Source organism: Nicotiana tomentosiformis, chromosome 2, assembly GCF_000390325.3.
Source record: "Nicotiana tomentosiformis chromosome 2, ASM39032v3, whole genome shotgun sequence".
Lineage (NCBI taxonomy): Eukaryota > Viridiplantae > Streptophyta > Magnoliopsida > Solanales > Solanaceae > Nicotiana > Nicotiana tomentosiformis.
The window spans coordinates 114,518,950-114,591,038 of NC_090813.1; the positions used below are offsets into that span (position 1 = coordinate 114,518,950).

At 38.8% G+C, this 72,089-nt stretch overlaps 3 protein-coding genes across 3 annotated transcripts; all 3 read right to left on the bottom strand.

Annotated features, from left to right (window-relative positions):
* Positions 1–25,950: 25,950 nt before the first annotated feature.
* On the bottom strand, positions 25,951–26,304 carry LOC138905436 (uncharacterized). Its single transcript, XM_070193960.1, has one exon. It carries the CDS (start codon positions 26,302–26,304, stop codon positions 25,951–25,953), a length of 354 nt encoding a protein of 117 aa, XP_070050061.1.
* A 2,542-nt stretch (positions 26,305–28,846) lies between these two features.
* LOC138905437 (uncharacterized) lies at positions 28,847–29,404 on the bottom strand. The gene is made up of 2 exons (XM_070193961.1): positions 29,159–29,404; positions 28,847–29,056 (listed from the first exon to the last, which is right to left on the bottom strand). Exons 1-2 carry the CDS (start codon positions 29,402–29,404, stop codon positions 28,847–28,849), a joined length of 456 nt encoding a protein of 151 aa, XP_070050062.1.
* Positions 29,405–57,583: 28,179 nt separating this feature from the next.
* On the bottom strand, positions 57,584–58,313 carry LOC138905438 (uncharacterized). Its single transcript, XM_070193962.1, has 2 exons — positions 58,250–58,313; positions 57,584–58,074 (listed from the first exon to the last, which is right to left on the bottom strand). The coding sequence occupies exons 1-2, from the start codon at positions 58,311–58,313 to the stop codon at positions 57,584–57,586; spliced, it is 555 nt and encodes a 184-aa protein (XP_070050063.1).
* Positions 58,314–72,089: the final 13,776 nt, after the last annotated feature.

A 72,089-nucleotide genomic window follows, 5' to 3' on the forward strand; every position in this document is an offset into this window, starting at 1 on the left:
TAGTATCCTGCCCTGATTAGTGTTTTAACTAAAGATCTTCCACCTGCGTGATTTCCGCAATGTCCTTCATGTATTTCCCTCATCACGTACTCCGTTTGATTGGGTCCAAGGCACCTTGATAAAGGACCGCCAAACATTTTTCGATATAAATTGTCTCGAATTAGACAGTAACGAGCATCTTTCCGTCGAAGCTTTTGAGATTCTTTCTTGCCTTCAGGTATGGTCCCGTACTGCAGAAAATTAACAATCTCGTTTCTTCAATCCCATGTTAAATTATTAAAGCTTAGCTCATGTTTATCCTGGTCAAGTGTTGAATACAATAAATAGATTACAATAGCATTTTCCTCACTCGTTACTTCTGCAACTGAAGCAAGGTTAGCCAACTCGTCTGCTTCTGTGTTTTCTTCCCTGGATATTTTCACGATCTTCCATGATTGGAATTTCCTGACCAGTTCTCGTGCCTTTTCTAAGTATTGTTGCATTCGTGGCTCTCTAGCGGTGTAAGTGTCACGACCCAATTTTCCCTCCGTTGGGTATCGTGATGGCACCTAGTCTTAGGGACTAGGTAAGCCTAATAATAATTAAAACAATAACATTATTTAATTAGAATCTCTTAAAATTCCCAAAACCGGTAGTACAAGTCATAAGCTCTACAAAGTGTTTGCTAGAAAACTTCTAAATACAACTGTCCAGAAATAAGTATAAACAGTGCAAAACGAAAACTGGAAGGTGACTCCGAAGCCTGGGAACGTAGTAGCATGTTTACCTTGAGTCTCCATAGCAATAGTCCACACAGCTAGCTAACGAACAAGTACTTGGATCTGCACAAAAATGTACAGAAGAGTAGCATGAGCACACCACAACGGTTCCCACTAAGTATCAAGACTAACCTCGGTATAGTAGTGACGAGGAACAGTCAAGACACCCACTGGTCTAATAAACCGAACAAATATAAGTACATGAATAACAAAAGTATGATGTCTACATAAAGACTATGCAATATGGCACACAATACAGTGATGGCATTAAAGCAAGAAACAACAAGTATCAGCGGAATATCATGAAAATGACGCAGACAAAGTGAATGAAACACAACCCAAATCCGGAATCACGAATACAGCAAAGACAATAATAACTCAGTAATTACAACCGCTTTTACATCAGGTTTTAGTCAACAACTCCACGAGGTACCGAACCTCGGACAATTTACAATCTCACGGGTCTCAATACCTGAACCATAACACTTGCAACCTGTGCCCTCATAACAGCTCATAACCACACTAACGACTCACATGCCAATATAGCCATTTTCACATAGAAGGCAAGTAAACAAGGGTGAGCATCTATGCTCAACAATATCAAGAACACCTCTTATTCGATAAGAGTGCTTAACTACGTGTATGCTTGTGCAAGTGTCCTAACATAGTCCATACCAACAAAATAGCATAAGGAAGAAGAAGAACGGACAACACGTATAATATTTTCTCACAGCTTTCACAAGATCAAGTTCACACAGGTACGTATACCACTACACAAATATCAACAACAAGAATGCCCCCAGGCCATAAATCATCACAAATCAATCCTTGACACAACCCACCTTGTCTCGCCAAGTGTGCAATAGTAACATTTTTGCCCGCCTTGTCTCGCCACACGTGCATAATAATGTCCCCACCTTGTCTCGCCACATGCGCAACCCACACATATATATATCCCACCTTGTCATGCCGCATGTGCAAAATCAATAGTAACAATAGCACGGCAGAAACCTCGTGCAATACCATAACAACAACCGCATGAAAAAAACCTCGTGCATCACAATAATAACAGTCGCACGTCAGAAACCTCGTGCATCACCACAACAAATACAGCAACAACAATGGCAATAATACAAAGTACGACAAGTAAATCAACTCAAGAACTTTTAAAATCACAGGAAAATGTGGGACCAAATCACAAAGAATAACCACAGTAAATAATGCTAGGCGTAAAGAGAACAACTCAACAAAGGGAAACTAATGTGTATCAACGATCCCACAATATACATTTCAACAACAGGGAAACTAACACGAGTCAAGTAATTCCAAATAAAACAAGTCGACTAAGATATATGATATCTAAAACTTCTTTTAAGGTTGAGAAATTACTAAGGATTTTCAACAATTTAATTAAGGATAAGCAACGAAAAGATCATCATAACCTCAATTAAGACTAAACAACTTATAAGATGATATAATAATAATTTTAAATAAAGATAAGCAGTTATGAAAAGATAGCATGACAATAGAGGAGGTAAAAAAAATCTTCAGTTAAGTCAAATAAGAGTCCAATAGGCAATAAGAGTGAATCCTGAAAGCAATTAATTCTAATTAAAGCATGTAGAGGTGAAACTAGTAAATAGAAACTTAATCATATCAAGGACAACTTCATACTCAGTGAATATAAGGACCTAAGAATCCTAAAAGGCTAACTTTTCACAAATAAGTCCGAGCACGCACTCGTCACCTCACGTGCATGGACTACAAATCAACATAGAAGAGTCAAATCCTAAGGGGAAAATCCCCCACATAAGGTTAGGCCAGATACTTACCTCGAACCAAGTTCAAACAATCCGTAAGAATGTCCTTTCCTCAATTATCCGACTATGAATGCCCCAAATCTAGCCAAACACAACTGCATAACATGAATACTACAATAATAAACTTATCTAATCAATGAAATATTTAATAAAAATTCCAAAATTCGCCCTAAAAGGTCGACCCGGGCCCACGTCTCGGAATCAGGTAAAAGTCACAAAATACAAACAACCATTCACTCGTGAGTTCACTCGTACCAAAATTATCCAAATCCGATGTCTAAATCCCAATCAAAACTCAAAACTCTTAGTTGAAGAACTTCTTCCCATTTTCCCTAAATTTTCAATCCAAACCCGAAACTAAATGAAGAAAACAACTATGGATTAATGGAAAACAACCAAAAATGAGTTAGGAATCATTACCCCAAAGTTTCCTCTGAAAAACTCTCAAAAAATCGCCAAATTCCGAGCTCTCAAGTCCAAAAATGAAGAATGAAACCAAACCCTCGGATTTCCCTTTTCTGCCCAGGTGTGACTGCACATGCGCATAAATAGCCGCATCTGCGCAACCGCAGGAGCACATGTCAACTGCACCTGCACTTCCTCTCGCTTCTGCGCACCAAAAATCTGCTTCTGTGGAGCCGCTTATGCGCACAATTTCTTTGCACCTGCAGAGACTGTCAAGTCCAGCTCTTCTCGCACCTGCACCTCAATCTTCGCATCTGCGGGCATCGCATATGCGGAATTTTCCTTGCACCTGCGACCCCTGTCACTCCTCCATTTTTCCGCTTCTTCGCTTGCCTCTCCGCACGTGCCCTCTCGCACCTGCGGTCTCTTCTTCGCAGGTGTGAAAATACCAGAAGCATGAAGACTTAGCAGTAACACAAATCAAACTTTTAATCCGTTAAGCACCCGAAACTCACCCGAGGCCCCCGGGACCTCAACCAAACATACCAACCAATCCTAATACACCATACGAACTTAGTCAAGCCTTAAAGTCATATCAAACAACGTCAAAACCATGAATCACACCGTGAATCGAACTTATAAATTTCAAATCTTTCAACTTCTAAAACTCGTGCCGAAACCTATCAAATCAACCCGGAATGATGTCCAATTTTGCAGGAAAGTCCCAAATAACATAACAGAGCTGTTCCAAATCACTCTGAATCATTTGGTAACTGAATTCAACCATCCACGCAAGTCAATACACATAATATGAAGCTGTTCAGGGCCTTATGCCGCCGGACGGGACTTAAATTCTCAAAATGACCGGCCGGGTCGTTACATCCTTCCCCTCTTAAACAAACATTCGTCCTCGAACGTGCTAAGAATCGCCTTGAAGTCTTCAAATCACTGAAGGTACATATTCAACACACACATGCGGGCGAATCCACGTCACCCCATTCCACATAAGCCTGACGACACCATCCCAACTGTAATTCATCCTTTCAGCCAATACCGATAAGCCTTAAAGTCAAAATTCTCACCTTCCATTTGTTTTCAAAAGACCCGATTCTAAATCCATAACCGATAACAGTCTCAACCAGCTATAACAACTCATGCCTACACCCACAAGGTACAACCACACAACCAAACGCCACACATAGGCCCATAATAACATTTCTGATCACAATAGCTTCCCGAAATCAAAACCAGCACCGGCAATTAGACCCATATCCGTTAGCAACCCATTTCAAACCTCCACAATGCTGATAATGATACAAGAAACACGAAGACCTCATAACTATACACCCAATTCAACAAATCACAACTAACACCATCGGGCACACACCCTGCAAGCCAAAACTCAAGAAGCACATAACGAAATGGACTAAGTATGTAAAGGGAAACACATAAGATAAATATAAAACAAGCCCGACAGGCAAAACTTTCTAACAATACCCTACTACGAATCTATTCAAAAGGAAAAATCAAAGTACACGAACAAATCATAAGGATCTCATCCTGGTATCACCCTTCACCGCGGCACGCAACCCGGCTCAAACATAACGAATCACATGGAGTCGCGAGGGTCTCGCCCTCAACTATGAATCACAAGTCGAATACATATCATACCAATGGAAATCTTCCACTAACTCAATTTTGCCAATAAAATCTCAACACTTGCTAAATTCTCACCCCGGTAGAGTATCAAGTCACAAATTATAACCAAATTTACTCAGGAATCACATCAAACCTACCATAATGGACAACGTGAATGCACTTATAGTCAAATTTCAATAATTAATAGAAATAAATGATAGACACGGCTATCACTCATAGAAAATCCCAACAAAGTAAACATCTATACATAATACTAAGTCATGAACTCACCCATAGGCGGGACAACAAGTTGGGGAACTCACCCTGAGAAGCAGAACCAAATCAAAATACGAATGGTGCCCCTCTGTAACAAATCAAAAGCATACCTGTATGACATTATCTGGCGCAGTGACCTCGAGCCTACTATATGAAACACATCAACGGGTCGGGCCTTCCCCTCTTGGGCGCTCTCTACTCGCCTGAATACTCCGATATGACACACCTATCCGTAGTCTAGGACAATCTCTCACCCTGTGGCCGATATCTCCACACTCGAAGAAACCTCTCTGCTGACGTGGTTGTGGGAATTGTGCGGTACGGGTACTCTGAGACCCATGAACACGCGAAATATTGTGTGAAGTCTGAAGTGCAAACTAAACTAGCCGACCTACAAAACCTCTACCATGTCATACCCTGCCTCCAAAATAAGGACCAGTAGATCTCTCTGGTCTACGAGGCCTCCTCACCTCCCTGACCTTTCTCTCCTGTTCTCGCCTGTACTCTCTCTCGTGGCCTAGACTATCTTCTCTCTATAGGTCCCATATGCCCTCTACTTGGCGAGCGATCCCTACCACCTGCTGAAATGAAACATCCAACTCTAACTCACGAGCCATGCTGAACCGAATATCATGTTTGAGTCCCTCAATAAATCTGCGAACACGCTCTCTAACTGTGGCGACTAAAGCAGGTGCATGCCTGGCCAAATCACTGAATCTCACGGCATACTCTGACATTGATATAGTGTCTTGACGCAGCTGGTCCAACCTCGCACTCCATGTATCTCGAAGGGACTAAGGTACAAACTCTCTCAGGAACATCCCTAAAATCTGAACCCATGTAAGTGAAGCTAACTCGGCCGGGCTACCCAACTCGTATGCCCGCCACCACCGGTAGGCCACTCCCCTAAACTGGAACGTAGTAAAAGAAACCTCGATCGTCTTCACAATACCCATAGTACGGAGAATGCGGTGACACTCCTCCAGAAAACCCTGTGCACTCTCTAAAGACAAACCAATAAATGTAGGAGGGTCATAATTCTTAAACCTTACAAGTCTAAGTCGCTCTTCCTCAGATGCTACTGCCCTGACCACGGACTGAACTGGGACCACAGGCTGTGTCGCCATGATACCTGGAGCCTGACCAACATGAACTCACTGCTCTGGGTGTGGGCGGTAGGAGTCTGGGTTCCTCCCCCGGTCTGTGAAGTAGTTGGTGCAACCGGAATCAACCCCGTGTGAGCCAATGTACCAAACATGCTTAGGAACTGTACTAAGGTCTCCTGAAGTCCGGGGGTAACAGCAGGTGCCTCCGGTACCTACTCCCCAATTGGAACTAATGGCGGCTCCTCAACTGCTGCTCTGGCTGCGACACTTACTTCTCGTCGGCCTCTGCCTCTAGCAATACTTGCTCCAAGATCAGCGTCGTCTATAACTATAGCTCGTGTCCTCACTATCTGTGAGAGAATGGAATGATAAAAGTTCAAACTACGAGATCAATAACCTAGCACGATAGGAATGAAAGAACTGAGATTGTCCTAAAAGTTCTGTAGCCTATCGAAGATAAGAACAGACATTTTCGTGCCGATCCGCAAGACTCTGCCCAAACTCGCTTATGACTCGTAGCACCTATGAACCTAGAGCTCTGATACCAACTTGTCACGACCCAATTTTCCCTCCGTTGGGTATCGTGATGGCACCTAGTCTTAGGGACTAGGTAAGCCTAATAATAATTAAAACAATAACATTATTTAATTAGAATCTCTTAAAATTCCCAAAACCGGTAGTACAAGTCATAAGCTCTACAAAGTGTTTGCTAGAAAACTTCTAAATACAACTGTCCATAAATAAGTATAAACAGTGCAAAACGAAAACTGGAAGGTGACTCCGAAGCCTGGGAACGCAGTAGCAGGTTTACCTTGAGTCTCCATAGCAATAGTCCACACAGCTAGCTAACGAACAAGTACTTGGATCTGCACAAAAATGTACAGAAGAGTAGCATGAGCACACCACAGCGGTTCCCACTAAGTATCAAGATTAACCTCGGTATAGTAGTGACGAGGAACAGTCAAGACACCCACTGGTCTAATAAACCGAACAAATATAAGTACATGAATAACAAAAGTATGATGTCTACATAAAGACTATGCAATATGGCACACAATACAGTGATGGCATTAAAGCAAGAAACAATAAGTATCAGCGGAATATCATGAAAATGACACAGACAAAGTGAATGAAACACAACCTAAATCCGGAATCACGAATACAGCAAAGACAATAATAACTCAGTAATTACAACCGCTTTTACATCAGGTTTTAGTCAACAACTCCACGAGGTACCGAACCTCGGACAATTTACAATCTCATGGGTCTCAATACTTGAACCCTAACACTTGGTAACCTGAGCCCTCATAACACCTCATAACCACACTGACGACTCACGTGCCAATAGAGCCATTCTCACATAGAAGGCAAGTAAACAAGGGTGAGCATCTATGCTCAACAATATCAAGAACACCTCTTATTCGATAAGAGTGCTTAACTAAGTGTATGCTTGTGCAAGTGTCCTAACATAGTACATATCAGCAAAATAGCATAAGGAAGAGGAAGAACGGACAACACGTAGAATATTTTCTCACAGCTTTCACAAGATCAAGCTCACACAAGTACATATACCAATACACAAATATCAACAACAAGAATTCCCCCAGGCTATAAATCATCACAAATCAATCCTTAACACATCCCACCCTGTCTCGCCACATGTGCAATAGTAACATAATTGCCCGCCTTGTCTCGCCACACGTGCATAATAATGTTCCCACCTTGTCTCGCCACATGCGCAACCCCCCCCCCCACACACACACACACATATATATATATATATATATCCCACCTTGTCACGCCGCATATGCAAGATCAATAGTAGCAATAGCACGGCAGAAACCTCGTGCAACCCATAACAACAACCGCACAATAGAAATCTCGTGCATCACAATAATAACAGCCGCACGACAGAAACCTCGTACATCACCACAACAAATACAATAACAACAATGGCAATAATACAAAGTATGACAAGTAAATCAACTCAAGAACTTTTAAAATCACAGGAAAATGTGGTACCAAATCACAAAGAATAACCACAGTAAATAATGCTAGGCGTAAAGAGAACAACTCAACAAAGGGAAACTAATGTGTATCAACGATCCCACAATATACATTTCAACAACAAGGAAACTAACACGAGTCAAGTAATTCCAAATAAAACAAGTCGACTAAGATATATGATATCTAAAACTTCTTTTAAGGTTGAGAAATTACTAAGGATTTTCAACAATTTAATTAAGGATAAGCAACGAAAAGATCATCATAACCTCAATTAAGACTAAACAACTTATAAGATGATATAATAATAATTTTAAATAAAGATAAGCAGTTATGAAAAGATAGCATGACAATAGAGGAGGTAAAAACAATCTTCAGTTAAGTCAAATAAGAGTCCAATAGGCAATACGAGTGAATCCTGAAAGCAATTAATTCTAATTAAAGAATGTAGAGGTGAAACTAGTAAATAGAAACTTAATCATATCAAGGACAACTTCATACTCAGTGAATATAAGGACCTAAGAATCCTAAAAGGCCAACTTTTCACAAATAAGTACGAGAACGCACTCGTCACCTCGCGTGCATGGACTACAAATCAACATATAAGACTCAAATCCTAAGGGAAAAATCCCCCACACAAGGTTAGACCAGATACTTACCTCGATACAAGCTCAAACAATCCATAAGAATGTCCTTTCCTCAATTATCCGACTCCGAATTCCCCAAATCTAGCCAAACACAGTTGCATAACATGAATACTACAATAATAAACTTATCTAATCAATGAATTCAATATTTAATAAAAATTCCAAAATTCGCCGTAAAAAGTCAACCCGGGCCCATGTATCAAAAAGTCCACGTCCGGTCTAAATCTTCAAAAATTCGACTTTCGCCATTTCAAGCCTAAATTAGCTACATACCTCAGATTTATATTTCGGACACGCTCCTAAGTTCAAAATCACTCAACGGAGCTAATGGAATTGACGGAACTCCATTCCGGAGTCGTCTTCATATAGTTCTGACTACGGTCAAAATCCTAAGACTTAAGCTTCCGTTTTAGGGACTAAGTGTCCCAAATTACTCTGAATCATCCAGTAACTGAATTCAACCATGCACGCAAGTCAATACATATAATATGAAGCTGCTCAGGGCCTTATGCCTCCGGACGAGACTTAAATTCTCAAAACAACCGGCCGGGTCGTTACAGTAAGTCACCTGCATCTGATTGACTACCAGTTTAGAGTCACTTTTAATCATGATTTTCTCTATGGAGAGTTCTCGTGCTAGTTCCAATTCTGCAATTACAACTTCATACTCTGCTTCATTATTAGTAATTGGGTAACATTTAATTGCTTGTCTTATACTTTCACCCGAGGGTGGGATTAAGACAATACCTAAATCGGCTCCTTTGATATTTGAAGAGCCGTCAGTAAATAAAGTCCATGTACCTGGATTAGCTCCAGTAAAAAATTGTAATTCCTATTCTACTTAAGGAATTATTTTTGTATTAAAATCTGCGACAAATTCTTCTAATACTTGAGACTTTATTGCTGTTCGAGGTTAATAAATAATGTCATATTCACTTAGTTCTATTGCCCACTTGGCTAGTCTTCCTGACAATTCTTGTTTATGTAAAATATTCCTTAACGGATATGCAGTTACTACGGAGATATGATGGCATTGAAATTATGGTCTCAATTTCCTAGCTGCCATGATTAATGTTAAAGCTAATTTTTTCTAGATGAGGATATCTAGTTTCAGCATCCAATAAAGATTTATTAACATAGCAAATAGGAGGTTGTTTACCTTTGTCCTCCCTTACTAAAATTGCACTTACAACTGCTTCTGCAACTGCAAGATATACAAATAGTCTTTCTCCGTCCCTTGGTTTAGACAGTAGGGGAGGATTTGTTAAGTATGCCTTCAAATCTTTGAGGGCTTGCTGGCATTCCTTAGTCCATTCGAACTGATTCTGCTTCTTCAAAACTGAAAAGAATTTAAAGCTTTTCTCTGAAGATCTTGAAATGAATCTTCCCAGAGCTGCAATCCTACCTGTCAATCTGAAGCTACACCAAAAGTGCACTTTTCTGGGTTCAGTTTCATACTATATCTGCGGAGGATCTTGAAGGTAGTTGAAAGATGTTGAAAGTGATCTTCCGCTTGTGTAGATTTGAACAACATATCATCAAAGTACACTTTCGTCGTTTTTCCCAGGTGTTCTTGGAACATGTTGGTCACCAACCTCTGATACGCGGCTCCAGTATTTTTCAAGCCAAAAGGCATGACTTTGTAATAATAAGTCCCCCTGTTTGTAATAAATGAAGCTTTTTCTTCGTTTAAGGGGTCCATTTTTATTTGATTATAACCAGAATACGCATCTAAAAAGCTTAACAATTCGTGACCTGCGGTAGCATTAATCAATTGATTTATATGCTGTAAAGGGAATGAATTATTCGGACATGCTTTATTTAAGTCAGTGTAATCCACACAAACTCTCCATTTACCGTTCGTTTTCAGAACTACTACAGTATTAGCTAACCAATTAGTATATTTTGCCTCGCGTATTGAATCGATCTTTAAGAGTTTCTGTACCTCTTCATCGATCACTTGATTTTTGAATGATCATTGCTTCCTCTTATTTTGTTTGACAGGTACGAATGATGGATCTTCATTTAATTTATGAGTCATCACCTCCGGAGGTATACATGTCATATCTGAATGAGACCATAAAAAACAATTCGTGTTAGCTTTTAAATATTCAATTAACTTACCTCTCATATCTGGGTTCAACCTTGCTCCGATATGAATTCTTCGATCTGGCCATTGTTCGAATAGTGGAACAGCTTCAAGCTCCTCAATCGTTGTTTTAATGTTTTCATTCTCCTCTGGTTCTTGAATTACATCTGGTCTGGAATCCACGTCTGTTTGTTTTGATACAATTTCTGTTGAGATTTGATTTACCGCATCTTTCTCACTTGCACCCGTATCCTTTTGATTTGCACTCGTATCTTTTTGACTTGGATGTATCACCGAATTGATGCTCCTCGAAGTTTGTTGATATCCTCGAATCTATTGAATTCCCCATTTTGAAGGGAATTTGATAACCTGATGCAATGTGGATGGTACAACATCCATATCATGAATTCACGGCCTCCCAAGAATCACATTATAGGCCATATCCGTGTCTATCACTTGAAATTTTGCTTCTTTGATGACCCCTTCTGCGTATGTGCTTAGATCAATCTCGCCCTTCATAATTATGGCTAAGTTATCAAACCGAGATAAGGAACGTTCTTTTGGAACTACATGATCGCCCATCAATATTTCGTTCACCACTCGTAATAGAATAATATTTACAGAGCTACCTGGGTCTATCAAAACTCGTTTTACGTTATTATCATGTATAAGTAAAGATATTACTAGTGCATCGTTGTGAGGAATCATTAATCCATCGGCATATACATCATCAAAGGTTATGTTGCCGTCTTTCAGAGCTTGGCGAGTTCACTTCCAGTGAGTTATTGTGAATTTTGTTATTTTTCTCGTTGTTGTATAGGTTACGCCGTTGGCTTCTTCTCCGCCGTTTATAACATTTACTATTCTCTTTGGAGATGGAGGTTTTGGGGGCTCTTGCCTGTTTTTCATGTAAGCTTGTTTGCCTTTCTCGCTGAACAATTCTGTTAGATAGCCCTGCTTTAATAAATGTTCCACCTCACCTTGTAATAATCTGCAGTCTGATGTTCTATGGCCGTGATCATTATGGAACTCGCACCAAAAGTCTGAGTTTCTTCTATTTGGATTTGATCTCATCTCTTTAAGCCATCATACCTTATCTCCCATGCTTCTTAAAACATCGACCAACTCGGAGGTACTCACATTAAAATTTTAGTCCCCAATCCTTGCGTTTGCATTAGCATCTCTGTTACATTCATCTTTATTTTTTCTGAATCTTGATGACGAACCTGAATCTCTATTTGCGAACCTGTGATCAGCCCGCACATTTTCGAATTTGGAACGAGCTTCTCACCCCGAAGGTCCCATATAAGGCTCCTACCTACTTTTACCGAACCTCTTCTCAGGTTCTGACTGCCTCGAACCTGTTTTCTGTTCAACCCTTACTGAGCTACGGTATCTTCTTTGATCCGTAACTTGGTACTGTTCCTATTATAGACATCATTCCATGTTGTGGCAGGGAATTCTCATAGGCTCTATTTAAGCCTCCTTGTAGCTTCTGAGCTTTTCTCGTTTAAATTGCTTGCAAATGCCATGGCCGCCCAATTATCACGTATTCTTGGAAGCAATATTCTTTCATGCTGGAATCTGTCTATAAATTCTAGAAGCAATTCTGTATCCCTTTGTTTTACTTTGAATATATCCTCTATTCTCTTTTCAACTTTTTGTGCACCCGAGTGTGCTTTTATAAATAGATCTGCAAGCTCAGCAAAAAAATTAATAGAACTTTCAGTTAAAAGGGAATACCATATTAACGCTCCTTTAGTAAGTGTTTCCCCAAATTTTTTGACCAGCACAGATTCAATCTCCTACTTGGTTAAATCATTGCCTTTTACTCCAGTGGTGAATGTAGTATCGTGGTCACGTGGATCGGTCGTTCCATCGTATTTCGGGATGTCAGGTATTTTGAACTTTTTGGGAATTAGTAATGGAGCTGCGCTTGGCTTCCATGGTTGTTGTGAATATTTGTCGAAATCAACTCTTTTGATCACATGTGATATGCCGGGTATTTGTTCAATACAGTCGTTTTATTCTTTCACCTGTTTCTGCAAGGTTAATATTAAAGTTTGTAAATCAGAATTATTAGGCGTGCCTGGTCTCCCATCACGTGACTCGTTGGGAGTTCCTCCGCTTCCAGAATTAGCCAACCCTGATCGTGGAATTTCTACAGTTGCAGTATTGTTTGGAGGAGGTGTGGGTGGTATAGTTGGTAGTCCCCTCACGAAAGCGTGGAGAGCATCATTCACGTACTCATCAATTAACTGCTTCACAACATCCTGCTCGACAGTTTGTTCATTTTCATGTTGTTCATTGTTATGAGTTGTGGATCTTTCTGGTGATGCTTCTCTTGAATTGCGTGGGGTTCCTTGAGGTGATGGAACTGGGGTTCCTTCCACTTGCTGGTTGTTGTCATTGACATTTGACATGATTCAGTTGAGAGATAGTGATTTGGAAAGTAAGAGAAGATTATCAGATTCCCGGTAATGGAACTAATTTGTTTAACCAAAGAATTAGATTCTCAGTCAAAGCCTATTTTTAGAAGTACTCAGGTTACTGATAATCAAGGAATTCAATATTCTCTCAAAAATAAGAAAGAAAATCGGAATCAGAAATGGCAAAGTAATCAATAGAAAGCGTAAGAAAGTAAATATATTCCAATGTTCATTAGAACATGTCCTTACAAATGAAATTCTCTTCCTTTATATAGGAATTTACAAATATAACGTTTCTTCCCTTTTATGACAGAATCATTATGAGCATTAATGTCATTAATGAAACGTTATAATTGGTAACCGTAACTGTTCATAAAAATACTATAACAGTTCTGATTCTTCTTCCACATTAATTAGAGGTTCATGAATCTTTCCTCTTCACTGTCTTGATTCATCCTGCCCGTGTCTCTTCACTGAGTAATTTAGGCTCGAGCAACCGCACCTTTTTCGTCTCATGAGTGATTTGCTCGTACCTGTTGTAAATCGTGACTCTTTTAATGCGATACTCCAGTTGTCATTTTCTTAGTAATCCATGTATCTTGCCCTATCATCCTCGTATAATTTCACGTGTAATACTTATTTTTTACTAATACAATTTGTACTTCTTCTCAAGATCTTTAGTGATTGTCTTTTTTCTATAAATAAAAGTAGAGGTCCAATCTTTAAGGCAAGGAACAAAAGTAACCAATCTTCATAGCTTAGGCCATCCAAAAATTCTATTTCCAATTAATTTTCTTCCTTAGCTCACTTCTTCTTTTCATACCACCAAAATGCCTCCTAGAAGAGATAACGAGAATTAGTTTCAAAGGAACTCTAACCGAAGACCAATTCCAGAAAAAATGATTCATTTTAATGAAGAAGATGGAATTTTGGATCAGTTCGTAGCTCAACTCATCCAAGATTACCAGTGGGAAGAATTTTCAGACCCACTTGGTGATTTTTGCCTTGAGCTAGTCTTGGAGTTTTACCAAAACATCAACTCAGTCATAAATATTTCCATGGTGAGAGGAAGACCTATTAATTTTTCTTCTAAAACTATTAATGGTCTTCATTTTATTGAAGAAGTTGATGGCAGAGAAACAATGCATTTTTCTAGAAAACCCAAATTGGGATTTGGTGGAGTCAGATTTATGTCCAAGAGGAGCTAATTGGGCATATAATTCTGAAAGGCAAAAAGTAAACTTCTTCGCAAGAATATTGGCTATTGTGCTAGGCCAATGTTGAGCTTTATTGGCAATAGGTTACTCCCAAACTCACATCAATATGACATCTACACACCAAAAGTAGCATTGCTCTATGCTATTTGCATGAAAAAGTCTCTGAATGTGGGTAGATTCATAAACACCCACACGATTAATTGTAGAAATGATCCTAATGTAAGAAGTTTATGGTATCCATCTACCATAACTTTACTTTATAAAATAAATGGTGTCCATCCTAGCCCAATAATGATTGTCTACAGGTATTCCAAATGCATTAATAAATTATTCTGGAATGAGATAGAGAGAGTGGAAGGACCAAGAGGGCAGGAACTACTGCCAAAGGCTAGAAGACAACATGAAGGAGGTGTCCGACACCAAATTGAGCAATTAACCGAGAAATTTGCAAGGATGAATTTGAGCTTTGATAATATGGAGCAGAGATTTGGGAATTTGGAAGGAAGAATTGATCGGAGATTTTAGAGTGTGAAGAATATACAGATGCAAGACATCATTTACAACTCATCCATGATATGCACTCTCTCAAATATGCAATGCCAGATGGTTGAAATATGGGGCTTCACATGAATGCCCAATTATCCGCCCATTTACTGGGCAGATCCAGCTACCACTCCAATCCTGAGATTCTATATCCCTGATGACATTCAGACACCAGTCCAACAACAACCTGATAATTCCCCACCATAACCATTGACACCTATTCCATCGGATCCAATATCAAATTATAGTAGTATTATTTTCAGTAATGTACCGGATCTAAGCAATATTAATGTAGTTGATTTTTCTGAAATCTATCCATCCTCCACAGGTGCACTAACAATACGAGAGGGAAATCCTCCAAAAAAGAAAGCAAAAACCATTGTGGAAGGGAAAGGAAAAGGAAAGGCTGTGATGGTGAATGAAGATACTAGTTCTGAATTCGATTCTGATGAAAATTGGGTCCCAAGTGATATATTAAAAGGAGAAGGTGCCGAAGGAAAAAAATAAAATAAAAAAATAGGTTTCTCCCTCACGCGATGTTTTCATCCGGGAGGATAAAGCGTTTTAAGTGTGGGGGAATTAGTAGTCTATTTAAGTTATTTCTATTTCTATTTATGAAGTTCCTTTTGCTATGCAACTTGGTGTTTTTGGAATATATAGGTAGTATAAGCTGCTTGGTTATCTGGGTATTGGAAGAATGTAAATAGGTAGAACCTAGATAAATGTAGAATGTTAGCTCAAAATTGTGCAAGTTTTTGTTGAGCCAACCGTGGAACATTGAAAATAGAAAAATCTGCATTTTAATATAGCTATCTTTTGTTTATTTTCATTGTATTTTTTCTTTCCTTACATTTTAACATTAAACTAACAAGTGCGTAAAGCACTAACTTTTATTGTCTTGGTTGTTGAAGGTAATTGAATAGAAAAGAGGAAAAAATAGAATGGAGCAAAATAAAGCCAAATACATCATGCAGTTTTGTAGATAAATGTGTTTTAATATATATGATTTTAAATGTGTATGTTAGTATTCCTTTTTATATATTCTAGTGGTATATAATTTTTTTTACGTATCTCCATGGATTTCTTGTTCGGTTCTTTGCCATGGTCATAATATTTTGAACCGAACACTTCATAGATTTTTTTAGTCAGTAAATAAGTTGGCTAAACGCTTAATTTTCTCTATAAAAAGATTGAGACTTAAGAAAGACGAATTTAATTGAGTACCATTCATGGATTGTATAACTACCTTTCTTAAACTCATACTTGTTTATTGTTTATTAAAATCATAGTATTTGTTGATCCCAAGTGCATTGTGTGGTCGGTTTATATCGTCTAGTTCTCATTCTTATTTCAAAATCTAGAACTTGCCTTGAGTTTGGTTTGAGGCGAAATCATAGGAAGATTTTTGAGTTGGGAAATGAAAGTAGGTCGTCCTTGTTAAAACTATGGCTAAAATTTACCTTCTTCGATTATTTTTATCCTTAGGTAAACCCGTTGAGCATAAATAAATTATCTTTGTTTTGTTGTTAGCCAAACTTTAACCCTTAGCCTATTTGTTATGACATTTGTTTTTCAATTCTTTCCCTTACTGACACTTAAAAAGTTGAATTAGATGAAAAACATAAGTGGGAAGAATAATTGTGGAAGAAAGAGGCGACAAGGGTGATTGTTGAACTTACTGATTTGTGAAACAAAAGAAATGTGTTGCTCTTGAAATCCAGTTTCAAGAAAATAAAGGGCAATAAAAGGAGAAACATTGAAAAAACAAAACAAGAAAAAATAGAAAGAGGGGAGGTTGATTAACGTAAACGGAAGGTCGTTGTGCTTAAGTGCTAATATAAATATAGTGCCTATAAGGGACATAAGTCACTCTTATCCATATATATCCTACCCGTCCCTAAGCCTACATTTTAATCTTATAAAGTCCTACATGATCTCGACTCAAAATCTCCTATATTAGTGGACAATCACATTATAGTCAAGCTTATGGCAATTTATAGTAACATGGGGTATTTCTTTGCTAAGGGTGAGAGTTTTATTTGTTTTTATTTTTTTCTATACCTTTCTTTGTTCTATAATGACATATAATGTGTGCATCTTTCTTCATTAGAGAGAGACATTTGGGATTAGAAAATATTGTGATTTCAATTTGCAATAGGTGAACATGAGTGTGGTTAAAGGCTGTTTGAATTTATGGATTGGTCTTAGTTGAATTTTATCTACCCACAGTTTTTATGATCTTCCTTAAAAGTGTTTTAACTATGATATTTGACTTTGTATATTCGAGGACGAGCAAATATTTAAGTATGGGGGAATTTGATGCATAAAAATTATTCATATATTTAACATAGCTAATAATATATTTCTTTCATAAAATAAATAAATATTATGCTTAAAACTCATATTTTCTAACAAGTATTGCAGGAAGAAGAATTACCATAGACGAAGACAAAATACGGAACTCTAGAGAAAAAAAAATAATGGAATGAAGAAAAGGGGAGAAAATGCTCGATGCAACTGTGGAACAAGACAAAGAATCAAAAAAGAAAAAGAAGAAATGAAACTAGGATTCATCTAGGCCTTAACTCAAGATCCATCTAGACTTACCATACTATAAATACGCTAGCAAGGACTAAGAGAAAAGATCAAGTATTAAGGAGTAGACATTGTTATCTTGGTCTCTCACCCTCTTTCACTTAAGTTCTCTTCTATTCTTTTATTTTACAAATAAAAATATTACTCTTTCAAGAGTTCTTCTTTCTCGTCTTTGTAAAAATTAAATACTTCTTTATGGAGTAATTTTTTTTGTTGGGATAGTTGATGAAGCTTGATAGATTATTAAAATTTCAATTTTAATTTCATACGAGCATGTCATGAAAATTTCTATTTCAAATCTTTTATGTACTAGAATGATAGATTGTAGTTATTATCGTCACATTCATCTATTTTATTACTTAATTATTATTGTATAAATTTTGTAATTCTCACGAAGCAAAATTGATACATTATATAGTCATTTAATAAAATAGAGTGATAGTAATTTGTAACAATCTGTTATTTCGAATCTTCAATCTTGTTTCTTTCAAATCTATTCCTCAAGGAGGAATTGACTCAAACAAGGCGACTGATTCAAATGTCTTTATCTTATTTACTTCAATTCTAATTCTCAAGAAGGAATTGACTCAATTAAGATTAATGACTCAGTGAAAATAATCTCAAGAGGTTTTCACTAATTTAGTACAATTCAGGCAAGAACATTATTTCAGATTTAACTGTCACTAGATATCAACTAATTAATAGCTATAACCTCACGGAGTGATATTAATTGATTGTTTTAGAGCGAGTAAATATAATTGTATTCTCAATAAGCAATTATTCTTCGGCGAAATATATGTGAAACTGAAATAGTTTTGTAATAACATTATCAAGTAAATTTAATGATTCCCAACTCTTTTTAAATATAGATCTTTCGGAAATTGTTTGATATTGTTTAAGTAAATTTATAATTATAAAATCCTACTCTCCTTTCATAAATTTGATTATATCATATAGTAGCTAGAATACCATAAATCTGTAGCATAGATCTTCTAATCTCTGTGGGACGATATTATAAACTATACTATAATTTGACAGAGTACGAACCATATTTTTTATATGCCAGAAGCTCGTCATATTTATCGATGTGCGTGCACAGTTAGTATCTTGTTCCGGAAAGTTTTTATATGAAAAATTAAAGAAAATGTGAACTTTTACCTTAAGAATGATTTGAGTTGACTACAGTTAATATTTTGTATAAACGGACCCGTATCGGTATTTTGACAGCTCTGATAGGCCTGTATCGTGATTTGGGACTTGAGAGTATGCCCGGAATCGAATTAGGAAGTTTATAACTTGATTTAACGTGATTTATTGAAAACTAATAATTTGAAGGCTTAAAGAATTCTTAAGTTTATTCGTAGGTTGAATTTATTGCTACCAGATTCAAATTTCGATTCCGAAACTTGGAATAGGTTCATTTCACTATTTATGACTTGTATGTAAATTTTGGTGTAAAACGGAGTTGATTTGACGTGATTCGGACGCCCGGTTGTAAATTTGCAAGTTATTGAGTTTCTTTGAATATTTCATATATTTTGATGTCTGATTTATAGTTTAGGTGTTATTTTGGTGTTTTGATCGCGTGAACGAGTTCGTATGATATTTTTAGACATGTGTTGATGTTTGGTGTGGAACTTGACCTACTGCGCACAATGCACACCTCAATACAAGGTATTAATCAGTCGATTGCAATTATTGTAACCCAACAAAGAGTCCAGATCGAATCCATATGGAGTTAGATGGGAGCTAGGGGTATATTTTCTAGTGCGTGAATTTGAACTATATTAATTTACACTTTCACAAATTGGTGTTGTTTCTATTTCTATTTTAAAACTAGAGAATGTAAAGTAAAGGAATAAGACTAAGATAATTATTTTTGTTATTTTTCAAGTTTGTAAAAAGTCTACGGCTATGACCATCACCTATGTGTTCGCCTAATGAGATATAAACCTTAATACTTGTTTTGTTGATCGGGTGTATTATAGCTATCAACTCTCAATTACCCACTCAATACCTCTCAGACAGAGAGTGGTTTTGCCAAATTTGACTTTCTCAAGTCCAAATGGGTATCACACAAAACGGTTAATAGTATCTCATGTCGGGTTATTACTATCTCTAGGTTTAACCCTTTAATTGGGTTGATCAATCTCTCGATTGATCCAATTTCTTGTTAGTCAAGTTTTCCTAGACTAAGTCTTTCTTTCTCAAATAGGCATGAACTAATATTTGCGACCATTAATTCCACAAATTAAAGCATGAACAAGGTTAAATAATAAATATCCAATCATAAACAAGCACTAAATTAAATACCCATAAGGTTTACACATTAGAGTTGGGTCACAACCCTAATAAAAATTTAGCTATTCATGTTTGAAATTGAAGAAATAAAATAAGAAATACTAATTAAACTCATATTGTAAAGTTAAAATGATAAAATCTATAGTAAAACACTCCAAAATATAGAAAACTTTCAAAAGACGCAAAGAAAAATGGCTACAGGACTTGCTGATGTCAAAAATTGACCTAATTTTGTTAAACTCGTCTATTTATACAAGGTTGGACATTTCGGACAAAAATGCTCTCGGGGGGTTCTACGGTCGCACAATTCCCTGTGCGGTCCGCAAAATTCTTTATCTTGCAGGAGATGGGATTCTACGACCACACTATTCTCAACTGCGGCCGCAAGGCAATGTTTCTGCGGTTCGTAGATTTATCACTGCGGACGCAATCTGGTATTCTGCGGTCCACATCTTTACTTCTGCGGCCGCAAGGCACTCCTTCTGCGACATTCTTGTGCAGTCCGCAATTCTGAGGGACTTGGATTTTGGAAATTTGCACATCCTCTGAAGTTGATCTCTAGATCTTCATTTTCGGTCGCACAATTCCTGTGTGGTCCGCAGTTTGCTAGAAAGCCTGCTGGGATTTTCTTCATTGTTTGGACCGCAGATGGAATTCTGCGGTCCGCACTTTGTGAGCTTCTGTGCCTTTTATTGCCTTGTGTTTAGATTACTCCTTTTTGAGTCGGATTTCATCTCGAGAGTCCAACTTCCAACATTCCTGCAAATTTGCATATTTTATCAATTTCGGAAACACAATTCAACGCTTTTAGACTAAAACAAAAGCTAAAAGGTACTAATAAGTAGTCAAAATCCCCACGTATGAATTCTCCCAAACATAAGTTTTTGCTCGTCCTCAAGCAAACAAAATAGTTTCCACCTCCAAAGTTTAGTTGTTCACACATCAGTTGGGACCAATAATTACCCACGCTACTTATGCATTTTCAACAAGGCGACAAGTTAAACGTTTATGCACATATAGTTCTAATGTGATACTTTAGCATCAAGAGTTGACTTTATTCATCAAGGAAGCTCGTTCTCTCTTGTAGGTCATTATGGATCCCAAACTCCTCCTCCTCTACTCTTTTTTTTCCTAGCTCACTTAACAATTTTATCACTCAATCCAAAGATTGGCGAAAGGTTCATTCATCTCTCTCAAGAGAATGTTACAAGTACGACTTCAAGTACCATAGGCTTGCCCCTCATATAGATCACCACTAATGTAAGCTCACTCAGTTTGAAATCACGTAGGGATTTTTCGGGATGTAATAAAGGCTTTTGGACTAAGGTTGGATACACTATGGTTGAGTGGGTTCACTTTTACTTAAGCACTTCATTGTTTTATTCCCAGCTCATGCTTTGCCAATTCTTTGAGGCACTTTCTTTTTCTTGGGGAACTAGAGAGACTTAACATCACTCTTTTTATATCATGACATTCATTTTCTCCCTCTATGATTTCTCCATGCTTTGTATCATTACTTTTCTTTGAATCCCTTAACTTCCTCCACGTATTCACTTTCTTTTGCATTTTTTTTCTTGCCTTTCCTTCTCATTATTTCTTTTCTCTTTTTGTGCCTTGATACCTCTTTCAAGTTCCTCATCTCTTCCCCAAACTTACGTTTTTAGTCAATTGTCTAACACGAGTGTTAAGGAAAGCTCGGGTGCCAAGAGAGGGTCACGACAAAATGGGTAAAGGTTTGTAATATGGTTATCAAAATAGAAAGGCTCGAGGCTCAAATGGGTTGACTAGGGATAAACATATTGGTAGGTAATGGAAAAATTTAAGCGGGTCAAGGAAAGCCTACAATCACTTCTCAAACCACACAAAACTTAGGATTTCGCCTTAAAACACATTCAGGGCAAGTTCTAGACCATTCGCACGGGTACTTGGACAAGAAACAAAACATCTCACTCTTCACGCAACTGGATTGTTAAAGAGGTAGAGTCAAGGGCCCACAATGACCACATTCAAGATTGAAAATCACTATGGTTCGATTAAACCACTCGATGATTGCCTAAGTCAACATAAGAGTCACAAAGTCACTAACTAGAGCTATTTCTTTCCAAAACAAATTTGTTTCTAACCATAAACAAGTAGTTAAGTGTGTTGGTACTAAGTGAAGTATGTTTGACTCTTCCCGCATGACTTAATTAGGTCTTTTTTTATTCATTACTACTACTATTATTGCCTAAATACCAAAAAACGGACTCATTCCCTTAAGAAGGTTGTCACGCCATCCATCATTGGGAAGAGTCACCCGGTTCATACAAAAACTACCTTTGGAAAGAATCATGGAATTAAGAAAACCAAAGGCTTATCATCCACTAAAACATAAAAAGAAGCTACTAAATTGAAAAGAATCTACTAATTCAAAAAGAAGTTACTAAATAGAAAAAAGCTATTAAATTAAACACTAACTAGTAAGAGAAACAAACATAAAGAAGCTACAAGCAAAAACTATCGAAAGCAATACAAATATACATAATGAGAGAAGATATATATATATATATATATATATATATATATATATATATATATATATAATGAGATTAGCACGTGAGGATATATACAGAATAAGGAAAAAAAAGAAAATATTGTCAGTTATTACAAATCAATTATCTCAGAATCATCAAATCAGATCAAATAAACTCCACCCCCCGAATAAAAGTAAGCATTGTCCCCAATGCTTAACAAAATAAGAGTAAAGGAAGGGTAAGAGTGAAGAAAACTCCCTATGGCTCCTTGGCCATCTCTATGTCCACAACAACGTCACCGACCTCAGTCTCATCCAACTGGATCTCACCATCCTCAACTCTGGGAGTGACTGGGTTGGTGAACATCTGACGCACTACAGCAAGGTCTGGCTCCTTAGACTGGCCAGCTGGTGCTGAAGGTGCTGCAGGATCTAGGCCTGGATGGTGTGGGTCAATCAACATGTCAAAGGGAATGTCTCTGCCTATTGCAAGCTTGGTAACCTGTCTCCGGAGCTTGTCCACTGACTTCTTGGAGGCCTGGGACTTTCTCAGGTTTTTCACTTCCTTGCCCAGCTCTTCTATAACTGACCCATGCTGCACCAATATAGCCATAATCGTGTTCTGGTTCTCCACGAGCTTGTACAATGTTTCTTCCACTGCTGGGGTCATCTGAGGTTCCATATTGGAGGACTATGCTGCACTAGTACTGGATATGTCAGACATCTTTGCAGTAGCTGTCTGCATCCAGTTGTTGAGGCACACCAATGTTTGGGAGACTCGCAGTGCACATAGTGGAGTAGGAGGCATTGACACTGGCTTCAAAGTCGAGGTGGAACCTGTAATAGGGGCTGCTGAAGGCATATCTACGACACTAGCTGAAGGCTCAGCTGAAGTGGATGGAATGTCAATTGCCTCTGCATCTACCACCGATGGCTTATTTGACTGGCCTGTGGTGGTAGATGACTGACCCTTTCTCTTAGGGTTGTGTGCATCCATGGGTCTAGTCGGCTGCATACAAAGGTCTACCACCCATTTGCCACAAAACTCAGAGTGTTTCTATGAATAGACACCCCTGATATGATCCATGGTGGTGGTGGCCCAGGAGCTGCTAGAATTTCAGCTAGCCATGCGCGAACTGCATCCCCAAGTGCAAAGTTTTCTAAGTACTATGTGGGCTCGACATCCTCAAACCCTGAATAGGTGTTCAATGTGTGCTGGTCAAAACGCACCTTGAGGTTACTCACTTTAGTCACCTTTGTCCTTTTCTTTATATGCGCCACATTGGCGTAGAACTCCCGGACAAGGTATTCCTTTGCATCCACCATGCTCTGGGTGAACCACATCCACCCTTTGCGCTCTCGAAACTACCTTAGAACTGCAGGGTTGTAATTTTCTAGATCTCTCAACTGGAACTGTTGCTCAAGAGTGAGCGACCTCACTAGCCACCACTCACGAAAGCTAGAAAAGGCAGCCAAACTGATGAACCAGTCCTCCCACACCTCTTTCTTCTTCGACTGCTCAAGGCCGGAAAATGTAGCATCTCCCCCTCGGCCATTATTTGGGATTTCTTGTACTGATGTCTCTAGTTCCTGGGGGATAGGTGAAGTGGAAAGCTCAGAAGCCTAACTGGCACTCTTCGAACCCTTGGAGATGCTATGTGATGAAGACGGCTCATCCTTGAGATGATATCTCCCTGGTGGCCTTGATTGCATGGCCGACTGCTCATGAACTGAGGGTGAGTTGCCCTCGGAGACGTCCCTAGACGGGACATAAGAACCGGTTTCCGAGAGGTCTGCACCTCTCCCTCTGCCGACTGCTAACTTTTTTCTGCTTTCAGGCTGTTGGGCATTGGGTAAGGGTCTCTTCCCTTGTCCCCGAGAAGGGTTATCCCTTCCTTTTGAAGTGTCGCCTCATCCTCTAAATCGAACCATGTTCTGTACAGCAAAGGCAAATGTTAGTTGCAATTCAAGTTCAGACACAGAATGAATGCAAGGACACACCAAAGATTACAGTAAAAAGCACAGTAGAGACATGCTTGCAGGGTAGGGAATTGCGGTCCGCAGAATGGGCATTGCTGCTGTAGAATGGGCATTGCGGACCACACAATTTTCCTTTGCAGCAGCAAAAATGGATTGCGTTCCGCACATTTCTCATTGCAACAGCAATTCAAACATCACTAATATGCCAACTCTCTGATGACAGAGAGTTGGTTGTTTTGCGGACGCAACCGATTTTTTGCGGTCTGCACAAATAGTCTTGTGGTCGCACTTGAGAGTCACCAAAATGACAACTCTCTGATCACAGAGATTAGGTTGTTCTATGGCCGCAATGGGATTTCTGCGGTCCGCACATTTTTCATTGCGGCCGCAGAGCCATGCCTTAATGAAGTGCCCTAGACCTTAACTTCTGTGGACCGCACAATTTCTAGTGCGACTACAGATTCCAACAATTACGAACAGACGGTCAAATATATTTTACCTAGGGCTTGAAATATTTGCATAAGTTTATCATGGAAACAACATCTAAGAATGAAAATCTATTTACACAGTCCCCTTAGAGCATTGTACAGTCTACCCACTACATATTTACCCCACATGGTTGTTCAAATAGATTCAACAAGGCAAATGGTCCAAAATTTCACTAATAATCTAAAAATTAAAAGAAATTAATTAAGATGATGAAATATACCAAATAGGAATGAATTCAAGAGATGAGTGATTAATAATTGTTAGTCTTGTGAACAACTAATTGAACAAGAAATTTCAAATGGTGCACTTTGTGAGCTTAGAGAGGAAAAAAGGGAACAATGCCCTAGCTCCTCTATTTATACTGAACGGTTTCTAGCAAGGGAAGGGGACTTGAGTGTTGCCGCAAAATTCCAATTGCGGTCCGCACTCTGTTACCTGAGGGCCCAGTTGCCCTGGCATTTTGCAGTCCGTAGAATTAGGTGTGCGGCCGCAATTTTTGTTGCGGACCGCAGAAATTGGGTTGCGGCCACAGATTGGCCATTTCTCTGATGGACCAACTTCAGAAAGTTGGCATTTTCCACCTTCAACTTGTGCGGCCCGCAATGCAATTATGCGGCCGCAGAGTACCTTTTGTTGTAGCAACCAAAATTGTGCGGTCCACACAATACAACTGCGGTCCGCAATTCGTTCCACACTTAACCAGATTTCTAGGTACTCTTCCTGTAAAACACACTCATTCCTGCAACACACTTCAAATCCAGTTAGCACAAAAATAATACCTATCTAGAAAAGAAGAAAAGAAAAGAAAAAGAAACATGGGTTGCCTCCCAAGAAGTGCCTGATTTAACGTTGCGGCACGATGCAGATTGGCATTATTTGAAATGAATCACTGCCACAATGTTGCCATCACCAACCTTTCCCAAATAATGCTTCACCCATTGACCATTGACTCGGAATACCTCATTCTTTTTGTTCTTCAAGTCCAATGCACTAAAAAGTGTCACACCCATAATTTTAAAGGTACCACTCGATTTAGATTTCAGCTTTCCAGGAAACATCCTCAACCGTGAGTTGAACAAGAAAACAAGATCACCCACCCTGAACTCTTTGTTCCAAATGTATTTGTCATAAAGGTACATCATCATCTCTTTGTACAAGGACGAACTTCATAGGCATGGTACCGGAACTCATCAAATTCTTTCAAATGTGCAACCCTCAAGTTAGGGGCTGCATCCCAGTCAAGATTCAACTTCTTTGGAGCCCACATGGCTTTGTGCTTAAGTTCCACCAGAAGATGACAATCTTTGCCGAACACCAACCGGTATGAAGACATTTCGATAGGAGTTTTGAAAGTAGTCCGATAAGCCCATAAAGCATCATTAAGCTTCTTTGACCAATCCGTCCGGTTAGCATTCACTGTTTTGGACAAGATAATCTTTATTTCCCAGTTGGAGACATTTGCTTGACCGCTAGCTTGTGGATGATAGGGAGTCATAACTTTATTAGTAACACCATACTTCCTAAGTAAAGTGTCAAAATACTTGTTGCAAAAATACGACCCCCATCGCTTATGATAGCCCGCAGAGTACCAAACCTTGTGAAAATATTCTTCTTCAAGAATGCCACCACACTTCTCGCTTCATTGGTGGGTAGAGCAATGGCCTTAACCCATTTAGAAACATAATCAACCGTGACCTAGATGTAGGTGTTTCCACAAGAACTCACAAAAGGACCCATTAAGTCAATACCCCACACATCAAAAATATCAATTTCCAAAATGGTAGTGAGAGGCATTTCATTCTTCTTCGAGATACCACCGGCCCGTTAGCATTCATCATATCTTTATACCAAATCACTGGCATCTTTGATAAGTGTGGGCCAATATAAATCGCAACTTAGCACTTTGGCTGCCGTTATTCCCTCACCATGGTGACCACCATATGGCGAAGAATGACAAGCCCCAAGAATATCACTTTGCTCTTCTTCTGGTACACATCTTCTAATTACCCCATCCGTGCAGATCCAGAAGAGGTATGGCTCATCCCAATAATAATCTTGACAATCCCGTTTGAGCTTCTTCCTTTGATTTGAAGAGAAATCATCCGGGATGATTCCACACACAAGGAAGTTTTCCAGATCCACTAACTATGGCACCTCCTTCAGTGAAATAGCCAAGAGTTGCTCATTGGGGAAGGAGTCATTGATCTCAAGTCCATCATGTGGCTTCCCCTCCTCCTCCAAACGAGACAAGTGGTCTGCCACTTGATTCTCCCTCCCTTTTTGATCTTAGACGTCAATATCAAACTCTTGAAACAATAACACCCATCTCATCAACCTAGCTTTTGAATCTTTCTTGCTCATAAGATAGCAAAGTGTTTCATGATCCGTATGAACAATAACCTTTGCACCCATCAAGTACGGGCAAAACTTCTTAATTGCAAATACAATGGCAAGGAGAACTTTCTCTGTAACGGTATAGTTGCCTTGGGCACTATTCATGGTCTTACTATCATAGTAGACTGGATGAAAAGTCTTGTTGAAGCGTTGTCCCAAAACAACGCCAATTGCTACAACGCTAGCATTACACATGAGCTCAAAAGGGATACTCCAATTAGGAGAGGTGATAATGGGAGTAGTTGTCAACTTGAACTTTAGCAATTCAAAGGCTCTCATACAATCATCATTGAAGTGAAACTTTGCATCTTTCTCTAAGAGCTTGCACAATGGGTTCACCACTTTAGAGAAATCGTTTATGAAGCGCCGGTAAAACCCCACGCGACCTAAGAAACTCTGCACGCCTTTCACCGAAGTCAGAGGTGGAAGTTTAGAAATCACCTCAATCTTTGCCTTGTCGACTTCTATGACATTCTTTGAGATCTTGTGGCCAAGGACAATGCCTTCCACGACCATGAAATGACACTTCTCCCACTTTAGCACCAAGGTCGTTTCTTCACACCTTGCCAATAATCTATCCAAAATTTCCAAACAATCATCAAAGGAATCCCCGACCACCGAGAACCAAGAAAACTTCAAGGTAGTCCTCTACAATGTCCATGAATATCGCTATCATATACCTTTGAAAAGTCAACGGTGCATTACTTAGATCAAATGGCATCCACTTGAAGTCGAAAGTACCGTAGGGACATGTAAAAGTTATTTACTATTGATCCTCTGGAGCAATAAGGATTTGGTTGTAACCCGAATATCCATCTAGAAAGCAATAGAAAGCACGACCGTCCAACCTATCAAGCATTTGGTCAAGGAAGGGAAGTGGAAATTGATCCTTCCTTATGACTTTGTTTAGCTTGCGATAGTCCATACACACTCTCCACCCAGTCACCGTTCTTGTGGGAATCAACTCATTTTAGTCATTGGTGACCACCGTCATGCCCCCTTATTTGGGACACATTGAACCTGAGAAGTCCACAAACTATCGAAAATGGGGTAGACAACCCCGACATCCAACCACTTGATAATCTCCTTTTTGACCACATCTTGCTTAGCCTCATTAAGTCTCCTTTGATGTTCAATAGATGGTTTGGCATCTTCCTCCAAGTTAATATTCTGTGCATGCAAAATTCGGGGCTTATTCCTCGAATATATGCCAAAGTCCACCCAATAGCCTTCTTCCTCTTGTGGAGCACCGCCAATGTAGAGTTAACCTGCACGTTAGTCAAACAAGAGGAAAGAATAACCGGTAAGGTAGAACAAGGTCCAAGAAATTCATACCGAAGATGTGGAGGCAATGGCTTCAACTCCAAGGTAGAAGGCTCTTCAATGGAAGTCTTTGTAGGAGGAGTTTTCCTATTTTCAAGATCCAAGGAAAGTTTCCGGGGCGCATAGTTGTATGACCCCATCCCTTGCAAAGAGTTCACACATTCCATGAAGCCATCCATGCCATCATCATCAAACTTGAGCAAGACGGCTTCCAACATATCACCCATATTAATCATGGCACTTGTGTCATCAACAATCACATCGGTCACCAAGTCCACGAAAGAACACACTTCATTGCTATTTGGTTGTCACATAGATTTTCACACGTGGAATACCACATTTTCATCACCCACCCGAAAAGTGAGTTCTCCGGCTTCCACATCAATAAGAGCCTTCCCCGTAGCAAGGAAATGTTTTCCAAGAATAATCGGCACCTCATAGTCCACTTCACAATCAAGAATGAAAAAATCCGGTGGAAGAATGTACTTATCAACACAGACCAATACATCTTCAATCACTCCCAATAGTCTCTTCATGGTACGATCAACCATTTGTAATCTCATAGATGTCGGTCTTGGTTGCCCAATTCCCAAGGTCTTGAAAACCGAATAGGGAATCAAATTGATACTTGCCCCAAGATCACAAAGAGATTTAGCATACTCGGCACTTCTAATGGTACAAGGGATTGTGAAAGCACCGAGATCTTCCAATTTAGGAGACATTGAATGCAAAATTACACTCACTTGATGAGTCACTTTGATAGTTTCAAAATTCATGGATCGCTTATTTGTCACCAAATCCTTCACAAACTTTGCATAACCGGGCATTTGCTCCAAAGCTTCAACTAATGGCACATTGATCGAGAGTCTCTTCATCATGTCAATGAGATTTTTGAATTGATTCTAGCCATTTTTCTTGGCAATCCGTTAAGGATATGGACGAGGAGGGTTAGACAATGGTGCCTTAGAGTTTTACACTACTGGTTCCGGTATGTCAATAACGTGATCCTTAGATGAGTTCACGTCCTCTTGAGTCTCTTCCACATTGTCTACAATATAAATCCAAACTTCATCATTTGATTGCATCGCATTGCTTGGAGTCTCTTCTTCTTGTACCACTTGATCATCATCCACAAGTTGCCTTTGACTTGAGGTGGGTGCATTCTCGCCTTTTCCACTTATTGTAGTAATAGCCATGGCATGCCCCATGTTGTTCCCACCCTTTGGGTTCACCACCGTGTCACTTGGTAGTTCCACCTTAGGACGAGAATTTAGAGTTTGAGATATTTACCCCATTTGCACTTATAAGTTGCAGATCGATGTGTTGTGTGAGGAAAGTTGTGCATCAGAATCGACATTCTTCTCCATCATTTTCTTGAACATGTTCTCAATACGTCCCATTTCATTGTTGGAAGAACTAGGATCATGGGAAGGATAAGGAGGCGGGTTGCTCGATTGTTGATACACCGGGGGCCTTTGAAAACCCTACCCCCCATTGCCTTGATTGTTTCCTTCCCAATTGCATTAGTTATTGTTGTTATGCAAATTCCTTTAATTATTGCCACCACTCTAATTTCCTTGATTATTGTTATTATTCCAATTGCTTTGATTGTTTCCACCACTCTAATTACCTTGGTTGTGATAATTCCAATTTCGTTGATTGTTTTGAGGTCGCAATTGTTGTTGGCTTGGGCCTTGAAAGTTGTTTCTTTGCCCTTGAACGTTATTCACATATTGGACCTCTTTTTCTTGGTCATTATAAGTGTCATCTTGATCAAACCCACTATCTTCTTGCAAAAAATTGTCCACTCTTTGTTGCACTTGTGGACCCTTTGTACTCCGTTTATTCATCATCATGTTTACCCCTTCGATTGCATTGACATGCCTCGGGTTTTGCACTTGTTGAAGTTGAGCCTTTGCCAATTGGTTCATGGTGGTAGTCAATTCAGCTATGGTTTGCCCATTGTCATGCAATTCTTTGTGAAGGTGAATCACATTGGGATCACCTTGTGGAACGTTAGCCCGGGATTGCCACGCCGATGAAGTATCCACCATTTCATCCAAAATATCACACGCCTCCGCATAAGGTGTAATCATAAAGTTCCCACCGGCAAGTTGATTCACTACACATTGGTTGGTTGTGTTGATCCCCCGATAGAAAGTTTGTTGATTCATGTTCTCCGTTATATCATTGTTGGGACACTCTTTAACCATTGTTCTATATCGTTCCCATACCTCGTGTAGTGGTTCATTGGGCTCTTGCTTGAATGCTATAATTTCATCCCGAAGTATAGCCATGTACCCAGGAGAGAAGTACTTCAAATAAATTTCTCCGCCAATTCATCCCAAGTAGGAATGGAATGGTTTGGCAAACTTTCCAACCAATCTAAAGATTCCCCTATAGAGAGAAGGGGAAAAGCCTTAGCCTCAAAGTATCCTCGGAGAAATTTGTTTGTTTACTCCTCCAACACGTATCCACGAACCCCTTCAAATGTTTATATGCATTTTGACCCGGAGCACTGGTGAAGAACCCTCGTTGCTCAAGCTAGGTGAGCATCACGTTGATTATTTGAAAGTTGCCCACCCTAATACGGGGAGGGACTATTGCACTTTCATATCCTTCATTCGGTAACACCTGGTGTGGAGCCCTCTTGGTGGAGGTGGGGGGTGGAGCGGGCACATTGTCATGAGGCACTCAGCCTCGTCTATTGGTTTGAGGTTCAAGAGGAACCTCATCCATTTGATCATCCTCAACGTCCACATCCCCTAAAGCAATATTTCCGAGCTCATTGTTTGCCATGGTTGCACCTATAATTTCCCAAAATGTTAGTAACACGGAAGGAAAAGAAGATATTCCAAAAATGCACTCAAATATTTAGCTAACACCGTTTTTAAATCCCTAGAAACGACGCCAAATATTGACCTATCGCGCACAATGCACACCTCAATACAAGGTAAGAATCGGTCGATTGCAATTATAGTAACCCAACAAAGAGTCGGGATCGAATTTACTGGGAGTTATATGGGAGCTAGGAGTATATATTCTAGTACGTGAATTTGAACTATCTTAACTTGCACTTCCACAAATTAGTATTGTTTCTATTTCTATTTTAAAACTAGAGATTGTAAAGTAAAGGAATAAGACTAGGATAATTATTTTTGTTGTTTTTCAAGTTTATAAAAAGCCAGGGCTATGACCATCACCTATGTGTTCGCCTAATGAGATATAAACCTTAATTCTTGTTTTGTTGATCGGGTGTATTATATCTATCAACTCTGAATTACCCACTCAATACCTCTCGGTCAGAGAGCGGTTTTGCCCAATTTGGCTTTCAGAGAGTGTTTTTTCCCAATTTGGCTTTCTCAAGTCCAAATGAGTATCACACAAAACGGTTGATAATAAATCAAGTCGGGTTATTACTATCTTTAGGTTGAACCCTTTAATTGGGTTGATCAATCTCTCGATTGACCCAATTTCTTGTTAGCCAAGTTTTCCTAAACTAAGTCTTTCTTTCTCAAGTAGAGACTAAGTTAAATAGGCATGAACTAATGTTTGCAACCATTAATTCCACAAATTAAAGCATGAACAAGGCTAAATAATAAACACCCAATCATAAACAAGCACTAAATTAAATACCCATAAGGTTTACACACTAGGGTTGTGTCACAACTCTAGTAAGAATCTAGCTACTCATGCTTGAAATTCAAGAATAGAAGAAAAAAATACTAATTAAACTCATATTGTAAAGTTATAATGATAAAATCTACAGTAAAATATTCCAAAATATAGAAAACTTCCAAAAGAGGCAAATAAAAACGACCATATGACTTGCTTATGTCAAAAGTTGACCTAATATTTTGAAACTCGTCTATTTATACAAGGTTTGAAATTACGGACAAAAATGCCATCGGGAGGTTCTGCGGCCGCACAATTCCATGTGCGGTCCGCATAATTATTCATCTTGCAGGAGCTGGGATTCTGCGGCCGAACAATTCATAACTGCGGTCGCGTGGCAATGTTTCTGCGGTCCACAGATTTATCACTGTAGACGTAATCTGGTCTTCTGCGGTCTGCAGATTTATCACTGCGAATGCAATCTAGTCTTCTGCGGTCCACATCTTTACTTCTACGGCCACACAATTCTTGTGCGGTCCGCAATTCTGAGGGACTTGGATTTTGGAAATTTGCACACACTCTAAAGTTGATCTCCAACTCTTCATTTGCGGTCGCGCAATTCTTGTGCGGTCCGCAGTTTTCTAGAAAGCCTGTTGGGATTTTATTCATTGTTTGCAGCCGCAGATGGAATTCTGCGGTCCGCACTTTGTGTGCTTCTATGCCTTTTATTGCCTTGTGTTTACATTACTCCTTTTTGAGTCATATTTCATCTCAGGAGTCTAACATCCAACATTCCTGCAATTTTGCACATTTCATTAGTTTCAAGAACACAATTTAATGCTTTTAGACTAAAACAAAATCTAAAAGGTGCTAATAAGTAGTCAAAATCCCTACTTATCAGCTCCCCCAAACTTAAATCTTTGCTTGCCCTCAAGCAAACAAAATAGTTCCCACCTCCACAAGTTAAGGGTCATATCATCCAGTCAAAGGTGAGCTATTCTCACATCAGTTGGGACCAACAATTACCCACACTACTCATGTATTATCATCAAGGCGACAAGTTAAGCATTTATGCACATATAGTTCTAATATGATACTTGAGCATCAAGAGTTCACTTTATTCATCAAGGAAGCTCACTCTCTCATATAGGTCATTGTGGATCCCAAACTCCTCCTCATCTACTCTCCGTTTGCCTCACTTACTTAAGAATTTTAGCACTCAATCCAAAGATTTTTGAAAGGTTCACTCATCTCTCTCAAGAGAATGTCGCAAGTACGGCTTCAAGTACCATATGCTTGCCCCTCATGTAGATTGCCACTAATGTAAGATCACTCTGCTTGAAATCAAGTAGGGCTTTTTCGGGATGTAATGAAGGCTTTGGACTAAGGTTGGATACACTATGGATGAGTGGGTTCACCTTTCCTTAAGCACTCCATTTGTTTTTTTGTTCTCGGCTCATGCTTTGCCAATTCTTTGAGGCACTTTCTTTTCCTTGGGGAACTAGAGAGACTTAACATCACTCTTTCTTGATCATGACATTGATTTTCTCACTCTTTGGTTTCTCCATGTTTTGGATCATTACCTTTCTTTGAAACCCTTCAACTCTTCCACTAATTCACTTTTTTTTTTGCATTTTTGTTTTTGTTCTTTTCTTTTATTGCCTTTCCTTCTCACCATTTATTTTTATGCCTTAATACCTCTTTCAAGTTCCTTGTCGCTCCCCCAAACTCAGGTTTATAGCTAATTGTTTCACAAGAGTGTTAAGGAAATCTCGGGTGCTAAGAGAGGGTCACGACAAAACGGGTAAAGGCTTGTAACATGGTTATCAAATGAGCAAGGTTCGAGGCTCAAATGGGTTGACTAGGGATAACAACATTGGTAGGCAATGAAAAATTCAAGCGGGTCAAGAAAAGCCTACAATCACTTCTCAAGCCAAGAAAAACTTAAGATTTCGCCTTGAAACACATTCGGGGAAAGTTCTAGACCTTTCGCATGGGTACTTGGACTATCAACAAAACATCTCACCCCTAACGCAATTGGATTGTTAAAAAGGATAGAGTCGAGGGCCCACAACGACCACATGCAAGATTGAAAGCCACTATGGTTCGATTAAACCACTCGATGATTACCTAAGTCAACACAAGAGTCACAAAGTCACTAACTAGAGCTATTTCTTTTCAAAAACTTTGTTTCAAACCATAAGCACGTAGTTAAGTGTGTTGGTACCAAGTGAAGCATGTTTGACTCTTCGAGCATGACTTAATTAGGTCTTTTTATTTACTACTAATATTATTACCTAAACACCAAAAACTTACTCAGTCCTTTAAGAAGGTTGTCACACCATCCATCGTTGGGAAGAGTCACTTGGTTCAAACAAAAACTACCTTTGGAAAGAACTGTGGCATTGAGAAAACCAAAGGCTTATTGTCTACAAAAACATAAAAAGAAGCTACTAAATCAAGAAGGAGCTTCTCATTCAAAAAGAAGCTACTAATTCGAAAAGAAGGTAGAAGCTACTCACTTAAACACTAACTAATAAGAAAACAAACATAAAGAAGCTACTAAGCAAAAACTATCGAAAGCATAACAAATATACATAATGAGGGAGAATGAGAAGATATATACACAATAAGATAAGAAGATAGAATATATACATAATGAGGAAAGAGATGAAAATATTATCAAGTTATTACAAAACAATTGTCTTAGAATTATCAAATATAATCAAATAAACTTTACCCCCGAATAAAAATAAGCATTTTCCCCAATGCTTAACAAAATAAGAATAAAGGAAGGGTAAGAATGAAGAAAACTCCCTATGGCTCCTTGGCCATCTCCTTGTCCACAACAGCGTCACCACCCTCACTCTCCTCCAGCTGGATCTCATCATCCTCAACTCTGGGAGTGACTGGGTTGGTGAACATCTGACGCACTGCTTCAGCAGTGTCAGCAACAGAGTCTAGCTCCTCAGACTGGCCAGCTGGTGATGTAGGTGCTGTAGGATCTATACCTGGATGGTGTGGGTCAATCAGCATATCAAATGGAATATGTCCAGCTGCCACATGCTTGGTAACCTATCTCCAGAGCTTATCAACTGACTTCTTGGAGGCTTGGGATTTTCTCATTTTCTTAAATTCTTTTCCCAACTCTTCGATCACTGACCCATGTTGTACCAATGTAGCCATGCTAGTGTTTTGGTTGTCCAAGAGCTTTTTTAGAGTATCTTCCACTGATGGGGGCATCTGAAGTGTCGGCATAGAAGACTATTCTGCAATAGTACTGGATAAGTCAGACAACTTTGCAGTGGCTATCTGCATCCAGTTTTTAAGGCTTGCCAATATATAAGAGAGTCACAACACAGAGAGTAGAGCAGTAAGCATGGACACCAACTTCAAAGCCGAGGCAGAACCTATGGCAAGAACTGTTGTGGGAACTAAGGATGGTGGTAGAGGCATGGTTGTAGCACTAGATGAAGGCTTGGCTGAAGTGGATGGAATATGAACTGCCTATGCAACTACCACCGGTGGCTCATCAGACTGGCCTGTGGTGGTAGACAACTGACCCTTTTTCTTAGGGTTGTGTGCATTCATTAGTGTGTACCATGAGAAGGGCTTCTTCGGCCGCACATTTGTGTCAAAGTCCCTATGCTCTACCCTCACATCCGTGAGATACTCTGTAATGGTATTGGGATACGGGTAGGATGTGTCAGCTTGCCGAGCGACCACAGAGATATTGGCCAACATCACGTCACCCACATTGATGGGGTACCCATCCATGATGGAAGCCACTAGAACTGCCAGCAAGATAGGAACATATGTCACATTCTGTCACGGGTCTAGTCGGCTGCATACAAAGGTTTTCCACCCCTTTGCCTCAAACCTCAGCGTACTCCTGTGAATAGAAACCCCTGTTATGATCCATGGTGGTGGTGACCCAGGAGATGCCAAAATCTGATTTAGACAAGGACGAGCTTCATCCCCAAGTGCACATTTCTCTAAGTACTCTGTGGGCTCGACATCATCAAACACCAAGTAAGTGTTCAATGCGTGCTGATCAAATCGCACCTTGAGGTTCCTCACTTTAGTTACCTTTGTCCCTTTCTTGATATGTGCCACATTGGCGTAGAATACTCGGACAAGGTACTCCTTCGTATCCGCACACTCTGGGTAAACCACTTCCACCCTTTGCATTCCTGAAATTGCCTCAAAACTACAGGGTTATACTTTTCTAAATCTTTCAACTGAAATTGTTGCTCAAGAGTGAGTGACCTCACTAGACACCAATCACGAAAGCTGGAGAAAGCAGTCAAACTGACAAACCGATCCTCCCACACCTCTTTCTTCTTTGACATCTCAAGGACGGTAACTGTAGCATCTCCCCCTCTCCCATCATCGAGGATGTCCTGAACTGATATCTCTGGTGCCTGGGGGACAGGTGTAGTAGAAGGCTGACTGGAACTCTCCAAACCCTCAAAAGTGCTATGTGATGTGGGTGACTCGTCTCTGAGCTGATTCCTCTCTGGCAGCCTTGACTGGATAGCCGGCTGCTCATGTGCAGAAGTTGAGTTGTCCTCTGATGCTTCCCTAGATGGGGCATAAGAATTGGCCTAGGAAAAGTCTACACCTCTTTCTCTGCCAGCTGCTGTCTTCTTTCTGATTCCATTTTGTTGAACACTAGGCAATGGTCTCTTCCCTCGTCCCCGAGAAGGGTTACCCCTTCCTTTCAAAGTGTTGCCTCAACCTCTAGATCAAACCATTTTCTATACCAAGCAAAGACGATTGTTAGTTGCAATTCAAGTTCAGACATAGAATGAATGTAGGGACACACCAGAAGATACAGTGAGAAACACAGTAGAAACATGCTTGCAGGGTATGGAGTTGCGGCCCGCAGAATGTTCATTGCGGCCGAAGAATGGGCCTTGCGGACCATATAATTTTCCTTTGCTGCTGCAGAATTGGATTATGGTCCGCACATTTCTCATTGCGATCGCAATTCATATAGCACCAAAATGTCAACTCTTTGATAACAGAGAATTAGTTGTTTTGCATCCGCAACCAATTTTCTGTGGTCTGCACAAATTGTCTTGCGGTTGTACTCGAGAGTCACAAATTTGACAACTCTCTAATCACAGGAATTAAGTTGTTCTGCGGCCGCAATGGGATTTCTACGGTCCACACATTTTTCATTGCGGCCGCAGAACCGTGCCTTACTAAAGTACCCTAGACTTTATCTTCTGCGAACCGCACAATTTCTTGTGCGACCACAGATTCCAACCAATTACGAACATACAATCATTTTTACTAGGGCTTGAAAGGTTTGCACAATTTTGACATGGAAACAACATCTAAGCATGAAAATCGATTTACCCATTCCCCTTAGAGCACTTTTCCAGTCTACCCACTACATATTTACCCAACATGGTTGTTCAAATAGATTCAACAGACAAATGGTCTAAATATTCACTAAAAATATAAAAATTAAAAGAAATTAACAAGATGATGAAGCATACTAGATGTGAATGAGTGCAAGAGCAATAGATGAGTGATCAATAGTTTCTAGGCTTGTGAGAAAATATACTCAACGGTTTCTGCCAAGGGAAACAGACGTGAGTGCGGCCGCAAAATTCCAATTGTGGTCTGCACTCTATTACCTAAGGACCCAGTTACCCTTGCATTTTGCAGTCTGCAGAATTTGGTGTGCGGCAGCATATTTTGTTGCGGACCGCATAATTTATCTTACGGCCGCATATTGGCCATATTTCTGACAGACCAACTTCAGAGAGTTGCCATTTTCCACCTTCAATTTGTGTGGTTCGCAATGTAATTGTGCGGCCACATAGAACTTTTTGTAATAGCAACCATAATTGTGTGGCCCGCACAATATAATTGTAGGCCGCAATTCTTTCCACACTTAACCAATTTTCTGGGCACAATTCCTGTAAAGTACAGTCATCCCTGCGACACATTTTATATCCAGTTAGCACAAAAATAACACCTAACTACAAAAAAAGAAAAGAAAAGAAAAAGGAACATGGGTTGCCCCCAAGAAGCGCCTAATTTAACATCACGACACGACCTAGATTACCATCATTTGAAATGAATCACAGCCACAATATGGCCATTACCAACTTTTCCCAGATAGTGCTTCACCCGGTGACCATTGACTCAGAATACCTTATTATTTTTGGTCTTCAAGTCCAATGCACCAAAAGGCGCCACACCCAAAATTTCAAAGGGACCACTCCATTTAGACTTTAGCTTTTTTGGAAACATCCTCAACCGTGAGTTGAATAACAAAACAAGATCGCCCACCTTGCACTCTTTGTTTCAAATGTATTTTTCATGCAGATATTTCATCTTTTCTTTGTACAAGGATAAACTTGCATAAGCATGGTACCGGAACTCATCCAATTCATTCAAATGTGCAACCCTCAAATTAGCGGCTACATCCCAATCAAGATTCAACTTCTTTAGATCTCACGTGGCTTTGTGCTCAAGTTTCACGGGAAGATGACAAGATTTTCCGAACACCTACCAGTTTGGAGACATTCTGATTGGAGTTTTGTAAGCCATCCGATAAGCCCATAATGCATCATCGTGCTTCTTGGACCAATCCGTCCGGTTAGCATTCACTATTTTGGACAAGATACTCTTTATTTGTTGGTTGGAGATTTTCACTTGACCGCTAGCTTGTGGATGATAGGGAGTCATAACTTTATGAGTAACACCATACTTCCTAAGTAAAGTGTCAAAAGCTTTGTTGCAAAAATGCGACCCCCATCGCTTATGATAGCCCGTGGAGTACCAAACCTTGTGAAAATATTCTTCTTCAAGAATTCCACCACACTTCTCGCTTCATTGGTGGGTAGAGCAATGGCCTCAAACCATTTAGAAACATAATCAACCACGAAATAGATGTAAATGTTTCCCCAAGAACTCACAAAAGGACCCATGAAGTCAATACTTGTATCTTTGTAAAGAGTGGGCCAATAGAAACCGCCCTTTGACATTCATCACATCTTTTCACTACATCACTTGCATCTTTGAAAAGAGTGGGCCAATAGAAACCGCAACATAGAACTTTGTCCGCCGTTCTTGCTCCACCATGGTTACCACCATATGGAGAAGAATGACAAGCCCCAAGAATATCACTTTGTTCTTCTTCTGGTACACATATTCTAATTACCCCATCCGTACAAATTCGGAAAAGGGATGGCGCATACCAATAATAATCTTGACAATCTCGTTTGAGCTTCTTCCTTTGGTTTGAAGAGAACTCATATGGGATAATTCCACACATAAGGAAATTTTCTAGATTCGCGAACCATGACACCTCCTTCATTGAAATAGCCAAGAGTTGCTCATCGGGGAAGGAGTCATTGATCTCAAGGCCATCATGCGGCCTCCCCTCCTCTTCCAAATGAGACAAGTGGTCTGTGCTGGATACTCACTCCCTTTTTTTATCTTGGACGTCAATATCAAACTCTTGTAACAATAGAACCCATTCATCAATCGAGCTTTTGAATTTTTCTTACTCATAAGATAGCGAAGTGCTGCATGATCCGTATGAACAATAACCTTTGCACCCATCAAATACGGGCAAAACTTCTCAATTGCAATTACAATGGCAAGGAGCTCTTTCTCCGTAATGGTGCAGTTGACTTGGGCACCATTCATGGTCTTACTAGCATAGTAGACTGGATGAAAAATTTTGTTGATGCATTGTCCCAAAACAGCTCCAACCACTACATCACTAGCATCGCACATGAGCTCAAAAGGAATACTCCAATTAGAGAAATCCTTGATGAAACGCCGGTAAAACCCCGCGTGACATAAGAAACTTCGCATGCCTTTCACCGAAGTTGGAGATGGAAGTTAGAAATCACCTCAATATTTGCATTGTCGACTTCAATGCCGTTCTTTGAGATCTTTTGGCCAAGGACAATGCGTTCCTCGACCATGAAATGACACTTCTCCCAATTTAGCACCAAATTCGTTCCTTCACATCTTTCTAATACTTTATCCATATTTTCCAAGAATTCATCAGAGGAAACCCCAACCACTGAGAAGTCATCCATGAAAACTTCAAGGAAGTCCTCCACCATGTCCATGAAGATAGCCATCATACACCTTTGAAAAGTCGCCGGTGCATTACATAAACCGAATGGAATCCGCTTGAATACGAAAGTACCATAGGAACATGTAAAAGTTATTTTCTCTTGATCTTCCAGAGCAATAAGGATTTGGTTGTAGCCTGAATATCCATCTAGAAAGCAATAGAAATCACGGCCGGCCAACCTATCAAACATTTAGTCAAGGAAGGGAAGTGGAAAATGATCCTTCCTTGTGAATTTATTGAGCTTGCGATAGTCCATACACACTCTCCACCTGGTCACCATTTTTGTGGGAATCAACTCATTCTTATCATTAGTGACCACCATCATGCCTCCCTTCTCTGGGACACATTTGCACCGGAGAAGTCCACAAACTATCGAAAATGGGGTGGACAACCCCGTCATCCAACCACTTGATGATCTCCTTTTTGACCACTTCTCGCATAGCCTCATTGAGTCTCTTTTGATGTTCAATAAATGGTTTGGCATCTTCCTCCAAGTTGATCTTGTGCATGAAAAATGTGGGGCTTATTCCCCGAATATCCGCTAATGTCCATCCAATACCCTTCCTCATCTTATGTAGCACCGCCAATGTAGAGTCAACCTGGACGTTAGTCAAACAAGAGGAAAGAATAATTGGTAAAGTTGAACAAGGTCCAAGAAATTCATACCAAAGATGTGGCGGCAATGGCTTCAACTCCAAGGTCCTAGGCTCTTCAATTGAAGGCTTTGTAGGAGGAGTTTTCCAATTTTCAAGATCCAAGTAGAGTTTCCGGGGTGCATAGTTGTACGACCCCATTCCTTGCAAAGAATTCACACATTCCATGAATCCATCCATCTAGTCATCATCAAAGTTGAGCAAGACGACCTCCAACATATCACCCACATTGATGGTGGCACTTGTATCATCAACAATCACATTGGTCACCAAGTCCACAAAAGAACACACTTCATTGCTATTAGGTTGCTGCATAGATTTGCACACGTGGAATACCACCTTTTCATCACCCACACAGAAAGTGAGTTCTCCGTTTTCCACATCAACAAGAGCCTTCCCCATAGCAAGGAAAGGTCTTCCAAGAATAATCGGCACCTCGTAGTCCACTTCACAATCAAGATGTCCCAACAGTCTCTTCATGGTACAATCGTCCATTTGTAATCTCATAGATGTGGGTCTTGGTTTCCTAATTCCCAAAGTCTTGAAAACTGAATAGGATATCAAATTGGTACTTTCCCCAAGATCACAAAGACCTTTAGCAAACTCGGCACTTCCAATGGTACAAGGAATTGTAAAAGCACTGGGATATTCTAATTTAGGAGCCATTGAATGCACAATTTTACTCACTTGATGAGTGACTTTGATAGTTTCAAAATTCATCGACCGCTTCTTTGCCACCAAATCCTTCATAAACTTTGCATAACCGGGCATTTGTTCTAAAGCTTCAACTAATGGCACATTGATCGGGAGACTCTTCATCATGTCAATGAACTTTTTGAATTGATTCTTGCCATTTTGCTTGACAAGCCTTTGAGGATATAGGGGAGGAGGCTTAGGCAATGGTGCCTTAGCCATTTGCACTGCCGGCTCCGGTATGTCAATAACGTGATCTCTAGACGGGTTCACTTTCCCTTGAGTATCTTCCATATTGACATCAATATCAATCTGAACTTCATCATTTGATTGCATCACATTTCTCAGGGCCTCTTCTTCTTGTACCACTTCCTCATCATCCACAAGTTGTCTTTGACTTGAGGTGGGTGCATTCCCACCTCTTCCACTTCTTGTAGTAATGGCCATGGCATGCCCCGTGTTGTTCCCACCCTTTGGGTTCACCACCATGTCACTTGGTAGTTCCCCCTTAGGACAAGAATTTAGAGCTTGAGAGATTTGTCCCATTTTCACTTCTAAGTTGCAGATCGATGTGTTGTGGGAGGCAAGTTGAGCATCGGAATAGGCATTCGTCTCCATCATTTGCTTGAACATTTTTCTCAATATGTCCCATTTCATTGTTGGAAAAACTAGGACCATGGGAAGGATAAGGAGGCGGGTTGCTCGGTTGTTGATACATCGGGGGTCTTTGAAAATCTGACCCCTGGTTTCCTTGATTATTGTTCCATCCACCTTGATTGTTATCTCCCCAATTACCTTGATTTTTTGCCATTCCAATTTCCTTGATTGTTGTTGTTATAACAAATTACCTTGATTGTTTCCACCACTCTAATTACCTTGGTTGTTAGAATTCTAATTGCCTTGATTGTTTTGAGGTCTCCATTGTTGTTGATTTGGGCCTTGGAAATTATTTTGTTGCCCTTGAAAGTTGTTCATATATTGCACCTCTTTTTCTTGGTGATTGTAATAATCATATTGATCAAACACACTATCTTCTTGCATAAAATTGTCCACTCAATGTTGCACTTGTAGACCCTTGGTTTTTCGTTTGTTCACCATCATGTTTACTCCCTCTATGGTATTGACTTGTCTAGAATTTTGCACTTGTTGAAGTTGAGCCTTTGCTAGTTTATTCATGGTGGTAGTCAATTCGGCAATGGCTTGCCCATGGTCATGCAACTCTTTGTGGAGGTGAATTACGTTGGGATCACCTTGTGGAACATTAGCCCGAGATTGCCATGCCGATGATGTGTCCGCCATTTCATCTAAGATATCACACGCCTCTGCATAAGGAATAGTCATGAAGTTCCCACCGACAAGTTGATTCACTACACATTGGTTGGTTATATTGATCCCACGATAGAAAGTTTGTTGAATCACGTTCTTCGTCATATCATTGCTGGGACATTATTTAACCATTGTTCTATATCGCTCCCATATCTCGTGTAGTTGCTCATTGGGATCTTGCTTGAATGCTAGAATCTCATCTCTAAGTGTAGCCATGTGCCCCCTAGAGAAGTATTTAGAAATAAACCTTTCCACCAATTTATCCCAAGTATGAATGGAATGGTTCGGCAAACGTTCCAACCAATCTAAAGCTTTCCCCCGTAAAGAGAAGGGAGAAAGCCTTAGCCTCAAAGCTTTCTCGGAGACATTTATTTGTTTACTTCCCCAACAAATGTCCATAAACCCCTTCAAATGTTTGTATTTGACCTGGAGCACTGGTGAAGAAGCCTCGTTACTCTAGCAAAGTGAGCATTACATTGGTTATTTGAAAGTTGCCCGCCCTAATACGGGGAGGGACTATTGCACTTACATATCCTTTATTGGGAAACGCCTGGTGTGGAGTAACTCGTGGTGGAGGTGGGGGTGGAACGGGCACATTGTCATGAGGCACTCAACCTCTTCTATTGGCTTAAGGTTCAAGAGGAACCTCATCCACTTGATCATCGTCAATGTCTACATCCCCCGAAGCAATTTTTCTGAGCTCATTGTTTGTCATAGTTACACCTATAATTTCCCAACACCTTAGTAACACGGAAGGAAACGAAGTTATTCCAACCCCCCCCCCCAAATATATAACTAACACCGTTTTTAACTCCCCAGCAGCAGCGTCAAAAATTGACTATCGCGCACAATGCACACCTCAAAACAAGGTATGAAACGGTCGATTGCAAGTATAGTAACCCAACGAAGAGTCGGGATTGAATCCACAAGGAGCTAGATGGGAGTTAGGAGTTTATATTCTAATGCGTGAATTTGATGTATCTTAATTTGTACTTCCACAAAATGTTTTTGTTGCTATTTCTATTTTAAAGCTAAATATTGCAAAGTAAAGAAATAAGACTTGGATAATTATTTTTGTTGTTTTTCAAGTTTGTGAAAATCCTAGGGCTATGACCACCACCCAGGTGTTCGCCTAATGGGATAAAAACCTTAATGCTTGTTTTGCTGATTGGGGTGTATTATTGCTATCAACTCTCAATTACTCACTCAATACCTCTCGATTAGATAGTAGTTTTGCCCTATTTGGCTTTCTCAAGTCCAAATGGGTATCGCACAAAATGGTTGATAAAAGCTCAAGTCAGGTTATTACTATCTCTAGGTTGAACACTTTAATTGGGTTAATCGATCTCTCGATTGACCCAATTTCTTGTTAGCCAAATTTTTCTAGACTAAGTCTCTCTTTCTCAAGTAGAGATTAAGTTAGATAGGCATAAATTAATGTTTGCAACCATTAATTTCACATATTAGAGAATGAACAAGGCTAAATGATAAACACCCAATCATAAACAAGCACTAAATTAGATACCCATAAGATCTACATACTAGGGTTGGGTCACAACCCTAGTAAACATCTAGCTACGCATGCTTGAAATTGAAGAAATAGAAGAAGAAATACTAATTAAACTCATATTGTAAAGTAAAAATGATAAAATCTATTCCTCTGAAGTTGATCTCAAGATCTTCTTTTGCGGACTCTTAATTCCTGTATGGTCTGCAGTTTGCTAGAAAGCCTATTGGGATTTCCTTCATTGTTTGTGGCCACAAATGGAATTTTGCGGTCGGCACTTTGTAAGCTTTTGTGCCTTTTATTTCCTTGTGTTTAGATTACTCCTTTTTGAGTCGGATTTCATTTAGGGAGTCCAACTGCCAACATTCCTGTAATTTTGCACATTTCAACAGTTTCAGGAACACAATTCAATACTTTTTAGACTAAAACAAAAGCTAAAAGGCGCTAATAAGTAGTCAAAACCCCCACTTATCAGCGATGCTTTCTTCACATTTGCGGGGTGTTGAGGGACGGGATATTTAGCCTAATTTTCATATTTTGGAACCCTAGGCTCTATAGGAGGGAATTTTGAAGAGGGAATTTCATCTACAAACTTTGGGTGAGTAATTTTAATCCATTTGTAATCATACTCCATCGATTTATCTTAGCTTTTAACATCAAAATCATGTGAATCAAAGTAAAAATTTGTGAAACCTTGTCAAGTTTTTGAAAAATACGAAATTGAGTTTTGAGAGTCGATTTGGACTCGAATTTTAAAATTAATCACATATATGAACTCGTGGGGGATGGGTAGTCGAAATCTACCATTGGAGTCGGGTTTTGACCGGGTGGGCCCTGGGTTAACTTTTGTTAACTTTTTGGGAAAAGTGTAAAGATCTTTATTTTATCTATTGTAATTGATTTTCGTAGTATTGTTTGATGATATTAAGTCGATTTTGATTAGATTCGATTGGTTTGAATGAGAAATTTAGAGGAAAAGCCCTGGTTGAGCTTTGATTTTATTGCGAAGCGAGGTAAGTATTGCATCTAACCTTGACTTAAGGGACGTAATGTAACACCCCGAAAAATTTCAAAGTATTTTAAGACCATTAAGAAGATTGACGGGTGCTAATTATAGTAATTCAGGTATGAACATGACTAAAAATATGAAGGATATCAATTGATCATTGATAATATATGCATGAGATGCATTAATAATGGTTTATGGTGTAAGAAAAGCCATTAGGCTAAGTCAAGTTGAAAATTATATGATAAGGTAAAGTTTCAAGTGAGTTCAAACAATACCTAATTTCAAACGAGCATATATCTCAATATATGAAGATTTATATGGTGTATGACCTATCAAATGAAAGGTTTATGTGTCTATTTCCTAATTCTTCAAACCGTTCGTCATTTGAATACTTCTACAATGAGTTATGGACTTTTTACCAAAATATGGTAGTGTAGCTACACATCAGGCTAGCAACCTGCGTAGCCAATTACAGATTTCGGCCAAGGAAAGTTCCCATGCATAGCTTTCATGCGTAGGCTACGTAGTGAGGCTACACAACTTCAAGGGTCATTTTAAGGGGCTGAAAATGTGGGTTTAGAGAGAGAATGTGTTAGTTCTTCAACTTGGAACTATTTTCTAGAGAGAAAGATGAGCTCTTCCACCATGGATACACTTCAAGGTAAATTATTTTGGTACAAGGAGGATTATATAATATAATTTAGTGATAAAACTAATATTATTATGGATCAAATCCATAGGAAATGGGTTGAATCTTCAAGAACACCAAAAATAAGGAAAGTGAGATTCTTCCACCAAGAGGTAATTCCTTCACTTGAGCTTCATATATATATATCATATTGGAGTATGGGTAGCATGTTTATGAGTTTTATTTGAAGTTGAAATGGGATATTGTATGAACTCTAAGGGTGGGTCTTGAAAATGATAGTTTGGGCAAATAAGAAGATGGATAGCGATGAATTGATATAAATGGAATTATTTTGAGTTTCTAATGATTCCAATAGACTTAATAACTTAATTCATGAACGAATTGAATAGGGAATCACTATTTGGATAAGATGTAGTACTAGTTCTTGAAATGGGTGTTCTTGAACCTAGGGTTTTTTCGGAGAAGATGATGAATAGTGACTTGATTATTAATGACTCCAAATGATTATTAAATCATAAGAATGGAATTGAATAGGCTAATAGGTGATCCTATTGGATAATTTGGGATGGTTGAAGGCTTGTTGCCTAATTGTGAAGTCTAAATGGATATTATGAATCTTTTTGTATTTTATTTTGATGTAGTTGGGATATCTAATGGTAGATACTGAATTGTGGGGGATATTTGGGCATTTTAATCAATTGGAGCATTGTAGTATTTTTGGATCTTGAAGTTTGAGGTAAGTTGATTAAGACTTACTCTTCTTGAGGGATTCTCTTTAAAAGCATGTCTTAAGTTGGTACATTGTATTATTTGTAAATGTGCATTCGTACTTGTGGGGACAAGCGGGAAAGATGTCACCATGTGTTTCTAAATTATTGCTTATGAAGTGTCATGTAATTTATAAAAAAATTATTTTCAAAACTTGTTGAAAAAATGACACTTACGGAAATTTTTATAAGTTTTATTAAAACTTATTTGTTGATAAGAGTATAAAATGCTTGACTGCTAAATATATGTATTCATGAAAGAGTTTATCTTTTGAAATTTCAACAAAGGAAGCATTTGTTGTATCTTTAGATTGATGTTAATTGCAAAAGGCTTTAACATGAAAAATGTTATTCATTTGATTTTGTTCAAATGGTTTGGATTGACTATGAAAATCATGATTTGAAAAAAATAGATCCTTTGAGGCAATTATGCTATGAATCTATTTTTGATATGTCAAATATTTTGGGAGTTACTAGTGGAGACCACCGAGATTGGTTCGAATGTTGAGTTTGTTACCATGAAACTATACGTGCCGGTGTAGGGATACATTCCAAGGCAAATCCGAGGTTTGTGGGATAAAGTCCCCCATTGAGAGGGCAAATGATCATTACTTAAAGTAATGAGGTTAAGTTGACTCGTACGGCACTATGGGAAGCCGCCCAGATAAGTACACTGAAATACTTGTTGCTAGGATGATCACCTAGTAGTTGCTAATTATGTTGGTGTCGGTATAGTACTCCCGGTGAAAGGTAAAAGAGAACATTCTTATGTTTAGTCCTAAGGAGCCGAAAATGATTTCGATGACTTAATGAGATTGAAATGGTGTTATATGATTTCTATTAAAATCTTGGGTTGATAGATATGTTCTAAACCTTTATATCATGGCTTACATTTCACTTGTATTTTATTTAAAATGATAAAGAGCATGATTTATATAACTGTTTATCACTTTATGTCCAATATTGGTTGCATAGTTTTTGTAAAATCTTGTCCCAGGAACTTGAGTTAGAGAGAATCTATGACACTTATTGAGTACTGCTGTGGTGTACTCAGCCCTTAGTGGCCACCCTCTAAGACTCCTATTATTTTACATGTTTCAGGATGGGGTATGATACATGGCATGCGGTCAGGGCTAGGATGACTCTCTTCTTCAGGTATATGGTGAGGCACCACTCCTATTTAGTGGTAGCTATCAAGTCATTTTCTTAGTTTATGCTAGTCGGGTATTAGTCCAAGTGTTTAATTCTACTCTTTGGTATAGAGGCTCCATAGATAGTTGTGAAAAGTAGTAGTAATAGAGTTGTACACGACATACATGAAAAGATATATATTTTACTTTGTCTTATTGTTATGATTATAAGAGGCTTCATGTATTGTTGAAATTGAAAAATATTCCATCATTTAACTTGAATATATATATATTTTTCAAAAAAAGAGTTTTCGTAGTTAAATTGGTTTTCATGCATATGGTTTGGGTGCATCATATGGGTTGGTTCGCTCAGGTCGAATGGTGTGCCGGGTGCCGGTCACGTGAATTGGGTCGTGACAAACTTGGTATCAGAACACTAGATTCTAAGTCGAGTCCTAGGAAGTCTATGGAGCCGTGTCAAGTAGAGTCCCTCTTACCGGTGTGTTGCCGGTCACACTTATATCGGGGAGGCTACAAGGACATTTAGGGAGTTTCACTTTTTTTCTTACTCTAGATCGTGCGTTTTGCCTGAACTGAAAGACATGGCTGTCTGCCGTATTGACTACCTGACGTGGTAGATACAGAAGCGACGAGCACAAAGCTCAAGGTTCAAGATATTACACGTTGTGCTTGAAAAATAGCTAGGAAGGATCTGACTATCCATTAATGAATTAAATGATTGGTTAAGGTTGAGAACATATTTAAAATCGATACAGTCAAGATGTACAACTGTGGTGAACAAGAATCATAAGTCGAATTCTGAGAACTCATGGAAAAGAAAATGAGGTAATGATGTCAGTTGGTACTGTTCGAATGGTGTCACGACCCGAAATTCCCACCTTCGAGACCGTGATGGCGCCTAACATTTCACTTGCTAGGCAAGCCAATGTTAGAATAATTTTAACCATTTTTAAACAAATTAAATTAAACAGGAGTTCATTATTGAAATAAATTGCGGAAGACCATAACAATGGACCATCCAAATACATCCCCGAATCTGGTGTCACAAGTGCACGATCTACTAGAATAATAAAAATAAAGGTCTGAATAAAAGTCAAGCTGTTTGAAAGATAATACACAGCTAAACATGATAGAAGTGGACTTCAGAAATGCGAACGTTGTGTAGTTATACCTCAAGTCTCCTTTGAATTGCTGAATCCGACCACGTCTATGGTACGCCGCTGGGACCAACTCTAATATTTTCACAAGAAGTGCAGAGTGTAGTATGAGTACAACCGACCCCATGTACTCCGTAAGTGTCGAGCCTAACCTCGACGAAGTAGTGACGAGGCTATGACATGACACATACGTAAACAACATGTACAAGTATACACAAATACGAAGCAATAGTAATACAATAATTAACACTTTATAAATTTGGGAGGGAACATGCGAAGGGGAATGATATAACAATTTCAGAAGGAGAAGTATCACTTAGTAGCCAATTAATTCATCAACAATAAAATGAGCAACTGATAATATAAAAACGGCATGGCACCACCCTTAGTTCTTTTACTCTCATTCATCCCATAAACTGATAAATAAATAATAATAATAATTGGCACGGCATCACCCTTCGTGCTTTTACTCTCTTTTGGCATGGCATCACCCTTCGTACTTTTACACTCTCTAAAATTTATACGACATCACCCTTCTTGCTTTTACTCTAAAAAATGACACGGCAACACCCTTCGTGCTTTTACACTCTTTCTCACCATAACAATGATAGTATAAATAATAAAAATGACACGGCATCACCCTTCATGCTTTTACACTTTTTCTCACCATGTTCAACAATAATTACATCAATAAATATTTCACGAATAATGATCAAATAATCCTTAATAAACTTAAACAGGAATATCTTAATTAAATAGGCAATTATTCAAAATTAAATAAAATCCTCCAGCATGATTTGACTCCACCACAATGCATAAGTACTCGTCACCTCACATATATGTTGTACCCGTACATTAAATCATGTAGAAAATAGGCAATTAAATCCTACTCCCTCAAGTCAAGGTTAACCACGACCCTTACCTCGCTTTGCAACCAAATTCAAGATTCCAATAAACCTTTGCCTCATGAATTTGTGTCCAAAATCCTAAAATCTAGTCATAAACAATTCAATGTACTCAATACAGATCGTAGGAATTAATTCCATATGAATTTACTAATTTTTCGGATTAAAATCTGAAATTCATCTAAAAATTCAATAGTGGGGCCCACATCTTGAATCTCAAAAAAACTTACGAAATATGAACACACATTCCGATACAAGTCCAACCATATAAATATTATCAAATTTCGATGTCAAATGGACCTTCAAATCTTAAATTTTCGTTTTTGGGAAAGTTTTACAAAAATTTCAATTTCTTCCATCTAAATCCAAAATAAATGATGAATATAGACATGGAGTTTTGAAATATAATCACTCTTGGTTATGTAACACTTACCCAATTCAAAGTCATGAAATATCCCTTTGGAATCGCTTAAATCTGAGACTCAAAACTCTAAAATGAGTAAATATGGGTAACTTCCGATTTTATGGGTTCTGTCTAGACTTTTTGTGATGACCCGATAGGTAATCTTATATTTTAGAACCTAATTCTGTGTTCTGAAGCCTTAAATATCTTAATTTAGCCTTCCTTGATTTACGTGCACGGTCCGAGTGTTTTTCCGGAAGGCTTACATGTTAAAACTGATAAAACAAGAATTTTTGCCTTAAAAGTTAAATTGAGTTGACTTCGGTCAACGTTTTGAGTAAACGGATCTGGATCCGTATTCTGACAGTCCCGGTGGGTGTGTAATGAAATATGGGACCTCGGCTTATGCCCGGAATCGAATTCTGAGGTCCCTAGCTCGAGATATGAATTTTTATTGAAAATTGAAAGATTAAAAATTTAATGGTTTTGAGAATTTGGTTTATGTTTGGCCTTGTGGATATCGGGTCTGTATTTTTGTTCCGGAGCCCGGTGCAGGTTCATTATAATATTTAAGACTTGTTTGTCAAATTTGGTGAGAAACACACTTGGTTTGACGTGATTCGGACATCTGATTGTGAAAATAGAAGTTTTAAAGCTTTCTTGAAAATTTCATTCGATTTGGTGTCCAATTCTTAGTTTTAGGTGTTATATTGGAAATTTGAACGCGCGAGCAAGTTCGTATGATGTTTTAGGACTTGTGTGCATGTTTGGTTTGAAGCCCCGAGGGCTCGGGTGAGTTTCGGATAGGCTACGGGATGTTTTGGACTTAGGAAATATCTGGTTTCTGTAGTTTCAGTGCCTTCTGGTTTCCTTCTTCGCGTTCACGAAGGCACTCTCGTGAACGCGTAGTAGAAGGGCTGGCTGAATTTTGCTTCTTCACAAATGCGAAGGCCGGGTCGCGAACGCGGAGCGATGGGGACTTTACCATTCTCGAACGTGACTAGCTCAACGCGAACGCATAGTGATAGGGACCTGGGAGAGGGAGTCAGTCACTCTTCATCGCGAACGCAAGCAAGGACTCGCGAACGCGAAGGCCAGGGAGGCTTAGCCTTCGGGAATGCGATAAGAGTTTCACGATTGTGTAAGCTTGGAAAGATCTGCTCTTCACGAACGCGACAGTGTCCCCGCGAACACGATGAACACTGTCGCCCAGCTATTAAACAATCCCATTACGGGACTTAAGCCATTCTTTCAACTTTTCAAAAGCCAAACGTCCTAGAGGCGATTCTCCCAAGCTAAATTCTTCCCCAAAGTGTTGGTAAGTGATTCTAAACCATTTTCTTTCAATTACCCATTACATTTCATGAATTTCCAACCTAAAATCTAGGATTTTCATGGTAGAAATTAGTGGTTTAGGTAGAATTAGGAATTTTTGGAAAATTGCGATTTAGACCTCAAATTGAGGTCGGATTTCAAAACTAATTTCATATTCGGGCTCGGGGGTGAATGGGTGAATGGGTTTTGGTCCGAACCTCGGGTTTTAACCAAGCGGGCCCGAGGTCAATTTTTGGCTTTTTGGGGGAAAGTTTGGGAAATCTAAATTTATACAATGTAATTGATTCCTTTAGCAATATTTGATATTATTGAGTCATTTTTGAATAGATACGAGTGGTTTGGAGGTGGATTCTAGAGGAAAAGTTGTGATTGAGTATTGAGTGGCCTTCGGAGTGAGGTAAGTGTCGTAGTTAACCTTGGCTTGAGGGATTAGGTCTTATTTGCTTTTTTACAACGTGTTTGAATGTTGAGTACAACGTATAGGTGAGGTGACGAGTACCTATGCGTTGTTGTCGAGTCATAGCATACGAGTGAGTCATATTCATGTAATTGTAGCTTTTTGTGATCATATTATCCATATTTAGACTAGTTAATCATTATGTTGATCGTTCTTATCATGTTTATGGGCTTTGATAAAAACTTATTATTGATTGAAAGTTGAGGTTTTATTGTGGAACCTAATGTGAAGTAAGACCTATTCTTGATATTTCTATCTCCCTGCTATCGATGTTTATTGTTTTGGCGAGGGAGAGTGTTAATGCACGAAGGGTGATGTCGTTCCATGTTATGTGAGTGTTAATGCACGAAGGGTGATGCCGTGCCATCTTATGTGAGTGTTAATGCATGAAGGGTGATGTCGTGCCATATTGTGAGTGTTAACGCTCGAAGGGTGATGTCATGCCATGTTATGAGAGAGTTAATGTGCGAAGGGTGATGCCGTGCCGTTTCTATTGTTTCATATGGTGAGGTTGAGAGTAAAAGCACGAAGGGTGATGCCGTGCATTTTCCTTTACTGTGTTTACTTGTTTCTATCTGTTTAAGGTATATTGGTTGATCAAGTTCTTATTACTGCCGTGATTCTTTACCTTGTGATCCCCCAGCATGTCCCCCTCCCGCTACTGCTTGTTTAACTTTAATTTGCCGTATATTTGTACATATACTATTTAATTGCATAGGTTTATTTGTGGGTGTCTTCTCTTAGCCTCGTCACTACTTTGCTGAGGTTAGGCTCGACACTTACCAGTACATGGGGTCGGTTGTACTGATATTGCACTCTGCACTTCCTGTGCAGATTTTGGTACTGGCCCGAGCTGATCGTGAGGTTAGTTGTTGGATCCATCCTATAGGAGACCCAAGGTAGATCTGCCGGCGTCCGCAGAGCCTAGAGTCCCCTTTTAGACATTTCATTTTACCATTTCTTTCATTTCGAAAACAGTTGTATTTCTTTTAGACATTTACTTGTAGTGAAATCTTAGAAGTTCGTGAATTGTGACTCCAGATCCGGGTAGTAGAATATATATTGAGGTTGTTATGAATTTCGGCTTTCATGTTAACTCGTTATAGCTTATTTACTGTTAATTATTGAAATGTATAAGAATTGGCTTAAGGAATCTCTAACGTTGGCTTGCCTAGCAAGTGAAATGTTAGGCGTGATCACGGTCCCGAGGGTGGGAATTTCAGGTCTTGACACTTTTTTGCATCTACGGATACTTGACCGCATCTGCAATTTCTGCTTTTTCGAGGCATGGCTCGCTTCTGTTGTCTAAAATCCGCAAGTGCGGTTACACCAGAAGGCCAAAATTTCAGATTTTTCTTAAGTCCAAATTTTGATCCGTTAACCATCCGGAATCCACTCGAGGCCCCCGGGACCTTAACCAAATACACCGAAAAGTCCTAAAACATCATACGAACTTAGCCGAGACCTCAAATCACATCAGACAACGTTAAAACCATGAATCATACTCCAATTCAAGCTTAAGGAACTAAAGAATTTTCAACTTCTACATTCGATGCCGAAACCTATCAAATCAAGTCTGATTGACCTCAAATTTTGCACACAAGTCATAAATGACATAACAGACTTATTCAAAATTTCAGAATCATATTCTGACCCCGATATCAAAAAGTCAAATCCGTGGTCAAACTTTGGAAATCTTTAGCCTTTAAATTTATAGTTTCCGTTAAATGGCCATAACTTGAGCTAGGGACCTCCAAATTAAATTTCGGACATACGCCCAAGTCCCAAATCATGAGACGAACCTAAGAACTGTCAAAAATACTGATTCGGGTCTTTTTGCTAAAACTATTGACCAAAGTCATCTTAATTGAGTTTTAAAGCTCTATTTCACATTTTTAATCAATTTTTCACATAAAAACTTTTCGGAACATTATACGGACTACGCACGCAAATCGAGAAATAATAAATAGTGCTTTTCGAGGTCTTATAATACAGAAATGAATGTTTAAATTAAAGATGACATTTTGGGTCATCACATTCTCCACCTCTAAAACAAATGTTCATCTTCGAACGGAATTAGAAAAGTACATGAGTTGATGAAAAGATATGGATATTTACTCTGCATGTCCGACTCGGACTCCCAGGTAGCGCAATTATTTGACCTCTCCATTGCACCCGAACTGAAGGATAACTCTTAGACCTCAACTGTCAGACATGCCGGGCTAGAATAGCTACCGACTCCTCTTCGTAAGTTAAATCCTTGTCCAATTGGACTGAGCTGAAATCTAACACATGGAACAGATCACCATGATATTTTCTGAGCATAGACACATGGAACACTGGATGAACTGCTGATAAACTAGGTGGTAATACAATCCTGTAGGCTACTTCGCCTACCCTTTCAAGAATTTCGAAGGGTCCTATATACCTACTGCTCAACTTGCCCTTCTTTACGAACCTCATTACACCTTTAATAGGTGAAACCCGGAACAATACTCTTTCTCTAACCATGAAGGCAACATCACGAACTTTACGGTCATCATAACTCTTTTTCCTAGACTGAGCTGTGCGAAGTCGATCCTAAATAATTTTGACCTTATCCAAGGCATCTTGCACCAAATCGGTACCCAACAACCGACCCTCTCCCGGTGCAAACCAGCCAACTGGCGAATGTCATCGCCTTCCGTATAATGCCTCACATGGAGCCATATGAATGCTCGACTGGTAGCTATTATTATAGGCAAACTCCGCAAGTGGCAAGAACTGATCCCAAGAACCTCCAAAGTCTATAACACAAGCGCGAAGCATATCTTCCAATATCTGTATAGTGCGCTCTGACTGTCCGTCTGTCTGTGGATGAAATGATGTACTCAACTCAACTCGCGTATCTAACTCACGTTGTACAGCCCTCCAGAAGTGCGAGGTAAAATGCGTACCTTGATTTGAAATAATAGATACGGGCACACCGTGAAGGCGGACAATATCACGAATATAAATTTCAGCCAACCGCTCTGAAGAATAGGTAACTTCCACTGGAATGAAATGTGCTGACTTGGTCAACCTATCCATAATGATCCAAACTGTGTTGAATTTTCTCTGAGTCTGTGGAAGCCCAACAACAAAATCCATAGTGATACGATCCCACTTCCACTCAGGAATTTCTAACTTCTGAATTAAACCACCAGGTTTCTGATTCTCGTACTTTACTTGCTGACAATTTAGACACCAATCTACATATGCAACAATATCCTTCTTCATTCCCCTCCACCAATAATGTTGTCGTAAATCTTGATACATTTTGGCCGCACCTGGATGAATAGAATACTTGGAACTGTGTGCCTCTTCAAGAATTAATTCACAAAACCTATCCACATTAGGCACACAAATACGACCTTGCAGTCGTATAACTCCATGTTCTCCCACAACAACCTATTTGGCATCACCGTATCGCATTGTGTCCTTCGGACAAGTAAATGAGAATCATCATACTGCCGTTGTCTGATGCACCCATATAAAAAATACCGAGCAATTATGCAAGCTAGAACCCAACTGATTTTTGAAACATCTAACCTCACAAACTGATTATCCAAAGTTTGAACAACTGCAGCTAACGGCCTCTCACCAACCGAAATATACGCAAAACTGCCCATACTCACAACCTTTCTACTCGAAGCATCTGCCACCACATTGACCTTTCCGGGGTGATACAAAATAGTGATATCATAGTCCTTCAACAGTTCCAACCATATTCTCTGCCTAAAGTTGAGATCCTTTTGTTTTAACATATATTGTAAGCTACGATGATCAGTAAATACCTCACACAAGACACTGTAAAGGTAATGCCTCTATATCTTCAAAGCATAAATAATGGCTACCAATTCTAAGTCATGAACAGGATAGTTCTTCTCGTGAACTTTCAATTGCCGTGACGCATATGCAATCATCCTGCCATCTTACATCAATACTGCACCAAGCCCAATGCAAAATGCATCACAATACACCGTATAAGATCCTGAACTTGTGGATAATACTAACATTGGCGCCGTAGTCAAAGCGGTCTTGAGCTTCTGAAAACTCAACTCACACTCGTGTGACCATCTGAATGGGACACCCTTCTGGGTCAATTTGATCAATAGAGATGACATAGATGAAAACCCCTCCACAAACCGGCGATAATATCCTGCCAAACCCTGAAAACTCCAGATCTTTGTAGCTAAAGTACGTCTAGGCCAATTCTAAACAGCCTCAATCTTCTTAGGATCCACTTTTATACCTTCTACCGATACAACATTCCCCAAAAAGGCAACCGAGTCTAACCAAAATTCACATTTTAAATTTTTTGCATATAATTGATTACTTTTCAAAGTCTGAAGCACAATCCGAAGATGCTGCTCATGCTCATCTTGATTGCTGGAGTAAATTAAGATATCATCAATGAATACAACCACAAAAGAATCCAAATAGGGTTTGAATACCCGGTTCATCAAATCCATAAATGTTTCTAAGGCATTTGTTAGCCCAAATGACATCACTAGGAATTCATAATGCCCATATCGAGTCCGAATAGGTGTCTTAGGGACATCAGATGCCCTAATCTTCAACAAATGGTAACCAGACATCAAATCGATCTTTGAAAACACTTTGGCACCCTGAAGCTGATCGAATAAGACATCAATTCTTGGCAATAGATATTTGTTTTTGATAGTGGCCGATAATCTATACACATTTGCATAGAGCCATCTTTCTTCTTTACAAATAACACTCTTACAAATAACACTACCGCACCCCAGGGCGAGACACTAGGCCTAATGAATCCCTGATCAAGCAAGTCTTGTAGCTGCTCCTTCAAATCTTTCAACTCCGGCGGAGCCATACGGTATGGTGGAATATAAATAAGCTGAATGCCCAGAGCTAAATCAATAAAGAAGTCGATATCTCTGTCAGGTGGCATCCCTGGCAAATCTGCAAGAAATACTTCTGCAAATTCACAAACAACTGGTACTGAGTCCATAGAAGGAACATCTGCACTGGGATCGCAAATATAAGCCAAATAGGCTAGACACCCATTCTCGACCATACGTAGAGCTTTCATATAAGAGATAACCTTGCTAATAGAATATCCAAGAGTCCATTTCCACTTTAGTCGAGGTAACCCCGACATGTCTAAGGTCACCATTTTAGCGTGACAATCCAATATAGCATGATAAGATGACAGCCAATCCGTACTCAAGATGACATCAAAATCTACCATATCGAGAAGTAGAAGATCCGCGCTAGTCTCAAGACTCCCAATAGTAACCACACACAAGTGCTAGACATGATCTACCATAATAGAATCTCCCACCGGTATGGACACACTCACAGAAGCACTCAGAGAATCACGAGGCACAACCAGATATGAAGCAAAATATGAGGACACATAGGAATAAGTAGATCCTGGATCAAATAAAACTGAAGCATATCTATGGCAAATTGAAACAATACATTTGATCACAACATCGGATGACTCGGCCTCAGGCCTAGTTGGAAAAGCATAAAATCTGGGTTGGGCCTCACCACTCTGAACCACGTCCCTGGGAAGGCCTCTAAATGGATGGCATCCACCTCTAACTATCTGACCCCTACCCCTAGCTGGCTGGGCAGGTGACGAAACAGCTGGTGCTGGAATCATAGCACGGGAACCCTGTTGCTGTGAACTGCCCAATGCCCTAGGGCAAAATCTAGCAATGTGTCTCAGATCACCACAAGTATAATAGGACTTCGACGGTTGTGACTGCTGACCCTGGAACTGGCCATGTCGACCTGGATAACCACTCTAATGACTCTGGAATGAAGGTGCATTAATAGGAACTGGTGGTGCACTATAATCTAGATGGTCGGAATGAGACACATAAGGGCCGTGACCACCTGAAGCACTGTGGGATGCCTAGAGCGCTGAATGAAACGGCCTGGGAGGATGGCCTCTACCAAAATTAACCCTGCCCACTGAACTGACAAGACCTCTTATCAGACCCTTGCCCTCTCTCCTGTGCGAGAACCATCTTGATCCTCCTCGTAGTTTCTTGATGTACTTGAATTGCCTCTTATTTAAGTTAACGTATTTTAATATGGTGTTATGTCTGCCTTACATAAGAGTACTATTCTATATGTACTCACGTCCCTTTTTCCATGGGCTTTTAATGGATGCAGGTATACTTCTAGTGGATGATATGGATCATTTATAGGGATCTTCTTTCACTACTCCGCTTATGGTGAGACCGCTACAGTCTAGTGGGTGTTTGAGTCTAGTTTATTTTATGTACTTAGGTATCTATTATCATAGAAGCTCCATGTATACTGTGGGTCCTGTATTTAAGTTGTGTTTTTCACTGTATTTATGTTCACAGTATTTACAGTTAATTATAAAGCTATGTACCCATTACGAGAAAGGTTTTGGCCTTTGAGCCATCTGTATTCAATTATAAAGTCAATATATAATTATGTTATGATAAATTATGCATGATTAATGAGGAGAGGTTTATGTAAAGTAGGCTGGCTCGACTGGGTTTACTCGGTTGAGCGCCAGTCGCGCTCCCCGTGTTCGGGGACTGACAATGATACGCACAAAAGGTGTAATAACCCAACCCGTTTTTTTGAGCTCTAGCACGTCGTTCGGTGGTTTGAGGCATTGAGTAGCTTCACTTCATGTTTTATGACTTGTACGCGCTATCGGAATCAAATTTCAGAAAGTTCGGAGTTGATTCAGATGGAAAATTCTAATTTCGAAAGCTTAAGTTGGAAGAATTGACTAAGGTTTGACTTTTGATTAAACGAACTCAGAATCATGATTTGAAGGTTCCAATAGGTTTTTTATGATGATTTCGGACTTGCCGTATGTTCGGGTTGAGTATCGGGTAGTCCGAAAGCATTTCAACGCTTTTATGGAAATTTAGCATTTTTGAAAGTTTAAGAATTTTTTATGTTTGGTTTGGGGTGGACTTGGGTATTATCGATGTACGTTCGAGATTCTGAGCCTTGAAATAGGTATGTTTGGGATTCTGAGCCTTGATGTCATTCCGGGATATTTAAGTATAATGCGGACGCATTCAGCGAAGTTTGGATGTTTGAAATTTTTATGAAGGTTTCGATCGTCGATCCATAGTTTTGATGTTGTTTGGTGTGATTTGAGGCTTCGACTAGGTCCGTGTCATGTTTTGAGATGTGTTGGTATGTTTGGATGGGATCCTGTGGGCCTCAGTTTTGATTCGGATTGAAATCGGAGTGAGAATTTGGCCATATGCAATTTCTGGTGGCAACACATCTGGTGTAACCGCACCTGCGAGGTTTTGGCCGTAGGTGTAGAGCCGTAGAAGCAGCCAAGAGGATCGCAAAATTAGTCCTGGGTGAGCTGGGCAGTGGTTGCAGGTGCGAGACTATTTTTCGCATCTGCGATAGCGCAGATGCGGCTTCCTGAAGCGCAGAAGCGAAGTGGAGCGCGTGAGCGAGGGAGATTGTCTCACCTGCGATGTCGCAGGAGCAGGACCTTTTCCGCAGGTGTGAAGGGGCAGCCTTCAAGGCTTTCTGCAGAAGCGGATTTGCTGCCACAGAAGCGATCATTGGCTTCGGAGATACGAAGATCGACTGGGCAGAATGTATATGTTAGCCAAATCCCGTTTTAGCTCATTTCACCTCTTTTCTCTCATTGGAGCCGTCCTTGGGGGCGATTTTGGAGTGCATTTTTGTCATCCTTCATGAGGTAAGTGATTCCTACCTTTGTGAGTTAAATACATGATTTACATGTGGATTTAAACAAGAATAATTATAGTAATTGTAGGATTTTTGAAGAAACCTAGAAATTGGTAATTTTGGATTTTGACCACGGTTTTGGAAATAGAATTAGGAATAAATTATATATTTGAGTTTGTAATGTTATGGGCAATGTTTATCTTCAAACAATTTTGGAAATTTCGGAATCCGGTCACATGAGCCCGAGGGTTGACTTTATTGACTTTTTGAGCGGAGTTGGAAATTATTATGAATTGATTAATTATGGGTAATAAAGTATATATTTGTGGATTTGCACATTGTTTGACTAGTTTTGGAGAGACGGGCATCGGTTTGAGGTGTTTGAGTGGCGTTGGAGCCTGTTATGGAACTTCGAAGTGAGGTAAGTCTCATGTCTAACTTTGTGAGGGGAAAACTACCCCTAAGTGATGTATTTGATATGTGCTACTTGTTGCGGGGGCTACATACGCACGAGGTGACGAGAGTCCATACGTAGCTAGATTCATGTTATGTCCGGGTAGACTTAGGTTCCCGCCATGCTATAACTATACTATTTGAGTTATCCCTTGCCTATTAAATTCCTTTATTTTATGTTACGACTTGTGATTAGACTTGTTATTGTAGAGATTTGATGAGCTTCATGATTAGTCGTGGAATAATTGTTCTCCTCTTACGAATTTCTCCCGCGTATGCGTTTTCATCGAAAGGTTTTTCTTAAAATTTATAACTCGCACGTTTATTCATGAGTGGGGTCAAGGACCCATTAAAGTTTCTTATTGTATTGGGATCGGGCCGTTCACCTCGGCAGGATTTTGTACCACTCTCATGGGAGCGGGTCATTCACCTCGGCAGTATAATAGATGCATCTATGGTTCATGTCGTTCGACCATCGGCAGTTCATACATTATGATGGGATCGGGCCATACTCCTTGAAATTTCTATAAAATACTCTTACGGAATCGTGCGTAATATTTGACAAGAAGCCAGTGTATCTATGAGTTTTTCCTAATTTGAATGGTGGCGACCTATCTGCTAAGGTCCATTATATATATATACTCCGGTTGAGGAGGTAACTGCCAATTGAGAGCTTGAGTTTATTGCTGAGAGGAGGGTTATACCATGTAATTATACTTGTTTATTTCGTTTATTTACTCTGCCTCACGACTGTTTACTTCCTACTGTATTTGATTTATTGGACCACGAGTAAGTGTCGATGTCGACCTCTCGTCGCTACTTCTCCGAGGTTAGGCTAGATACTTATTAGGTACGCGTTGATTTACATACTCATGCTACACTTGCTGCACTTATTGTGTAGGTATATATATGTTTCCGGTGGTAATCTGGGTGCAGAGGCGCGACTATTTCGGAGACTTCATAGTGAGTTGCATTCCATGTTACGATCCACAACATACAGAGTCTCCATTAGAGTTATTTATATTCTCCTGTCTAACTTGTATTCCAGACGGATGTTGTATTTTTATTGTACTCCTTAGTAGATGCTCATGAACTTATGACACCGGATTTTGAGGGTTCCTACTGGTTGTTCATTATTGTAGTTCACGTAAATATCATCATTTTACCGTGTAAATTCTATTTTATACTATTTAATAAATAGAAATTATAATTTCAAAAGTAATAAAAGTGAGTAATTAAGTTGATCAATCACCGCTGGCTTGCCTGACGGTGGCGTTAGGCGTCATCACGACCTATAGTGGATTTTGGGTTGTGACAAAAGGTGTAACCTTAGAAGATTTCAAGAAGTGCATAAGTTTCCAAAGGAGGTGAAGTGATGTGGAATTATAACCTTGAGTTTATCTAAGTGGTATAGGCTTTATTTTGTCATTTTGAATGGTGGGAATTAGGAATATTTTAACGTAAGATCCAAAGCACCTCTACATGTGTCAAGTAGAGCTATTAACTTGTTATTTTGATGGAACCTTAAGATTTAAGAGGAATAAATATTTGAAATGATGTATCATGCCAAATTAGAGCTTCATGCAGATTATGAATATTGCATATGTAGTTTAAGGCTCAAGAGCTTGCAAACGATAATGGTACACGTGTAAAGTTGATGAGTTACAAGTGATCCAAGGCTACATAGTGATGCCTCACGAATCCTAGCATGTTATCTACATCAAAGAGATTGAAGATATCTCGAGATATGAAGGTAATTATCATACGAATGATTGAGTACCCACAAGTAGAATCCATGAATAATGTGGAAACAAGGAGGTAATATTAATTGCACGATGAATGATGATGTGATTGTGTGATATTGACTATAAAACAAAAAAGGTTATGACGTTGACATAAAGAAGATTGCACGTTTCTTACCTTTAGCATTATGAAAATAGTGTATGTTATGAAAAGTTATATGAAAGTTATGCGGGTTTAGCCTGAGGCAGTTGTATTTACAAAAAATATATTTGAGCATGGACTGAAGGGCAAAATGTTAGAAAAATACTTTTTAAAAGTAAAATGGGCACAAAAAGTGATATTCTAACTTTATTGTTGTTGTAAGGGTAGAAAGAGAGGATACTTGGCAACATGAGTTGCGAATAGAAGTGTCATTATACTTGGGTACGAGAAGGGACAAAGAAATCCTTGATGAGCATAACTATTTTCGTTTATTATTAGGATAGTAGGTACTACTAAGTATAAATGCACAGTAAAAGTCAAGGCTTCGTGGAAATTTGAAATGGTGAATTAAGATTTTGAGTTGGGAATAAATAACTTGTAGTAGTGTATGGGCGTGTGTATAATCAGATAGAATGGAGTACGACTTTAATGAAAATCTTCGAGTATCAGGTTCGAGCTTTAAATTTGAGTTTTACGCCTAAGTGGGGGAGTGTCAGAGCAAGTAGAAGTCACCTTAAAGGTGATGGTTGGAAAAATAAAATGGAGAAATTTTATTCACAAAATAAAGATAAAGGGAAAATCTTCGGTAAGATTCCTGATGAAATGAGTAAAATTGTCATATAGTGCTGGTATAGGAATCACATGCTTATATCAAGTAATAGGTACGGTGTTCAATATTGGGGTTATTAAAAGGTACTATCTAATAGTCAATATTTAATGGGCTACTTGAATAGATTCTTATAACTTTGGAGCATGTGTCACTTGAATTAAATTCAAGCAATGGTGGAGATGAGGAAATACTTTGGTCATGCATTGGACATAGTAGAACAAATGAAGGTTATAAATGAGGATAAAGTATGTGCACACTTGGCATGAAATGAAGTAGAAAAAGGTTTATATTATGCATATTCCTGAATATAAAAATATTGTTGCAAACCAAAAAGGTGTGCTCCAATAAGAAGCACGAGGTAAAAAAAAATTAAATGGTGCAAGTATTATCCTAATAGCATTTTCACTTGGGAGTTGAAAGCCTACAATCCATGGTAGTATTATTATGGTAGGTATAATGGCAAATATAACTTAAATTTCTAGTAAGAAAATAGCATAAAGAACTTGGTGATATCGATTAGTTGGTTAAGGTTAAGAAAAATAGAAATATGTACAGTGATATTCGAGAATGAATAGAAACTTGTGCCATAAAAGGGAAGGAAGTGGATTGAACATTTCTCAGAGAGCGGACTTGTTAAAAATCGTATCAATCAATTTGGGATCTAAAGGAAACTCAAAAGGTTACTAGTGTAAGTGAAGGTATATATCACCCACGTGATGGATGGATCTAGGTAAGACAAATATCTTGTTAGTCTTCGGATGGAATAAAAGAAAATTAAAGAAGGATTTGGTAACTAGAGAATCAGGAGTCATATGAGGACAAACTATGCTTAGAAGTAATTTGATATAAATATGAAAGTCTTTGAATGAAAGAAGAAGAATTTTAACGTATGCAAAAAAAAAAAAAAATGCTCTTTCACTTGCGACTTGGTGTATACATAATAAAAAAGAGAATATAAATATGTATGGTAGTAATATGTGTAGAAATATAGAGTAACAGGTGTTGGAATGAGCGAGGAATAAATATGAAATTGTTTTAAATTGTAAAGAAGTATTTGATGCAATTCTGGTATATACGCGGCCACGTGGGGCTTAGAATGTTGTAATACGTTGAGGATGTATGTGCAGTCGTGCGGGTCCTAAATAGTTTGTTGTTGTACATTGAGCATATATATGTGGCCGTGTGGGGCCTAGACATCATATTATGTAAATATATTTAGTTGTTGAATTAGGTTGTTATTGGTGCCCGTATGGGGGCTTGTTCTGGACATGTTGAATCTTTTGGATAGTCTCAGTTACAGGGGATACTCCATCGAAAAGTTTTAAGAATTTAGAGAGTTAGCAGAATTTTGGGGTCTTAAGGAAGTTAAAATTTTGGAAGAACATCTAAGATGCAGATGAAGTCAGGAATAATTAAGAATGATGGTTAAGGTGAAAGAAGGATAATAATGTTCCTAGTATTGACTTGCAAAATATTCGAGGACGAATGTTCTTAAGTGGAGGAGAATGTAACACCCCAAAAAATTTTGAAGTATTTTAAAACCATTAAGAAGATTGTGCTAATTATAGTAATTCGAGTATGAACATGACTAATAATATGAAGTATATCAATTGATCATGATGATATATGCATGAGATGCATTAAGAATGGTTTATGGTCTAAGAAGAGCCCTAAGGCTAAGTCAAGTTGGAAATTATTTGAAGGGGTAAAGTTTCAAGTGAGTTCACACAAGACCTAACTTTAAACAAGCATAAATCTCAAGATATGAATAGGTGTATGGTGTATGAACTATCCAATGAAAGGTCTATGTGTCTCTCCTAATGCTTTAAACCGTTCGTCATTTGGATACTTCTACAATGAGTTATGGACTTTTTACCAAACGGTGGTAGTGCGGCTACGCAACATGTGTAGCCAATTACAAATTTCGGCCAAGGAAAATTCCCCTGCGTAGCTTTCATGCATAAGCTACGCAACAAGGCTACCAGCTTCAAGAGTCATTTTAAGGGGCTGAAAACGTGGTTTTAGAGAGAGAATGTTTTAGTTCTTCAACTTGGAACTATTTTCTAGAGAGAAGGAGGAGCTCTTCCACCATGGATACACTTCAAGGTAAGTTATTCTGGTACAAGAATGATTATATAATATCATTTAGTGATAACACTAACATTATTATGGACCACATCCATAGGAAATTGGTTGAATTTTCAAGAACACCAAAAAGAGAAAAGTGAGATTCTTCCACCAAGAAGTAATCCCTTCACTTGAGATTCATATATATGTCATATTGGAGTATGGGTAGCATGTTTATGATTTTTATTTGAAGTTGTAATGGGATATTGCATGAACCCTAAGGGTGGATCTTGAAAATGATATTTTGGGCAAAGAAGAAGATGAATAGCGATGAATTGATATAAATGGAATTGTTTTGAGTTTTAATAATTTCAATAGATTTAATAACTTAGTTGATGAACGAATTGAATAGGGAATAACCATCTGGATAAGATGTAGTACTAGTTCTTGAAATGGGTGTTCTTGAACCTAGGGTTTTGTCGGAGAAGACGATGAATAATGACTTGATGATGTTGGGTAATTAACGTAGTATTATTAATGACTCCAAATGAGTATTAAATCATAAGAATGGAATTGAATAGACTAATGGGTGAGCCTATTGGATAATTTGGGATGGTTGAAGGCTTGTTGCCGAATTGTGAAGCCTAAATGGATATTTATGAATCTTTTCGTATTTGTTTTGATATAGTTGGGATATCTAATGGTAGATACTGAATTGTGGGCGATATTTGGGTATTTTAATCAATTGGGGCATTGTAGTATTTTTGGAGCTTAAAGTTTGAGGCAAGTTGATTAAGACTTACTCTTCTTGAGGGATTCTCTTTAAAATCATATCTTAAGTTGACACATTATATTATTTGTAAATGTACAGTCGTACTTGTGGGGACAAGCGGAAAGATGTCACCATGTATTTATAAATTGTTGCTTATTGTCACGATCCAAAATCTCACCCGTCGTGATGGCGCCTATCTCAATACTAGGCAAGCCGACAATCTCAACAAACCACATATCTTTTAAATTTGAAAACATAATGATTAAATTCAGCGGAAGAAATCTCACAAGTACAAATATTAAAGTACAAATATAAATCGGCAAAGATCCAAATATACCCCTGTACTTTCAAAAATGGTCTAAGAATACCCCTCGTTATACTATTGGGTTATCTATACCCATGCAGTCATACTTTGAGTTCAAATATACCCCTCATTTAAACGGAGGGACACGTGTCATCATTCTATTGGCCAATTCTAAATATCTCCTAATTAATTAAAAAGACCCATTACCAATACCCGAAAAGTAATTTTCTAAAATAATCTTTTTTGTAAAAACTGGAAAAAAAATAAAATGTTTTTTTTTACTAAAAACTGAAAAACAACGAAAATATTTGTTTTTCAGTTTTTACAAAAAAACTACTTAAAAAAAACTGAATTTTTTTTTCTAAAACAATGTTTTTGGAAAATATTGGAAAACAAAACTGAAAAGCAACTTTCTAAAGTAATGTTTTTGTAAAAACTCAAAAAACTTGAATGTGTTTTTACTAAAAACTTAAGAAAAAAAAAGCGAAAATATTTTTTTCCAGTTTTTAGAAAAATATTGATTTAAAAAGAACTGAAAAATAATTTCTAAAGCAATTATTTTTGTAAAAACTAAAAACAAAAATCTGGAAAGCAATTTTCTAAAGCAATGGTTTTGTAAACACTGGAAAAAAAAAATTAGTTAAAAACATTTTAGTTTTTTTTTCCAGTTTTTACACGCTTTAGAAAATTGCTTTTCAGTTTTTTTTTCCAGTTTTAACAAAAAACAATGCTTTAGAAAATTGCTTTTCGGGTATGGATAATGGGTCTTTTTAATTAATTAAGAGATATTTAAAATTGGCCAGCAGGACGATGACACTTGTCCCTCCGTTTAAATGAGGGGTATATTTGAACCCAAAGTATGACTGCAGGGGTATAGATAACCCAATAGTATAACGAGGGTTATTCTTAGACCATTTTCGAAAGTACATGGTATATTTAGATCTTTGCCGAATATAAATACTCCCAAAACCCGATGTCACTGAGTACATGAGCATCTAATCTGAATACAAGTCTGAAAAATACGGTCTATAATAGCCTGAGACCAAATACAATAAAAAGGAGTTAAATCTGGATCTCCGAAAATCAACTATGCGAAAGAATCAACACCCGCTATGACCGAAAATACATGGATCTGCACATGAAGTGCAGGGCGTAGTATGAGTACAACCAACTCAGTAAGTAACAATAATAAATAAATAACTGAAGATAGTGACGAGCTACACAGTTATAGTTCATTTTCAGTCATTCCAGCAAAGAATATACATGCTTTCAAATCCGACAGTTTAAGTCAAATAAATTTTATACAATTTAGGTTCATGTAATCCGGATATAGAATCTTTCAGGAATTTCATAACAATAACAGATTGAAACTAAGTGCATCAACAAATGAAAAACAAGTACAGCCTCTCAGGACAACAATCACTCACTAGGCTCCCAGCCCTCAGCACTCAACACTCACAGTCAATGGGTACCGACGCTCACTAGGGGTGTACAGACTCCGGAGGGGCTCCTACAGCCCAAGTTCTATAATCTGCATGGACAACTCACGTGCTGCACAGACAACTCACATGCTATAATGTCCTACACGGACAACTCACGTGCTGCACGGACAACTCACGTGCTATAATATCCATACCTCACCGACAGGCCCTTGGCCTCACTCAGTCATCAACCTCTCTAGTCTCTCGGGCTCTCGGAAATCACAAAGATTAGGCCAAACAAAGATAACATAGTGTATCTACAGATATCAAGAAAGACTGAGGTATGATATGCAAGTAAAATCATGACTGAGTACAAGTCAACAATTAGAAAATAATTCAACAAGTACGCGACCTCTGTGGGTCCCAACAGTACTATCACATAGCCTAAGTATGATTTCTAACATGATTTATAGTCAAATTTCTTCAACACATAGAGAGCATATAGCTAACAACAAGTTATCCAACTTTACAGTTTCACGGGACGGACTAAATTACAATCCCCTTGGGAACGCCTACACGCCTGTCACCTAGCATGTGTGTCACCTCCAAAATAATCACATGATACAAAATCTGGGGTTTCATACCCTCAGGACCAGATTTATAACAGTTACTTATCTTAAACCCGAAAATTCTTATTCTGCTAAGCCTTTGCCTCGTGAATTGGCCTCCAAACGCCTCGAATCTAGTCATAAATAATTCTTTTTAGTCAATAAAATTTATTGGAATTAATTCCATAAGAAAATACAATTTTTTTCAACAAAATCCGAAATTTAGCTCAAAACTCGATCGTGGGGCCCACATCTCGGAATCCGATGAAACTCACATAATCTGACAACCCATTCAATTACGAGTCCAACCATACTGGTTTCACTCAAATTCGACTTCGAATTGACATTCAAATCCCAAAAACTCATTTTATGAAATTTCTACTATCCAGCTCCACATACCACATCTATCATGCCATCATGTGACAAGCACGAGAATTTCATTATCAACTTTGGGTAACCAGCAAATTACATACCCAGTCATTCAGTAACCTTTATCTTGCTTCCGTCCAAGTGGAATTCATAATACACAACACGTTCCCTACACCGGTAGAATATATCCGGTTCAACCTATGGTAGAAACCATTAAGAACACTTTGAAATTCATTTGCATATAGCCAAGCTATCAAAACTGAATTTCTCTAACTCGACCAAGCCACGCAGGTCACCAAACTCAAGAATATTACCACGAAATTTTTTGTAAAGTCTCACAACATCATAATTTCCCCATAAATACCACAACTGTAACACTCACTCTCAAAATACCTTATGTGAATTTAAAATTATTCCTTTTTCCTTTCTTATACTGAAATGTAGAATCCATAGTCATACAAAATTATCGCAAGTCCCGACACCTTCAAATGCAAAATCTCAGATTTTATCTATGCACAAGTCCGAAAATATTCTCAATTGCTATATATAATTCTCAAACCCATTAGAATTTTCTCGGGAGTCACTCACGTTGCTCAAATCCAAATTGCACCATCCAAATGGGCCGAAAGGCACAAGCCCCATTAGCACAATGACCCCCAAAGAAGTAACCATGCCTTAACACCACCAATTAAATTTATACTTCGTGCACACTACGTTCTTCAAAATAATGATTTAATCATTCCGTGATTTTCGTATTTTTATAAAGTGCCATATCACCCGTATTCAGGAATTTTCTTACTCGAGTCATCTTCGATTTCCATCTATGCAAGTCATAACTAATCCACAAGTATGTCTCCGTCCAAAACTAAATGGCCAAATACCTATACGGCCACTTAAACTTGGCTCCAATTTCCATTTTGACACCTTAACTAAGCCCATTACCTATTGAACACTTTAACCCAAATTAAAGTATGCCTATTGAACACAAAAGCTGACATGGAAAAAGAGCTGTATTTCATCCTCTTTTAGGCGCGTGAATTTTGATGGTTTTGAAATCATGTTTTTCTTTTCTTTTTTTTTAAAATTAAAATTGACTTTTTTCTAAAGGCCACCCATAACCACCTTATCTCCACCATTGTCACCTCTGTAAGCATGCATCTCCATTATTTCTCTATTTTGCAGCTTCTGAACAGTGAAAAAAGAAGGACAAAAGAATATTTTTTTCTCCAACAACAAATTTGGGCAAAATAAATACGTCAATGACTGATTTTCTCCAAATTCTATCCATTATTTTTCAACTTTTCTAGATTTCGCTCACCATCTTCTTCAGCTTCGTCATCTTCTTTCAACCCAGATTTGAAATTTTTTGTTGTTACAACAAAAAATTTTAAAAACAAAAATGATTTGCCCGACTATCAGTTTAAGATTTGATCCCGACGAGCGAATGGCCTATGAATGAAAGGAGAAGAAGAACGGGGGAGGGTGGAGGGGGATGATCAATGACACAGAGGAATTAAAGAAGATAACCGACGAAACGATGGGAGTGGAGAAGATGAACAACGATGAGTAAGGGGTCCAACGGCGTTTTTACAACCAAAATAATAACATCATGGTTTTTGTTTTTTTACTGATGTGTCTTGTTTTAATGATCTCGCATCTTTTCATTGGTTATATTTCCACGTAAGCGCGTTTGAGCTTCACAAATTTGTTTTATTTTTTGGGACTATTTTTTTAGTGTTTAATAGGCACACTTTGTTTTGAGTTGGAGTGTTCAATAGGTAATGGGCTTAGATAAGGTATCAAAATGGAAACTGGATCAAAGTTTAAGGGGCCGTTTAGGTATTTGGCCAAACTAAAATTTAACACATAACCATGAAATCAAATTGTCAATAACAGGCTCCCCCACTTAGCTTTAAGCTGCAATTATATAAACTTAGAACCCGCAAGGATTTCTCCTTCTCAATTACCATGATCTCGCACCGTTAACCCGCCAAACTTCTCGAAGTCTTTTGTTAAACTTTTCATGAACATTATGAATCACCAGTTATAGTCACACACTTGACCTCTTACCGGGTAGCAATCAATATTCCTCGTAGAAGCTTCATCAACATCACACCACCGCTAACTGCTCACAGGAGATAACCCACCTGTGGAATTCCTTACCGGCATCTTCCAACGACGCTACACTGGATGCAACGACCACGTAATCAGTAAATTCTCCCGAGCTCATGATCGCCCACCATTTGTATAAGTCTGCATTTTTCCTATTGACATCAACTGAAAGTTCAACAATACATTCCGAACTCAAGTCATATTGCGCCTGAAACGATAATCAGATCTTCACACCCCTCTTCATTTCAAACAAACTCTTTTCTGCCATATACAATTTTTCTTCGTATAGTAACCATCACTCCAAATAAAGTTCGTAGGCCAAAACACATTATATCATGATTCCAAACCGTTCTACACTTTCTCAAGGCGCGCAACTACCTTACCACATAATCTATATGCTAATCTGCCACTCTTACTTCGGTTAAACCATCTGCTTTAAGCAACTTCTCAACCTCTACTTCTCCTACTTGACCTGCTAGTACTTCAACCACCGCGAAACACTTTCCGTCATGTCTTCCCTCATACTTTGCTGCCCGACTGTTGCATCAAATCAAAATGCATCTCTGTCGCATCTGAACCAATAAAATGTTACCTACTCTAAGCCTCTTCCAAGATCATCTTTCTCGAGCCATCAACATTAGAAATGCCCATTTGCAACCACAATTACTACACAATCACTTAATCTTCTTGAATCCAAACTCATTGACAAGACATGAGAATTTAATTTGCCCCATAATTTAACAACGTGAAAGATCCTTCAATACACTCACAACTCGAGACTATACGTCAAATCAAGTTAGAAATCAAGTACCCAATAGCAAACTCTTGAGTCATAAGCAAACTTTATTCATCACATTTAACCCATCTGAAAACATCCCATAATCATATCATACTTATCATATAGCCATTCAACCGCTCATCGAGCCATAAATTCCACTCATAGGGACACTACCAGACATATGTGTCCAAATGTACCAGTTCACACAACTGAAGCTACCAAGTTTAAGCTGCGGTCTAACCCTGGCCTCAAGTCCTCCAGACTGGCCTATCACAAAAACACAAAATACATATCACGAATCCCGTTTATGGTATCACAAGCCAGTGATGCACAACTGATACCGAGCGCTCACATGTGCACGCGAATGCGTGGAAGGAATTCAAAGATTTATGTTTCAAGCTGAATCAATTTCGCACGATAGAATACAAGAAAGTGAAATTTTCCTAAGGGTTCGACAGCCTCTCGAAGATAAGTACAGAAGTCTCCGTACCAATCCGCAAGACTCTACTAAACCTGCTCATGACTCGTGAGACCTATGTAACCTAAAGCTCTGATACCAACTTGCCACGGCCCAAAATCTTACCCGTCGTAATGGCGCCTATCTTAATACTAGGAAAGCCGACAGTCTCAATAAACCACATATCTTTAAAATTT

Coding starts and splice junctions, on each gene's coding strand:
- LOC138905436 (XM_070193960.1), bottom strand. CDS start 26,304: ATGACTCCCTATCATCCACAAGCTAGCGGTCAAGCAAATGTCTCCAAC.
- LOC138905437 (XM_070193961.1), bottom strand. CDS start 29,404: ATGATGAAGAGACTCTCGATCAATGTGCCATTAGTTGAAGCTTTGGAG. Junction 29,057..29,158: donor AATCTCTTTGTGATCTTGGG/GCAAGTATCAAT, acceptor CGTACCATGAAG/AGACTATTGGGAGTGATTGA.
- LOC138905438 (XM_070193962.1), bottom strand. CDS start 58,313: ATGGTTCTCGCACAGGAGAGAGGGCAAGGGTCTGATAAGAGGTCTTGT. Junction 58,075..58,249: donor TTGTCAGTTCAGTGGGCAGG/GTTAATTTTGGT, acceptor GTGGTTATCCAG/GTCGACATGGCCAGTTCCAG.